This window comes from Petromyzon marinus, unplaced genomic scaffold (assembly GCF_048934315.1).
Source record: "Petromyzon marinus isolate PM22_M1 ecotype Great Lakes invasive population unplaced genomic scaffold, UKy_Petmar_22M1.pri1.0 PM_G_Scaffold_10, whole genome shotgun sequence".
Taxonomy (NCBI): domain Eukaryota; kingdom Metazoa; phylum Chordata; class Hyperoartia; order Petromyzontiformes; family Petromyzontidae; genus Petromyzon; species Petromyzon marinus.
The window spans coordinates 2,356,990-2,427,897 of record NW_027422651.1 but is presented as its reverse complement, the minus strand read 5'-3'; the positions used below and the strand labels follow the sequence as shown (position 1 = coordinate 2,427,897).

The 70,908-nt window shown below is 49.5% G+C and overlaps 1 protein-coding gene and 2 long non-coding RNA genes across 4 annotated transcripts; all 3 read right to left on the bottom strand.

Moving 5' to 3' along the window:
- Nucleotides 1–10,666: 10,666 nt before the first annotated feature.
- On the bottom strand, nt 10,667–13,198 carry LOC142908647 (uncharacterized). Its single transcript, XR_012931895.1, has 2 exons — nt 13,141–13,198; nt 10,667–11,621 (listed from the first exon to the last, which is right to left on the bottom strand). It is a non-coding gene; the product is annotated as an uncharacterized LOC142908647 (long non-coding RNA).
- Nucleotides 13,199–18,548: 5,350 nt separating this feature from the next.
- On the bottom strand, nt 18,549–24,697 carry LOC116938068 (uncharacterized). The gene is made up of 3 exons (XR_004402120.2): nt 24,567–24,697; nt 22,863–22,948; nt 18,549–18,664 (listed from the first exon to the last, which is right to left on the bottom strand). It is a non-coding gene; the product is annotated as an uncharacterized LOC116938068 (long non-coding RNA).
- A 6,346-nt stretch (nt 24,698–31,043) lies between these two features.
- On the bottom strand, nt 31,044–70,455 carry LOC142908600 (uncharacterized). 2 transcript variants are annotated; one of them, XM_076059367.1, is made up of 11 exons: nt 70,315–70,455; nt 69,548–69,746; nt 68,515–68,693; nt 47,652–48,442; nt 47,197–47,362; nt 45,694–46,053; nt 38,603–38,719; nt 34,308–34,461; nt 34,103–34,163; nt 31,732–31,833; nt 31,044–31,579 (listed from the first exon to the last, which is right to left on the bottom strand). In XM_076059367.1, the coding sequence occupies exons 1-11, from the start codon at nt 70,403–70,405 to the stop codon at nt 31,532–31,534; spliced, it is 2,268 nt and encodes a 755-aa protein (XP_075915482.1). In that variant the 5' UTR covers nt 70,406–70,455; the 3' UTR covers nt 31,044–31,531. The 2 variants fall into 2 exon arrangements, with proteins under 2 accessions (XP_075915482.1, XP_075915483.1); XM_076059368.1 differs by having other exon boundaries at nt 38,603–38,680.
- Nucleotides 70,456–70,908: the final 453 nt, after the last annotated feature.

Sequence of the window (70,908 nt, the reverse complement as noted above, 5' to 3'; positions counted from 1 at the left end):
ACTCACAGGGGGTGACTTCTTCCAATATTTGAGGCACCGCAGCCTCAGCAGGGTCATCCTCACTTTGTGCCACGATGTTTTCCTGGCTGAGGGATCCCTCCCCCAGGACCTCACAGAAATGCTAAGCAAATCTGCAAACCTGTTCCTGGGGGTCGGAGATTGGATCACCGTTTTTACTCTGATGGTAATAGGTGTGGCGCTGCAGGTTACTTTTTTGATGGAGTTAAATAGAGATTTGTGATCACGGGCCACTGAGGCAGACTCCATCTCCTCAGCAACCCGCGACCACCACCCATCCTTGCAGCGCCTCACGGCTCTCCGAACCTCCGAGCGAAGGCTGCGGTAAGCCTCCTCATTCTCTGACGTGGGATTCTGTAGCCGTTGACAGTGGGTCTGTCGCTTTTTCTCAACCATCCTGAACACCTCTGTCAGCCAGGGTCTCTGGGGAGGTCTGGACCGTGTACGCAAAACAGCCATTGCAGCTGCATGAGTCACAGTCCTAAACCTCGCCCATTTACCCTCGACGTCAGGAGGAGTGGGGGACGATGCCAACCCCAGCCGCACGCGATGATGAAATTCTCGCTTGCAACTTTTATCAGCTGAGACCAGGCTACCTTCGGTTGGAATGGGGTCCTGGGTGTACACCCACCACCGGAGTGGAAGAATGGCAGGCACATCTTACATATCACAAGTCGATGGTCAGAAGGCAGATGGCGGCTCCAGGACCGGATGAAGCTCGTGTGGGGCCTGTAGCATATGTTATAAATGGGCCCTAAATAAATAGACACGTAGATATTAAAACACAAATGTGTAACTTGCATAGGGGCCAAGAGAGCAGCAGCTGCCCAACAAACTTTTATTTTCACACTCCACGGTAACCGGGAACAACTTTGTGAGCAGTAACAAAACTTTAAAAGCTTCATTTTTACCACTTCCTCCTCCTCCTCCCCCCCGCCTCTCGTCTGTACACACGCAATCACGCGGGCATCATTCCCCTCCGGTATTTGACGCGACCTCACACGAGATAAAATATCTCCCCCTTTATATTTCTTCATAGGCATTCTTTGGTCATTTTCAGCAGCTCAGCAGGAGCAAAACTGTCCAATGAGAGAGAGGGGGGGTGGGCGAAGGCAGGAAAACAAACGAAAACAAAAACAAACAACAGCCCCGTGGCTTGGGTCAGACGAAGCTCAACGCGTGATTGAAGGTTACACAAATTCTACTCAAACTTGCTTTATTTTTTTTCAATGTTTCGTCTAACCATTTGTTTTAGACATTAATTGAACGGCCACGTCTCGTGCTATGTGTATATATCCAAGGCGTGTTAGCTCGTTCGGCGGTTCATCCAACTTTTGAACTGTTTACAAAACCTACGATAAAACTTTTTTTGTTTTGCTTCACGGGGGAAGTAGCGCCGCTTCTCGGCGTGATGTCCGACGTTTTTCGCTGAAGGTTCGAGTTGCAAAACGTCAGCCTCGAAACCTGAATGACTTGGAGAAGATCTGCAAAGAGGAGTGGGACAAAATCCCTCCTGAGATGTGTGCAAACCTGGTGGCCAACTACAAGAAACGTCTGACCTCTGTGATTGCCAACAAGGGTTTTGCCACCAAGTACTAAGTCATGTTTTGCAGAGGGGTCAAATACTTATTTCCCTCATTAAAATGCAAATCAATTTATAACATTTTTGACATGCGTTTTTCTGGATTTTGTTGTTGTTTTTCTGTCTCTCACTGTTCAAATAAACCTTCCATTAAAATTATAGACTGATCATTTCTTTGTCAGTGGGCAAACGTACAAAATCAGCAGGGGATCAAATACTTTTTTCCCTCACTGTATATATTTCACATTTCAGTCAAACCTTGCAGCACTTCCAATGAAGATGCTGAACATGTGATTTGTAATGTACATCCTGCTGATATAAAGATGTCAACGGGAAATTGTAGTCAATGAGCTCTGCGGTCTTCTGCATATTAAGGTGTGTTAAACTAACGAGGAGTAGTGCATAGAAGATCGGCTGAACATTCTAATATAAGACCAGTCTATTTCTATGACCAGTCACAAGCTAATCACTCAGCTATTTCAATGCTAAATTCTCCTGTTTTATATGTAAACCCCTTTGCCAAGGTGCCTCACTTCTCTAAACCAGCTTAAAAGACGCTACGAATCTTAACGTTCATTGAAGCTCTGTCGTCCCGACGGGTTTGTTCCTTTCACCTGAAGGCCACTTGTGTTGTGGCCGAAACGTCGTGAGAATTTTATTGTTATTTTATTCTATTAATTTATTCTTTTATTCTCATTCTACGTGACTTTACCGAAAGAACCAAAGATGTTCATTCTAAATTATTGACAGGAATTTTGACAAAATTTAATTACTGCAGTGAAATCTACTGCATCAGATAACATCTGATTAAAAAGCTATTTAAAAAAATATGCACCATCTGCTTAACAGTGGATGTAAAACATACTATTGTGTCATTGAAAACGAGTAGGCCATTGCATGCTGGCGAATTCTAAACATTAGCGACAAATTACACAACTGAGATGAAACATCAATCATCGCCCCCTAATGACAGCATCTTGTTCACATACTCTTTGGTTCTTTCAGTAAAGTCACGTAGGTAGAAAAAAAATAATAGATCACGACGTTTCGATCGTAACACAAGCGGTCGTCCTCAGGCGGAAAAAATAAATGCAGGCCGGTGCAGGGCCACCACCTTGTGCCACACAGGGGCAGCTGCTACTTGGGGATGCTCTTCGAGTGTTTCAGACGAGATACAAAACTCCGAGTTGCCGAGGCGATTAAGCAAGCACCGTGTAAATGCAATTATTATAACATAGTGAATGCTTGGGGGCTTCGTGGCTCTCACTCCTGGTCAGAGATCTCCACAATCCACGGGTCCACAAAGACTGGCCGCTCGCTCTTACTCTGCAGGTTGAACCTAGGAATTGAGTGTTCAACTTCACGTTCTTGTCATTAAAGGCCTATGACAAAGGTGCATCTATTGTAGCGACCGTCTCAAGCTTACACATCTACCGGGTCTCCATTTGACTTTGTGTTGTCTAGGAGCAAGTCCACCCACACCTCCACTTCCATGAATTGCTGGGAGTTGCCTCGCTCTGCCTCAGTCAGAATTCACCTCTGGCTTCACGTTGCCTCCATCAATGTGAAGGTCCGATTTTGGAGTTGAATCTTCATCTTCACATTTCACCTTCACTTCTTCCCTCTTCACCATCACCTCTTCATATTTCACCATCACCTCTTCATATTTCACCTTGATACCTTTAAAAGTGTCCAAGCTGGGATTTTCTTCCGGTTCGTGTTTCATGAGGGATGGGCTTATTGCGGCACTTTGACTTTCACAAGCTGATTTCAGACTCCACTCCTTGCAGATCTTCTGATGCTTCTGTGTTCTCTGGTGTACTTGAAGATTTTATGAATGTGCAAACGCCTTCCTGCAGAGTGGACCTCAAGTGTCTCTCCTGTGTGTATTCTCTGGTGTGTTACAAGAGGAGATGACTGTGCAAACGCCTTCCCACACACACTGCACTTGAAGGGTTTCTGTCCCGTGTGTGTTCTCTGGTGTAGTTTAAGATGTGGTGACTGTGAAAACGCCTTCCCGCACAGAGTGCACTTGAAGGGTTTCTCTCCCGTGTGTGTTCTCTCGTGTACTTGAAGATGTGATGACTGTGCAAACATCATCCCGCACAAAAAGTACCTGAAGGGTTTCTCTCCTGTGTGTATTCTCTGGTGTTTTTTAAGAACAGATGACAGTGAAAATGCCTTCCCACACACAGTGCACTTGAATGGTTTCTCTCCTGTGTGTGTTCTCTGATGTTTTTTAAGAACAGTTGACTGTGAAAATGCCTTCCCAGACACAGTGCACCTGAAGGGTTTCTCTCCCGTGTGTGTTCTCTGGTGTCTTTGCAGACTTAATGAATGTGCAAACGCCTTCCCACACACAGTGCACTTGAAGGGTTTATCTCCCGTGTGTGTTCTCTGGTGTGTTACAAGATTACATGACTGTGCCAACGCCATCCCGCACATCGTGCACTTGAAGGGTTTCTCTCCCGTGTGTGTTCTCTGGTGTTTTTGCAGATTTGATGAATGTGAAAATGCCTTCCCACACTCAGTGCACTTGAAGGGTTTCTCTCCTGTGTGAGTTCTCTGGTGGGTCTGAAAAACTGATGGCCATGCAAATGCCTTCCCAGACACACTGCACTTGAAGGGTTTCTCTCCCGTGTGTGTTCTCTGGTGTCTTTTAAGATTATATGACTGTGAAAATGCCTCCCCACACACACTGCACTTGAAGGGTTTCTCTCCCGTGTGTTCTCTGGTATCTTGTAAAAGCAGATGACCGCGAAAATGCCTTGTCACACACACTGCACTTGAAGGGTTTCTCTCCTGTGCGAGTTCTCTGGTGCTGTGTCAAATTTCCAGTCCGATCCGTGCTGTATGCACGCTGGTCGCATTGTTGACTTGTCATACCGAGCTGCGCTGAGTGCATTTGCTCCATCAGACCAATTCTGCGGAGGAAGCGTCAGAGGAAGCGTCAGCTGCAGACAGAAAAAAATAATATCCACACCATCTACACGTCAGTATCGAGGCACAGAGGAATGCATATATACAGTAACATGTGACTTACACGTCTATACTTATTCATATATTCATGATGCAGTGAAAAAGTTTCCCAAATTCATCACAGGGCTGTTATGGCACACAATGAGAGGGCAAATGGTTATAAACATGCCTGGAAGCCCTCGTATCTTCAAATTGAATGTTCACCCAAAACTCCGAGCACACAATTTCGGCTGTCTGGCTACAAAAGGAATATTTATGAGAGCTAAATTCAGCTGACATAGCAAAGGGTGTTGAAAACAATACCATTTGTGTTATGCATAAATTAATGTTCAATCGCAACTTAGAGGTGTGAATCCAGGCTCAGATGTCCTTAAATGCTGGGATGAACAGTTCCGATTTCAGCTGCATGTGCGTACTGTGTTCACCTCCTGTTTCCATTCTTATAAAGAGTTCCAGAGGAAAACAAAAGTAAACTATTGTTACGTAATAACCTCCGTGTTCAACAGAGTTAATAGACGTTACTGCAAACACAAACTGTACACTGTCACTGGGTAAACAGGCGGTGGCGTGTCTAGAATCACGCCTGGCCACCTTCATCTGCTCGGCATGAATGCTTCCTCACTCCACCAAGTAATTAATTGAGGATCAACGAACATAGCTGAGGCTAACTGGAGTTTGCGTGTCTCTCTCCGTGGTGTGATGTTAACTACCTCACCTGGTATACAGGAAGTCGTGGGTTCGATTCCGACCCTGACGCCTGCTGTATATTTGGAGTTTGCGCGTCACTCCGTTTAGCGTCTTTGACCGATAGACATTGACACACGTATTCTTGTTTCTTTCAGTAAAGTTACGTAGATAGAAAATAACAATAATTGATAATACAATTACATTAAAGACCACTTGTGTTGCGATCAAAACGACGTGAGTTTTTTTGCTTTATTTACATTCATTTTTATTGTTATTTTCATTTAATTTTCTATCTACGTGACTTTACCGAAAGAACCAAGAATATTAATTCCTGCAGTCACCAAAGTTTTAAGTCAAAACATTCACACACGTTGACAAAGCCTCACCTTGTGTTGTTGTGGGCAGGTCGCTTCTGATAACAAGAGCGGTATAGCAGCTCAAGCGGGCTTGGCCTGGTGAAAAAAATAAAAACTGCGTGAATATTTACAATAAAACAAAGTTACAAAGTGGCGAGCCGGGTGAAGACAAATTAAACTTAAGCGAGATAATTAAAGTAAACGCAATCAGGCGAGGGCAGGAGGCAAGGCCCCGCGTGGCTAGGCCCCGCGTTGTAAAGTTCCAACCTGGACATCGATTCCCATGCTCGCTGCTACTCAACTGACATCCCTACGTGAGAGAGGCTCTACCTTGGTAAACAACAACAAAGACCACCACCACCATGAGAATCTCACCTCGGATTTCAGTGCAAGCGTGGATTGGCAGCCTCCTGTTACCTCGCGACGTCACGCGGGTAAGCAGGTAACGTGACGTCACTTCCGTGGTAAGAGACACGCCCCTCCCATAATGAGCGGCTGTAACTGAATAAATTATGTTAATGTTGACTGGCCATATGTCGAGGGATGGGGCGTGGCAGCTGAACCGACGGCGTCACCGACACATTATGTTAATGAACCGCCGGTCACTGGGCGTACCTTTGCCCAAATAAGGATTGCCACTGGATTGATATCGGCAGTGACCCAAGCGGAGGTGACGTCACGCTCAAGAGCGCCGTGGACGGGGTTGGGGGAGTGTGAATACCTTGGTGACATGACGTCACTAGCGAGGTACACCTCCCGCTGGCACTTCATGCCGATGAGGTCATGCTGAGTGGTGACGTCACAGAGCGGGGATGGAGTTTAAGTTGATTTAGCTTCATTTTCATTGCCTCCTCCCTTGGGTGCGTGAACTCAGCAACAACGTGGACATTATTGTGTGTACAGTATGTGTACGTACACACACTGTGTGTGTAGTGGGGGGCAAAGGCGGTGCATTGGCCAGTCAACTGAGTCAGTCGACCCATGGCATCTTATCATCAACCTATTTATTTATTTTATTTGATATTTGTATTAATTTTTCTATTTTTAAAATATTTTATTTTGTTTTTTATCTACGTGACTTTACCGAAAGAACCAGGAATATGGTAGCGTCTTCTCTATTTGTTGCAGAGGTTCAAAGTTCAAATCCGACAGGCACACCTGGCTACCCCAGTAACATTCACCACAATATGCGCTGTTCTGCTTCACGGCGGATGTCAAACAGAGTATTGTGTCACTCACAACGCACAGGTCATTGCATGTTGGTGTCACGGTCAAAATTGTGGTTAATTCCAGACATTATCCGGAAACTCCACAATGTAGATGACGCGTCAATGATCGCCCTCTACCGATAGACTCATGCCACGTGCAGGCCGGTGGAGGGCCACCTTGTACCACACAGGGGCAGCTGCCACTAGGGGGCGGCCTTCCATTGTTTGAGATGAGATTCGATACGAAACACCGAGTTGCTGAGGCAATTAGGCAAGCGACTTATGAGTGAAAATATGTTGTTTATAACGTAGTGAATGCTTGGGAGCTTAATTATCTCTCGCTCCTGCTCACAGATTTACCCAGCCCACAGATCTTACATATGAAAAGCTAACGGTCAGTGAGGTCAGCAGCACTGTAGGTTCTGGTGTCAAGGACATGGGCCTGCATTCGCTGGTCCACTGCTATATAGTCCAGCGGATGTTCTTGCTTGGACCCGGCGTGAATCCATGATGTTGTCTGGATGCACAGATGCCAGAACAGCGTGTTGGTAATGACGAGCTCACAGGCTGCACAGAAGTCTAACAGCCTCCTACCGTTGTTATTGAGTTGATCTGGCCCATGCCTTCCAATCGCTCCAGACCAGGTGCCAGCATCATCACCAAGTCGGGCATTGAAGTCACCCAACATGATGACTCTATCCCAAGGGGCCACTTTTAGCTAACACCTGTGACAGGAGGTTATAGAAGGAATCTGAATCCACGGGCTTGCCTGCATCCCTCCACTGATGTTCGTCTTCGGTGGGGGCGTAAGCAGCCACCACCACCACCATTCTCTGCCTCCTGTTGATGGGGAGGCGAGCCCAAAGTAGCCTGGGGCTTACAGCTTCTCACACCTCGCCGCCACCTTCCCACGCCGCCTTCATTCTTTTTTTCAGAATAAGAGCCACTCCTTGTTGTTTGGCAGTCTCCTGCCCCGGGTGGATGACTCTGCACCCCTCATGATGATTGGAGTCAGAGCCGGTCCACTGGATCTCCTGAATGCCACAGAGATACAGGCGGTACCGGTCCAGCTCTGTACAGAGTAGCAGCCTCTCCTCCACGTGGCCACTCTCAGTGACTTTTTGCCATTTCTAGAGGAACCCCAAGGGTAAGGATTCAGGCATTGCTCCTCACAATGTTATCGTCTGGCATCACAACCACCAAAAACACACCTGTATTTGAATTGCAAGTAACTTTAATGAACACAACGCAACCCAAACAACTGTTCGTTTGAAAAACATATCCTAAAGAATCGTCACTGGGTGTTGGCTGAGCGGGAATCAAACTCGGGTCATCATGTTTGTAGAGCAGCGCACTAACCGCTAGACTACCGCCACACACGTTACACACACACACGGTACACACACACAGTACACACACGCACGGTACACACACACACACGGTACACACACACACACGGCACACACACGCACAGTACACACGCACAGTACACACACACGCACAGTACAAACACACACGGTACACACACACAGTACACACACACGCACAGTACACACACACGGTACACACACACACAGTACACACACACAGTACACACACACGCACAGTACACACACACGGTAGACACACACACAGTACACACACGTACGCACGGCACGCCCACACTCCTTCAGTCACGTGACTAAGGTTGACGCGCCGCCCCGTCTCCCGAGGTGACCTCTTGGCTCTCTCGTCTCTCATCGACACGTAGATTCATTTCTTACTCTTACCTAGAAGCGTCATTGTCTGTCTGTCTCTGTGGACGCAACTTGCGAGGAATTGTACCCACAAACTGTGGGGTTTACGTTTTAAATAAAGTGCCCAGATACCACGCGATAAGCCCCGTGGTGAGCCAGTGCTATTCCTATTTCCAATCTGTCAACATGAAAGTAGTTAAATTAACAATTTATTACTAATCTCCATATATACCAAAGGCAAAGTTGTGAATGTGTGCGTCTGTTCAAAATGTTTAGCGTACTTCCCGACACGCACCAAACTGGAAATTTGCCATGTGGGTAATTTCCAGACTGTACACCATGCAAACATTATAAAAATAGACTTTTGTATATTTTTTGGGGGGGCGCGCAATAATGTAAAACCATGAAAACACGACACATAGGACTTACTTTGATTAGAATCTTGGAATTGATTGTGTACATGTTGAAATTGTTAAATGACCATTTTGAGCACACTGCTGTTTTAATAAATGTTCATGATTCTGAGAATGTGTAATTCTGAGCATCATAATGACCACATTGGAATTGTCATCATGAATGGGGGTGCAATGATTTTTATAATAGGAATGCGGTTTTGAGCATGCCTATTGATATTTCGGACTAATTTATGACGATAGATTGATGATTAAAGTACGATTTTGTTTTGCTCATCAATCAGGACACTGTTAATGATGCGCATGCCCATAAATTGTTGAAATGACTAGAAATGCAAGTTGTGTATACTCTCCAACCCCATTACTCTACCTACCCATTCCCTTGACGGGCTCCGTGCCCACTTAAACCCATGGCGGTGATGATTCCACCTCTCGCTGTAACAATCAAAGCACCTCCAACTTCTGAATGCAAAGGTGCTGGTTGGTGCAACGCCAAAACACATCGACAACGTCGCTCCCAAGCCCACCCTATGTTAGTTACAGCGTTAGAATCAACAAAATAAAAAGTTCCACAGAGGAAACTAAAATGACATTACGCAATCCCCAAAGTTGCACGCGGTAGGCTACACGACTCGGAGAACAACGTCAGACTTCAAGACTTGCATCGCCATCATCATCATTCTTCCTCTCCACAAGTCATCGCACGTCAATATTCAATAAGCTGCACACACGTGCAAGTCACCTCTCGACCCCCGCCACCTGCACAGTTAACGCGATCAGACCCGGGGGTCAAATTAAAATTGTGTCGTCTTTGGTGACATATTACAATCGGTGTAATTTTAATGATGTACATACAGCAACTGCTGTACGTGCATCAAATTATATCATTGACAACGGGGTCCGCTTTTGCGACATCTGCGTGCGGTCTTTTAATTATATAGATACGTAGTCAGTTCATTAGTATGGGGTTCCTCTATAAGGAATTGGTAATTGTAAAATGTATTACTTAATAATACGCTTCCAGGCCGCACTTAGCTTGTAGCAGTCAGAGCAGTTAAAATGACTGTACATGTGTAGGTATGAAATAAAATAAATTTAATTTAAATAAAATCAATTTTATTTATTAAAACATTTCATTTAATTTAACGTAGGTATAAAATAAATTTAAATAAAATAAATGTAATTTATTAAAAAATTTAATTTAAATAAAATAATTTAATTTATTTAAAATTTAATTTAACGTAGATATGAAATAAAATTAATTTAAATAATGTAATTTATTTTAAAAATTAAATTAAACGTAGGCATTAAATAAATGTAATTTAAATAAATTTAATTTATAAAAAAATTCAATTTAATTTAACGTAGCAATGAAATAAAATAAATACATTTTAATTTATTACAAATTTAAATTAAATTTAACGTAGGTATAAAATAAATTTTAATTAAATTATTTTTTTAAAATCAAATTTAACGTAGGTATAAAATAAAATGTAATTAAATTAAATACATTTTATTTTCTACCTCAGTGACTTCACCGAAAGACGCGTGTGGACCCACGTGACATCAAGGCTGTCCTAGTCTAGGCAAGGCCTCAGGGTGTACCGGGCCTTTCACAACAACAGCCGCAGCAACAACGGTTCTCTTGAGAAAATGCTTTTAAAATAAAAAGTCAACGTAGCTTACCTTGACACTCGCGAACTTTAATGATTAAAAGAATTAAAACAAAACTAAACACTCACACGCACATGGGCGCGCGGCGTTCAGCGTGTAGGGCATTAAAAATGGTAGCGTCCTCCCCGCGATCTGATTGATCGCCGCGTGCCAAAGTGGGGAGGGGGGGAGGGCCAGCGATCCGATTGGTCGAGAGGCAAACCTGGGCGCGTCTCCAACGGTGGTGCGCAGCAATTGGTCAACGGTTGCCCTATGCTAATTTTGGTATGCTAATTAATTTTAATCTGTATGCTAATGCAGTATATTTATCCATACTCATTAAGTTTAATGTTTATCCTAAATTAGTTACAAATGTATGCTCGTTTAGTTAACATTCTATGATAGTATCGTTATATATTTTTATGCTATAACAGCAGTGCATATTGCTGTGGTGGTACCTGCTATCTTTACAGCAGTGCATACTGACTGTGGTGGTACCTGCTACCTCTCCTTCTTTCCCCAGAGCTACAAGACAACCAGAGTCTAGTCGTCCTACACATCGTCAGCAAGATGGATGAGGTGAGCTACGTCTGGCTGTGTGTGGCGCCGAGCGTGAAGATTTTCTTCTCTTCTGCAGCGTGCGTCCACGTCAACTTTCACCATCAAGTGCGCCCAGACTCCTCCACGGCTCCGCTGCCTCTCCTGCCCTCGTCCTCCTGCTTCCGCTCCGTCCGATCGCCCCCCTCTCCTCCCGCCCCTTGCCGTCTCTCTTCACACGCGCACTCCGACCTCCCTCGCCTTCCACGTCAGGAGGTACGCCCGAGATCACTCGTCCTGCCCGCACCAGCGGCTCACCCATCGTCTGACCGCGTCTCCGTTCACGCAGGTAAGGGCACCATCACGGCGTAGCGGTTAGCGGCGCTGCGCCATTCTCGCTCACGGCCAATACCAGCGACAATTAGGGGCCGTCCATGAATGACGTCACGCACCTAGAGGGGGGGGGGGGCGAGGTCAGACGTTTGTGACGATGTGTGACAAGGGGGGGGGGGTTTGAGAAACGTGACGTCACATCAAATTGCGCAACTTTAAATAAATATAAACACGTTCTACTTGATTAAATAGACTTTGTAATGTTTTCTACCTACAACATCAGAGTGCAGCGCTACATTAAATACGCACTACAATGACAATAGTTTAAAGGGATCTGAAGCATGTTTTTTTTGGGGGGGTGGAGGGGGGCAGAACTTTGTGACGTCATAATTGAGGGGGAGGGGTCTGACTTTGTGTGACGTCGTGTGACGTCGTGTGACGATGGGGGGTCAAAAATCCTCTAAAATCACGTGACGTCATTTAATGTCGGCCCCTTACCTGAAGCAGTCCTGAGTGTCACTTAGGTGGACTCAGCCATAATTAAGGAGGTGGTGAGGTGGGTGGGGGTGCTAACATCAGAATTTGAGAGACGAGCGGCCAGCCGTGGTTCTGTCCACACCAGCCCCTGGTGTTGTTCCATTGCGACCCTCACCGGTGCTCGCTAACAGCGCACGCCCAGTGGGAGTCGATGAGTCCGTGGGTTTCTGTGCGAGTCCGTGGGTCCATGTGTGGGTCTGTGGATGCGTCAGTCTACATTGGGGAGCCTTTGTCTTTGCAGTTTGGGGACTAGTGCAGCACTAGTGTGTAGTAGTGTATAGTATAGTAGTGTAGTGTATAGTAGTGTATAGTGTAGTGTATAGTATAAGTGTTTAGTGTAGTGTATAGTGTAGTGTGTAGTAGTGTAGTGTGTAGTGTAGTGTGTAGTAATGTAGTGTGTAGTAATGTAGTGTATAGTAATGAATAGTAGTGTATAGTGTAGTGTATAGTAGTGAATAGTAGTGTATAGTGTAGTGTATAGTAGTGCATATTGTAGTGTATATTGTAGTGTATAAGTGTATAGTGTAGTGTATAATAGTGTATTGTATAGTAGTGTAGTGTATAGTGTAGTGTATAATAGTGTATATTGTAGTGTATAGTGTAGTGTATAATAGTGTATGGTATAGTAGTGTGTATTGTAATGTATAAGTGTATAGTGTAGTGTATAGTAGTGTAGTGTATAGTAGTGTATAGTGTAGTGTATAAGTGTTTAGCATAGTGTAGTGTATAGTAGTGTAGTGTATAGTGTAGTGTAGTGTATAGTAGTGTATATTGTAATGTATAAGTGTATAGTGTAGTGTATAGTAGTGTATAGTATAGTGTATAAGTGTTTAGTATAGTGTAGTGTATAGTAGTGTAGTGTATAGTGTAGTGTATAGTAATGTAGTGTAGTGTATAGTGTAGTGTATAGTTTAGTATACTAGTTATCACGTGACTAGTGTAGCTAGCCAGGTGGTGACCACACTCGTGCGTGCATCTCCACTTGTCCGTGTTTGCAAGTACGCGCTCGTGTGTGCATGTGCAACCGCGTGTTTGTTCGTGTCTGTATGTACGCACACTGTTGCACATGGTTCGCTCGTGTGGGTGTGTAGTGGAACGCACCGCTCATGAAAACGTTGCCTCGTTACGCGGTAAATGATGCGGCCCAACAGGAGGGAACTGCAGGGATGAGGCTCTCCGCTCTTGGTGCTGTGAATTAAAACAGCGCCAGGGTGGAGCGTCCCGTCCCTACAGCTCGTAGCTGTGACGGAGTGAGAGTGATCAGCGGACAGCCACCATGGTTGCCAGGTAAGGGGAGACTTCACCTGAAACTCTCCTCCACACGTGTTCCCCATGAACATTGTCGCAATAAAACGTACGATCAGGAATCTTTAAAATATCCGACCTTTGTTGTTCCACAAGAATATTAACGCTCAGACTCGCATCGAACTCTTCGTGAATTCACTTGGTCAAACAGTTCAGGTACTCGGCAAAGCATTTCACCACCCGGTATGCAACAGTTAAACAATCTACTCCAAATCAACACCGAAATGTCAAATTATCATCCACCATTGACTTTCACATCGATGGAAGCCATTTGCCATGATGTACAAGCCATTAAACACCGGAACAACGTGCCATTCAAGTACATCTTGAAACCCATTATCTGAAGTAGTTTGTATTAAACAATAACTAAATAATAGAAACACGTTTACAATGTTGAGCGAAGTTATAGTCACGGACTTTTTCCAACTTTAGCTCAACAGGACCACAAAAGCTCAGATATGCGGTTCATAATAAATGAATCAATCTGATTGAAATCATCAACTGGCCAAACACTTTTCGATTTCAACATCACCTTATAAAAGCATAACATTTTAAATATAAGCGCACAACTTTATCTATCTGTGATGAGCGCTACACTTTCCGTTGTTTTCATGCAGGGGGCGCTGCAAACCTACGCACCCCCTGCATGGACGACGGAGGTGCAGGGACAGACGTTCGATTACGTTGGAATCGATCTGCAGACGGCGGTCTTCTCGCACGGCCAGCTCCGTGTCGCCTTATCTCGATCCCGCAATCCCAACCAGGTGAAGGGCCGCATCGAACCGAACCCCCGGCAAGACCGTCTACTTAACGACGAGAGAAAATTCACACAAAATGTCCTTTTCAATGAAGTCTTCCAGATGTAAATTGAGACAAGCTTTTAATGAAGAAATAAAATTATCTAATTCAAAACACAACACAATTCAAAGATGCTTCATTTTAAAACTTCAAAACGGAGCATGGGGTACTTGCGTGAATGCGTCCTTCGTGTGCCGTAAATGTTGTGACTTTCCTGGCCTGAAGGCCGTCAATGTGTTGGACCATTATTGGTGCACAGCGTTTCAACAACAGCAGTGGGGTTTGCTTCAAACGATAGGTACGAACATCCAGACGTGAATCAGCAAGGTGCATTTCTAGTCCTAGTTAGACAAAATCTACATCAACACGTAAGACAAAACTACAATTCGTGTTGTAGAGAATGTACCTCCTCCTATACGTGTAACTTTTAAGTGGTATGCCTTGTAACTGATGAATGATCCGAGCGTGCGACCTATTTCAAAGACAATGAGTTGCTCCAGATGCTTCGTGGAACACAAAAACACCGTTTGACCTGTATCACAAGAACAACGGGTCTCACCTGAGTTCTCTGCACAGGTTACTTTCAAACACACACACACACACACTTTGTCCTAACATCACTTATTCAATGTTTGACCCTTACAGATCAAATGTTACAAGTATGCACAAAACCAGACAAGTATACATTCTAAATTATTGTCAGGCATATTAACAAAATTGGATTACTGCAGTGAAATATACTGCATCACGTTACATCATATTAACAAGAAACTTTTTAAAAAATGCACAGTCTGCTTCACAGTGTATGTAAAACATACTACTGTGTCATTCAAAACGAGTAGGCCATTGCATGCTGGCGTCTGAGTGAAAATGTAGCAAATTCTAAACATTACCTACAAACTACACAACTGAGATTACGCATCAATCATCGCCCCCTACTGACAGGCTCTTGTCCACATGCAGGCCGGTGCAGGGCCAGCACCTTGTGCCACACAGGGGCAGCTGCTACTTGGGGATGCTCTTCGAGTGTTTCAGATGAGGTACGACACAAAACTCCGAGTTGCTGAGGCGATTAAACAAGCACCATGTAAAAGCAATTATGATAACATAGTGAATGCTTGGGAGCTTATTAGCTCTTGCTCCTGATTAGAGATCTACCCAACCCACGGGCCCATAAAGTGTTCAACTTCACATTCTTGTCATTAAAGGCCTATTTACAAAGGTGCATCTATTGTAGTGACATCGTCTCTGGCTTACACATCTACCGGGTCTCCACTTGACTTTGTATTGTCTAGGAGGAAGTCCACCCACACCTCCACTTCCACAAACTGCTGGGAGTTGCCTCGCTCTGCCTCAGTCAGAATCTCCTCCTGCTTCACGATGTGAAGGTCCCATTTTGGAGTTGAATCTTCATCTTCACATTTTCCCTTCACTTCATCGCTCATCACTTCTCCACATTTCACCATCACCTCTTCATATTTCACCTCGAGAACCTTTAGCTGGGATTTTCGTCCGGTTCTTGTTTTATGAGGGATGGGCTCATTGCGGCACTTTGACTTTCACAAGCTGATTTCAGACTCCAACTCCGCTCCTTGTGGATCTTCCGATGCTTTTGTGTTCTCTGGTGTCTACGAAGAGTTGATGAATCTGTAAACGGCTTCCCGCACAGAGTACACTTGAAGGGTTTCTCTCCTGTGTGTGTTCTCTGGTGTTTTACAAGATCAGATGACTGTGCAAACGCCTTCACGCACACACTGCACTTGAAGGGTTTCTCTCCCGTGTGTGTTCTCTGGTGTACTTTAAGATGTGGTGACTGTGCAAACGCCTTCCCGCACAGAGTGCACCTGAAGGGTTTCTCTCCCGTGTGTGTTCTCTGGTGTATTACAAGATTACATGAATCTGAAAATGTTTTCCCACACACACTGCACTTGAAGGGTTTCTCTCCCGTGTGTGTTCTCTGGTGTACTTTAAGATGTGGTGAATGTGCAAACGCCTTTCCGCACAGAGTGCACCTGAAGGGTTTCACTCCCGTGTGTGTTCTCTGGTGTGTTTTAAGAGCAGATGACCATGAAAATGCCTTCCCACACACAGTACATTTGAAGGGTTTCTCTCCTGTGTGTGTTCTCTGGTGTTTCTGAAGAACTGATGGCCATGCAAATGCCTTGTTACACACAGTACATTTGAAGGGTTTCTCTCCTGTGCGAGTTCTCTGGTGCCGTGTCAAATTTCCAGTCCGATCCGTGCTGTATGCACGCTGGTCGCAATGTTGACTTGTCGTACCGAGCTGCGCTGACTGCATTTGCTCCATCAGACCAATTCTGCAGAGGAAGCGTCTGCTGCAGACAGAAAAAAATAATATCCACACCATCTACACGTCAGGCACAGAGGAATGCACACGTGACTTACACGTCTATACTTATTAATATATTCAAGATGTAGTGAAAAAGTTTCCCAAATTCATCAGATTTGATGAATCTGCAAACGCCTTCCCGCACAGAGTGCACCTGAAGGGTTTCTCTCCACGGTCTACTATGGCACACAATGAGAGGGAAAATGTCATTAATATGCCTGGAAGCCTTCATATCATCAAGATGAATGTTAACTCAAAACTCTAAGCACACAATTTCGGCTGTCTGACTAGAAAAGGAAAATTTATGAAAGCTAAATTCAGCTGACATAACAAAGGGTGTTGAAAACAATACTATTTGTGTTATGCAGAAATTAATGTTCAATCGCAACTTAGAGGTGTGAATCCAGGCTAAGATGTCCTTGAATGCTGGGATGAACAGTTCCGACTTCAGCTGAATGTGTGTGCTGTGTTCACCTCCTGTTTCCATTCTTATAAAGAGTTCCAGAGGAAAACAAAAATAAACTATTGTTTTGATATAACCTCCGTGTGCAGTAGAGTTAATAGACTTTACTGCAAACACAAACTTGACACTGTCACACACTGCCATGAGTAAACAGGTGGTGGTGTGACCAGAACCATGCCTGGCCACCTTCATCTGCTCAGCATTAATTCTTCCTCACTCCACCAAGTAATGAATCGAGGATCAATCAACATAGCCGAGGCTATCCGTGTCTCTGTCTCTCTCCCCATGGTGAAGGTGTTCCCCTCCACATATTCAGAGCCAACAGCGGCACGCGCTTAGTGACTTTGACCGATAGATACATTGACGCACGTATTGTTGGTTTTTTCAGTAAAGTCACGTAGATAGAAAATAAAAATAACAGATTAAATTCAATAAGATAAAGACCACTTGTGTTGCGATTAAAACGTCGTGGGTTTTTTGCTTCATTTAAAAATTTTTCATTTAATTTAGCATCCGTTATTTTTATTTAATTTTCTATCTACGTGACTTTACCGAAAGAACCAAGAATATTAATTCCTGCAGTCACCAAAGTTTTAAGTCAAACATTCACACACGTTGCCAAAGCCTCACTATGTGTTGTTGTGGGCAGGTCGCTTCTGATAATAAGAGCGGTATAGCAGCTCAAGCGGACTTGGCCTGGTGAAAAAAATGAAAATAAAAACTGCGTGAATATTTACAATAAAACAAAGTTACAAAGTGGCGAGCCGGGTGAAGACAAATTAAACTTAAGCGAGATAATTAAAGTGAATGCAATCAGGCGAGGGCAGGAGGCAAGGCCCCGCGTGGCTAGGCCCCGCGTTGTAAAGTTCCAACCTGGACATCGATTCCCATGCTCGCTGCTACTCAACTGACATCCCTACGAGAGAGAGAGGCTCTACCTTGGTAAACAACAACAACCACCACCACCACAACCATGATAATTTCTCACCTCGGATTTCAGTGCAAGTGTGGATCGGCAGCCTCCTGACGTCACGCGGGTAAGCTGGTAACATGACGTCACTTCCGGGTTAAGAGACGCGCCCCTCCCACAATGAGCGGCTGTAACTGAATAAATTATGTTAATGGTTCCGGCCCATATGTCGAGGGATGGGGCGTGGCTGCTGAACCCGTCGCAATAAACTCTCGACGGTTTCGACGAATACATTATGTTAATGTGCCGCCAGTCACTGGGCGTAGCTTTGCCCAAATAAGGATTGGCACTGGATTGATATCGGCAGTGACCCAAGCGGAGGTGACGTCACGCTCAAGGGCGCGGTGGACGGGGGTTGGGGGAGTGTGAATACTTTGGTGACATGACGTCACTAGCGAGGTACACCTCCCGCTGGCACTTCATGAGGTCATGGGGATGGAGTTTAAGTTGATTCAGATTCATTTTCCATTGCCCCCTCCCTTGAGTGCGTTAACTCAGCAACAACAACGTGGACATTATTGTGTATACGTACACACTGTGTACACTTTGAGGCCACGTGAAGCATCAAAGGCTCGCTGGAAGGAGGAAGTCGCGTGACAGACTCAGCAGTTGCGATGGGTTAACCGACGGATGGCTATCGATTAGAAATCACATATCCCCGAGTCTCACCTGTGAGTGGCACCGCCTCACGCTGTTGTGGATTCCCACGTGGCTCGGAGCCTCAAAAGCTCCGTGACTCCTGGGTGGTGATACAAAAACAAAGATCCCCCTTGTAGCCTTAACAGACTGTTGGGGCAAGTGTTGTTAGCAAGTAGCAGCACCACCTATGAAGGCCGGAACGGTACACGAGGGGGTGGGTGGCCAGCACCACGCCCGACCGCCTTTGTCTCCCTAGTGGCAATGTTTACACACCGCACCAGGTACTCATTTGAGGCTGAGTCGACCTAGGGGAGGCCCGGGACCGGTTCAGATAATCGTCACTGGTGTTGGCCGTGAGGGGGAATTGAACCCGGGTCGCCAGGTTCATAGCGCAGCGCGCTAACCGCTACACTATCGCTCCCCACGAGACAGACACACACACAGATACACACAGACACACACACACATACACACAGACACACACAGACACACACACACATACACACATACACACAGACACACACAGACACACACACATACACACACAGCAACAACAACAACAACCGCCATTCGCCACTAAGTGGCGGTGACGTCACCACGACGCTTGTGCCAGGCTATGTGCACCGTGAGGCCACGTGAAGTGTCGAACGCCCGCTGGCAGGAGGTCACTGGGCAGACCCAGGTGCCACGGGTCGACTGACTGAGATGACTGGCTGATGCACCACCTGTGCCCCCTACTGTGCCAACCTGCTGTGCTTTAGCCACCCGGCGCTCCGCTCGTTGTTCTGAGCGTCGCTCCTCCGCCCTCCGTTGTTGTTGGAGGGCGACTGCCTCCAACTGCCCAGTAGCATCCTTCACGAGCCTCCTCCACAGAGGCCGATCTTGACACCGCTGGTACCAGTCATCGGCAAGTTCACTCAGCTCCACGTCCTCCTGTACCACATCACTCCATCTCTTCTCTAGCCCGTGCCGCGCCCGCTTAGCCCCCTCAATCCGGCCAAACAAAAGCTGTTTCGGCATGCGGTGGCTGGGCATGCGGGCTACATGACCCAGCCATCGCAGCCTTGCCTGCCGGAGGAGCTCACCGATGGGACCCTGCCCAGATCTTTCAAGGATTTGTGAGCTCCTCACACAATCCAGTCTGGTTAAACCCAGGATGGATCGTAGGCAGGCCAGCCTAAATGTTTCTAACCGGCGAAGATGTTCCACTAGTGGGGTCCACGTTTCACAAGCGTAGAGAAGGGAGGGAATGACCGTGGCCGAGAAGATCTGAAGCTTAGTGCGGAGCGACAGACCAGGTAGCTTCCACACAGCGTTACGCAACCGATGAAAAGATATTGCCGCTCGACTGATTCGGAGTGAGACCTCTGCTGTTAAACTGGAGCCAGTCATAAGCACACTGCCCAGGTATGGGAAACTCTCCACTCTCTCCACAACTGCCCCATCACCGATTGGGAGTTGTGGGGGTGGAGTGTCCGATGGTACAAAATACCCAGGCAGGTGCTTAGTTTTGGTGGGGCTGATGGTAAGGCCACACCTCTTAGTGGCACGCTCCAGTCTCAGCAGCAGCGTCACCAACTCCTCCTCTGACTGAGCAGCTATTACCAAATCATCAGCATACATAACGTGGTTGAGCAATAGGGAGCCATCCCTTGACCGCACCCGGGCATCGATTAGCCTCCCATTATATCTGTACCATATGGAGATTCCCCCGGTACAGCTATTGAAGGCTTCACGAACTACGTGGTCAAAATAGATGTTAAATAATGTGGGAGCCAGAGGACATCCCTGTCGCACCCCAAGGTGTACAGGGAATGGCTCTGACTCCCGGCCACGTAGTTTTACCCGGGCCCGCTCACCATCATGAAGGTCCTTAATGATCGTGAGCAGAGGGTCAGGTACTCCAAAAGCACGAAGAACGACCCAGAGCCCAGGCCTACTGATGGTATCATAGGCCTTGACCAGGTCAATAAAGCAGAGATGTAGGTCTTGTTGGAATTCCCTACACCTCTGCTGTAGCAGACAGACAGAAAATATGGCATCTGTGCAGGACCGCCCTTTCCTGAAACCGCATTGGGGCTCCGCAAGCCTCTCCTCAGCGTGCCTGGCAAGGCGATGCTGAATAATCTTTGCCAGGACCTTTCCCGGCACACTGAGGAGTGAGATGGCCCTGGATTTGTTACAGTCTGTGCGGTCCCCCTTCTTAAAAAGGGGGACCACCAGGGCATCCTTCCAATCCTGCGGAACCCGTCCAGTGGTCCAGACTGTTGTTATGATGTCATATAGGGCAGTCTGTACACAAACGCCACCCTCCCTCAGCATTTCGCTTGGGAGATCATCTCTGTCCGCTGCCTTTCCTGGTCTCAGACTCCCGTCGCCTTCAATATTTCCTCAGCAGATGGCGCCTCAGCCAGCCACTCACAGGGGGTGACTTCTTCCAATATTTGAGGCACCGCAGCCTCAGCAGGGTCATCCTCACTTTGTGCCACGATGTTTTCCTGGCTGAGGGATTTTCCCTCCCCCAGGACCTCACAGAAATGCTCAGCAAATCTGCGAACCTGTTCCTGGGGGTCGGAGATTGGATCACCGTTTTTTCCCCTAATGATGGTAATAGGTGTGGCGCTGCAGGTTACTTTTTTGATGGAGTTAAATAGAGATTTGTGATCACGGGCCACTGAGGCAGACTCCATCTCCTCAGCAACCCGCGACCACCACCCATCCTTGCAGCGCCTCACGGCTCTCCGAACCTCCAAGCGAAGGCTGCGGTAAGCCTCCTCATTCTCTGACGTGGGATTCTGTAGCCGATGATAGTGGGCCTGTCGCTTTTTCTCAACCATCCTGAACACCTCCTCTGTCAGCCAGGGTCTCTGGGGAGGTCTGGACCGCGTACCCAAAGCAGCCATTGCAGCTGCATGAGTCACAGTCCTAAACCTCGCCCATTTACCCTCGACATCAGGAGGAGTCGGGGACGATGCCAATCCCAGCCGCAAGCGATGATGAAATTCTCGCTTGCAACTTTCATCAGATAACTGAGACCAGGCCACTTTATGTTGGAATGGGGTCCTGGGTGTACACCCACCACCGGAGTGGAAGAATGGCAGGCGCATCTTACAGATGACTAGTCGATGGTCAGAGGGCAGATCAGCTCCACGGTAGGTCCTGGTGTCAAGGACATGGGCTCGCATTCGCTGGTCCGTCACTATGTAGTCCAGCAGATGTTCTTGCTTGGACCCGGCATGCATCCATGATGTTGTGTGGATGCGCCGATGCCGGAACAGCGTGTTGGTAATTACAAGCCCATGGGCTGCACAAAAATCTAGCAGCCTCCTACCGTTGTTATTGAGCTGATCTGGCCCATGCCCTCCAATCACTCCAGACCAGGTGCCAGTATCATGACCAACTCGGGCATTGAAGTCACCCAACATGATGACTCTATCCCGAGGGGCCACTTTAGCCAGCACCTGTGACAGGATGTCATAGAAGGCATCTGACTCATCGGCTTTGCCTGCATCCCTCCACGGATGTTCATCTTCGGTGGGGGCATAAGTAACCACGACCACCATTCCTTGCCTCCGGTTGATGGGAAGGCGAGCCCAAAGTAGCCTGGGGCTTACAGCTTCCCACACCTCACCGCCACGCTCCCACGCCCCCTTCATTCTTTTGTTCAAAAGAAGACCCACACCCTGTTGTTTGGCAGTCTGCTGCCCCGAGTAGAGGACTGTCCACCCCTCATGGTGGCAGGAGCCAGAGCCGGTCCACCGGACCTCCTGAATGCCATATAGATCCAGGCGGTACCGGTCCAGCTTCCGACAGAGGAGTGGCAGCCTCTCATCTGCAGTGAGCGTTTGAACATTCCACGTGGCCACCCGTAGTGGCTTTTCATTGTTTCTGGAGTAGCCCCGAGGGTAGGTATTCAATCTCCTGGCTCCGCCAATTGGGGTTTGGCCAGGAGACGTCATAGACGCCTGGCCCCCCGGGGCCTCCGGCACAAGCTTATTAGTTACATATTTCAGTTTAATTCGTGGTTTCGTGGTAATTAATTGAAGGTGGAGGGGTTACCAGCCCCTCGCACCTGTCCAGAGCCCCCGTTTAGCCCCTGTGGTGGACACATATGCCATGAGGGGAGGAGCCACTCAAAATTGGATCTCCCCCCACAGCACTGTCCACGACAGAGTTGCCCGTCCGGCACACAGAGACACACACACAGACACACACACACAGAGACACACACAGACACACAGAGACACACAGACACACACACACAGACACACAGACACACACACAGAGACTCCGCCCACCTCTGTGATGTTCTCCATGTAGCGCCGCCCCCCACGGTTGGAATCGGCGCTCACGATCAGCTTCAATGGGCTCGACATGGTGCAACCTTAACACACACACAGAGACAGACACATACAGACACACAGAGACACACACACATACACACACACAGACACAGACACACACACACAAACAGACACACACACAAAGACACACACACACAGATACACAAACACAGATACACACAGACACACACACACAGACACACACACACAACAACCTGTGTCTCTGTGTGTGTGTCTGTGTGTGTCTTTGGTGCAACCTTACCCCACACATACACACAACAACCTCTGTGTGTCTGTGTGTGTGTCTCTCTGTGTGTCTGTGTGTGTATCTGTGCGTGTGTCTGTGTGTGTGTCTGTGTGTGTCTCTGGTGCAACCTCACCCCACACACACACACAACAACCTCTGTGTGTCTGTGTGTGTGTCTCTCTGTGTGTCTGTGTGTGTGTCTGTGTGTGTGTGTCTCTGGTGCAACCTCACCCCACACACACAACCACCTCTGTGTGTCTGTGTGTGTCTGTGTCTCTGTGTGTGTCTGTGGTGCAACCTTACCCCACACACACACACAACCTGTGTGTCTGTGTGTGTCTCTGTGTGTGTCTGTGTGTGTGTCTCTTGTGCAACCTCACCCCACACACACAACCTGTGTGTCTGTGTGTGTCTCTGTGTGTCTGTGTGTGTGTCTCTTGTGCAACCTCACCCCACACACACAACCTGTGTGTCTGTGTGTGTCTCTGTGTGTCTGTGTGTGTCTCTGTGTGTGTCTGTGTGTGTGTCTCTTGTGCAACCTCACCCCACACACACACAGACACACAACCTGTGTGTCTGTGTATGTCTGTGTGTGTAGTCGTGCTCTCACTGCGGGCTACTCACAACACTGATGACAAATGTCGCCGTGACTACCACTTTTTGCCGTTGTAAAATGACAGATTAATAATAAACACAAATTAGGTTAATAATGAAAAATGACAGATTAATAATACACACAAATTAGGTTAATAATGAAAAATGCCAGATTAATGACAGACTCATAATGAACAATGACAGATTAATAATGAAAACCACAGACTAATCATGGAAAATGACAGATTAATAATAAACAGAAAAGCCTTAAAGCCCTAAGCGTGTTGTGGTGGCAGCAGCAGCAGTGACGAGGCACACCACGTGACGTTGCCGGGGCAAGCCAGGGCAAGCCAGGGCAACACACAGCCTCACACTACACACACAGCCTCACACCACACACAGCCTCACACTACACACAGCCTCACACCACACACAGCCTCACAGTACACACACAGCCTCACACTAAACACACACAGCCTCACACTACACACACACAGCCTCACACTACACACACAGCCTCACACCACACACAGCCTCACACTACACACACAGCCTTACACTACACACACAGCCTCACACTACACACAGCCTCACACCACACACAGCCTCACACTACACACACAGCCTCACACCACACACACAGCCTCACACTACACAACGTGACGTCACCACGACGCTTGTGCCAGGCTAGGTGCACATTGAGGCAGTCACGTGAAGTGTCGAACGCCCGCTGGCAGGTCACGGGGCAGACCCAGCAGGTGCCACGGGTGACCGAGATGAGTGGCTGATGCACCACCTGTGCCCCCTACTGTGCCAACCTGCTGTGCTTTATCCAGCTGGCGCTCCGCTCGTTGTTGTGAGCGTCGCTCCTCCACCCTTCGTTGTTGTTGGAGGGCGACTGCCTCCAACTACCCAGCAGCAGCAGCGTCCTTCACGAGCCTCCTCCTCCACAGAGGTCACACTCCACACACACTCACTACCCCACAAAGCCCCGCCCCTCACAGGCTCCGCCCCCGCCCACAGCCCCGCCCACAGCCCCACCCACAGCCCCGCCCACAGCCCCGGTGCGTGACAGATGGAGGCTGCTGTTGTGTTCAGCTTGCAGGAGGAGAATCCCAAGAGCTGTGAAGCCTCTACGGGGAGCGTCTCCACGTCGCCGTGAAGATCTTTTAACAAACTCCCGAGCACAAGAAAGCCCATCCCGATCGAGTCGCTCGCATGTCCTGAAGAGATGTGAGCCACTCTCAAAGGGAACGCCGATCTCATTTACACACCGACCCCCCTGGTTCCATCTGTGGGGGGCTAATGCCCCCCTCCACACTCACCACTAGGTGGGGGGGGCTGATCTCCCCCTCCACACTCCCCACTAGGTGGGGGGGGGGGGCTGATCTCCCCCTCCCCACTCCCCATTAGGTGGGGGGGGCTGATCTCTCCATCCCCACTCCCCACTAGGTGGGTAGGTGGGACGGGGGGATGATCTCCCGCTCCCCACTAGGTGGGGGGGGGGCTGATCTCCCCCTCCCCGTGAGCGGGTGGGGTGTGACGTCACCATCCCCCCCACTCACCGCTGGCGGCTGCTCAGAGTTAATTATTTATTTATACTAAGCCGTTGTGTCAACAGCCAACGGGTGCGCTGGACGGCCCTCCCCCACCCACGTGACCCCCTCCCCCACCCACGTGACCCCCCGCCCCGCACGCGCGACCCCCCGGGCAGCCGCAGTAGGGTAGTTTAATATGCGGCGCTCGGTAAGCAATCAATTAATGAATTAATCTCTGCGCGCGCGCGGTGAAGGTCAAACGTCCATCTGTTTAATTAATTATTTACGGGTGCCTATGCTGATTAAAGCCACCCACACACACAGCGTCGTACGCCGATCGCTGTCCCACCGCTCTTCACAAAGATCCCCCGTATAGCCTTAACAGACTGTAGGGGCAAGTGCTGTTAGCGAGCAGCACCTATGAAGGCCGTAACCGCTCTTCACACACGCACGCACACACGCGTCACAAAGTCAGCAGTCTGCGCTAAGATTTATTTCCCGTGTATGTCTCCCTCCAGCCAACAGCAGCCCTTCCTCCTCTCTCACCTACCCGTCTAAGAGTGCGTCTACCGCCTAAGCCCAAGCCGACCGAACTGGCCTCCCTTGTCCGTGTCCGCCGCTCACCTCTGCGGCCACTGCCGCTGCTGCCCGACGGGGCCAAGGGAGATGTTCTCTCTCTCTCGCCTTAGAGGACTTTGTCTCGTCGATCGCTCTCAGCTCCACCCTGCGGGCGTCCCGAGCGCGGACCCTGAGGACGGCTAGCTCGTCTCCCGCCGCCGCCGCCGCTCCAGAAGGACTCTGCCACAAATTCTCCCTCCTGCACCACCCGTATATATGTCCCAAGCCCCTTAACCCCGCCCCCCACCCCACCGGGTCATATGACGTCATCCTGTGCATCCAATCGAATCCCCCCCACCCCACCCCCCGGGTCATGTGACGTCATCCCGCGCATCCAATCGAATCCCCCCCACCCCCTCCCCCGGGTCATGTGACGTCATCCTGCGCATCCAATCGAATCCTCTTTGCGGCCGTTAGGAGCGCTCTGGCCGTTGGGGATGGGGGGAGGGGGTGGTCGCGTCATCCACCCCCCTCCCCATTGTCTCTCTGTGTGTCTACTTATTATCGGCCCGTTGCTTTAACCCTCCCAGCCCGCTGTTTACTCTGACGCTGGGTGCTGGATGAAGTTCCCACCACCCCCACGTGTTGTGTATGCTTCATCGCGGCCGGCCTGTAAAGCTCTAAGCTCCATGCCCCCCTTTTTTGTGGGGGGAGGGCACCACATAATCCTGTCTGGGGGGGCTCGGAAAATTTCCTGGTCCGGGGAAACCGTGGAACGTCCCCGCTAGTGGGGTCCTCGGGTGAAAACCCATCGTACCACGTGATCCCTGCTAGTGGGGTCCTCGGGTGAAAACCCATCGTACCACGTGATCCCTACTAGTGGAGTCCTCGGGTGAAAACCCATCGTACCACGTGATCCCTGCTAGCGGGGTCCTCAGGTGAAAACCCATCATACCACGTGATCCCTGCTAGCGGGGTCCTCGGGTGAAAACCCATCGTACCACGTGATCCCTGCTAATGGAGTTCTCGGGTGGAAACCCATCATACCACGTGATCCCTCCTCGAGACCCTACGGGGGGTGCATGCGAGTGTTTAGTGGGGGCGTGCGTGCGTTCGTGGGGGGGGGGAGGCCGAGCTGCCCCGCTCCGGTGGCACCACACATCACGTCTTCCAATGCCAAACGAATCTTGGTCAGGGGCCTATAGCTTGGCCCCTGATCTAAGAGAGAATTAGACTGCTACGCGCTGAACTAGATCACGTGGACGAGACACTCTGGAAATCGCACTTAACAATGACGGGGGGGAAATAAAATGTCTACATCTGATTGGGAACATGTAGATAACGTGTCAGCTGAATGTAAAGATAACCTGATTTCCAAGTTCAACCTCCTTTCCAAGAAGAAGTCAGATCAACACGTTAAAAAGTTTGACGTTGACGAGGTTGTTATTAATCTTGAGTAATAGCCCTATTTGCAACGGTCTGAAGCCGGCTTTGGCTAACGGTTAAACTTTGTAGTCACCACAAACACAAACCAGCGGATGATATCGTTGACCAGGTCCATGTCGCTCTTAAGGGTTTGGGGACACGTCGCTGCAGACGCGACAAGATCTGAGATCGCTGCAACCCTCAAGAGCGCTAAGATGCCAGTCAGCAATGTCAGTAAGGATGAGAGTTTTGAGTTATCTCAATTGAAAAAGAGAGATGATATCATGATCCTCTCAGCCGATAAGGGCAATGCCACGGTCATCATGGACAAAATCACATAGAACAATAACAATTCAGGAGCTACTTAATGATGGTAGCTACACAAAAAAATTAAAGATATCCCACCAACAGCCTCGTTACAAAAACGAACAGCATCATCACTGATTCAGCTTCATTAATTGAACAGACCAAAACGGTTTTCCTTAAAACCTTCTGCTGCTAGACCACCCAGATTATATGGCTTACCAAAAATCCATAAAGAAGGTACACCACTCCGTCCCATCGTCTCCACCATTGGCTCACCCACCTACGAACTGGCCCAATATCTGAGACCTTGCAGCCATTCACTGGTAAGACCACCTCTTCTGTACTTAACTCAGCTCACCTGTCAAGGCGCTTTGTTTCCTCTCACACAGCTTAAAGGTCGTGATCTGAACGTGGCTCTTTCACTCCAGCGCTGTCCTACCAGACAGTCTTGTCCCTTCACCAGATGAAGGCCGCTTGTGTTGTGGCCGAAACGTCGTGAGAATATTATTGTGTTATTTTATTTTATCAATTTATTATTTTATTCTCATTCTACGCGACTTTACCGAAAGAACCAAAGAATATCACCTGGTATCTTCAATTAAAGACATCTCACTGTCCCCAGGTGACTTACTCGTCAGTTTCGATGTAGTTTCTTTGTTCACCAAAGTTCCTGTGCCCGATACCCATTGCAATCATTGAGGTTTTGGTCCATCGAGGATTGAATGCCGATGTACCGGCCCTGGCGAGACACTGCCTCACCAATACTCACCCGGAATGGTACATTCGACAAACAAGTTGAAGGCACCCCAATGGGTTCTCCCTTATTACCGGTTGTGGCAAATATTTTCATGAAAAATTTTGGAGACGGACGCCATCCAGGCATCCACTCTACGTCCGTCCTTGTGGAAGAGCTACGTGGATGACACGTTTGTCATCTGGCCACTTGGCCGACCGGCTCAAAACTAATTCCTCAACCACATCAATTCCATAAACCCAGCCATCAAATTCACCATGGAGGTAGAAACGGATGGCATGCCACCTTTCTTGTATGCCTTAATCAAAGAGAGACCAGATGGCTCAATGAGCCATTCTGTCTACAGGAGAGTAACCCAGACTGACGCCTACCTAAGACCCGATTCCCACCACCATCCATCCCGGAAGAATTCCCTCGTCACAACGCTACACCACAGAGCTCAGTGCATCTCCGGCCACGAACACCTGACCAGTAAACTCAAAACACGTACACCAGGACCTCAAGGCGAATGGATATTCTGACTAGAAAATCCGCAAAGCAATCACCCCACCCGTGAGGAAGGAGCCATCTGAGGATTCAATCAAAACCATCACCCTGCCATACATAGCAGGGGTAACCAAAATATTTCCAAAATCATGAACAAACACAAGATCCAGGTACGATTTAACACAGTACATAAAATTCGTGATCTGATCCCATCTGTGAAAGACAAGATTCCTGACATGCAATATCCCGGCGTCTACAAACTAAGCTGTGTCTGCAGTTACATTGGCGAAACTAAGCGACGTGTCTCGGACCGTGTTCGTGAGCAGAAGGCAGATTTGAAACATGGTAGGACCAACGCTTCTACCGTGGCTGATGATTATTTTAATACTACGGCTGGCTCACACGAAGTTGATTTCTCTAAGACGATGGCCATCAACAAAGATTCGTTCATATTCTTAGCTCTTTCGGTAAAGTCACGTTGAAGGGGAACAATAAAATAATAAAATATATATAAAACATTGTTGAAGGGAAACAATAAAATAATAAAACATATATAAAACAATGTTTTATATATTTTATTATTTTATTGTTTCCCTTCAACGTGACTTTACCGAAAGAGCTAAGAATATGAATTACTGCAGTCACGAAAGCTTTAAATCAAAAAAAGATTCGTTCACGAAGCCATCCATGTACACAGCAGACACAATATCAACCTGTGGAGGATGGTGGTTATAAACTCGGCAATCATCGGAAAGATGTCATCAAACCACTTTGGGTCGTGACTTGACTTGTGTTTGCTTATTCTTAGCTCTTTCGGTAAAGTCACGTTGAAGGGAAACAATAAAAGTAATAAAATATATAAACTTTTTATTGTTTCCCTTCAACGTGACTTTACCGAAAGAGCAAAGAATATGAATTACTGCAGTCACGAAAGCTTTGAATCAAAATTTGTGTTTCTTGTCAATCAACCTCCACCGTCAGCAGCGTGCTGTGTGGAGCAGGGTGCAGTGATTTCCTGGCAATCCCTTTGCTACTGCGTCGGCATTGCTGCCGCACCCACGCTGCTGACGCGCTTGGGCTACGCCCATCTGCAAACCTTTATATAAACGGTGAGAACCGCGGAGATGGAACGCCCCAGGACTCGGAACGATTCGGTGATGGAACAAAATTGTCGACCATTTTGTTGCGTAGTGTATAGTAGTGTATAGTGTAGTATATAGTAGTGTATAGTAGTGTAGTGCATAGTGTAGTGTATAGTAGTGTATAGTATAGTGTAGTATATAGTGTAGTGTATAGTGTAGTGTATAGTGTAGTGTATCGTGTAGTGTATAGTGTATAGTGTAGTGTATAGTGTAGTGTATAGTGTAGTGTATAGTATAGTGTATAGTATAGTGTAGTGTATAGTGTAGTGTATAGTGTAGTGTATCGTGTAGTGTATAGTGTAGTGTATAGTGTAGTGTATCGTGTAGTGTATAGTGTAGTGTATAGTGTAGTGTATAGTGTAGTGTATAGTAGTGTATAGTGTAGTGTATAGTGTAGTGTGTAGTGTACAGTGTATTGTATAGTGTAGAGTATAGTGTATTGTATAGTGTAGAGTATAGTGTAGTGTATAGTGTAGTGTATAGTGTAGTGTAAAGTAGTGTATAGTGTAGTGTATAGTGTAGTGTATAGTGTAATGTATAGTGTAGTGTATAGTGTAGTGTATAGTATAGTGTAGTATATAGTGTAGTGTATAGTAGTATATAGTGTAGTATATAGTGTAATGCATAGTGTAGTGTAGTACACTAGTACAGCACACTGGTGGGTTAGCGAGCACTCTGGATACCGTGACATTTCGCCAGCAATCACAACAACCAGCTTCGTCAGGCGACAGCCACATTTGTGCATTTATTCATTCACACAATCTAACCCGGCTGATATCGGCTCGCCGAAAACCAACAACGTCAAACTACGAAAGTGCCGCGGCATCGCGGGAGCGGCCGATGAAACTGGCCGAGCTCGGGGAGAAATAAAAAAACCGAGACGCTGACGTGCCGCACGAAGGCCCACGGCGTTGTACGCGCCATCGTGACGCCGCCTGTCGCCCCGACAAAACAATATAATATAAACACGCGGAACTCCCTCGGTGCCGGACGTCGTGACGGACCGTGCCAATGTCGCCGCTCGTTGACCCCCGGCCACGCGAGGGAGAATTAAAATTCTCCCCCCAGCCCCCACCCCACCCCCCTCTCCCTGGCTCCCTGGCACGACGCCCAGTCGCCTCCCGTCCAGCGGCACACCAATGCCGGGGGAAAGCGCTGGGAGGTGAGAGACCGTCGTGAAGACTAAAATAAAATAACAAAAACACTGCGTCCGGTAACGGAGAGCTCTTTCGTAAAACAAAATTCCCACCCCCACCCCACCCAAAAAAAAAAGTGAAAAGCCAAACTCGGGGCACCGATTGTAACCGGCACGAGGCAAATATCCCCCAACGCTGAAAAACATCGCTCAGTTGGGATCAAACAACAACAACAAATCTTCTTGGTTCTTTCGGGGGTGGGGGGGGGTTCACCCGCTCGCGAAGCGACAATCCCCGGCGTTTCCGCCGGCAACCGGAGGCACGGCAAGGTGGAGCACGGCAAGGCGGAGCACGGCAAGGTGGAGCACGGCAAGGTGGAGTACGGCAAGGTGGAGCACTCTCGCTCCTCCCCCCCCCCGCCCCACCTCGAGCCGCTTCTCAAAAATCTTCCTTCCACTCCTCGTCACCATCTTCATCTGTGAAAACCTGCGGGGGTCGGAATAAATTAGAGAGATGGTGACTGACCCTACCCCCCCCCCCCACCCACTGGGGTGGCCAGAAGCGGATCGCTCACTCAGCCTAAGCAGTGGGCGGACACTCGCTCACCGCTCGCTCGCTCGCCACCCACCCCTCCTCACCGTGTAGTCGTAGCTGCCAGCTCCGCTGTCTTGGTGTTGAGGCTGCGGTGGCAACTCGTGCAGCTCCATATCCGCCGTGTTGCCACTCTCTAGCGTTAGCAACTACACACGGAGCATCCCCACAACACGCACAGTGTGGTGAGTCTGTGGGTCTCTGTGTGGTGAGTCTGTGGGTCTCTATGTGGTGAGTCTGTGGGTCTCTGTGTGGTGAGTCTGTGGGTCTCTGTGTGGTGAGTCTGTGCGTCTCTGTGTGGTGAGTCTGTGGGTCTCTGTGTGGTGAGTCTATGGGTCTCTGTGTGGTGAGTCTATGGGTCTCTGTGTGGTGAGTCTATGGGTCTGTGTGTGGTGAGTCTATGGGTCTCTGTGTGGTGAGTCTGTGGGTCTCTGTGTGGTGAGTCTGTGGGTCTCTGTGTGGTGAGTCTGTGGGTCTCTGTGTGGCGAGTCTGTGGGTCTCTGTCTGGTGAGTCTGTGGATCTCTGTGTGGTGAGTCTATGGGTCTCTGTCTGATGAGTCTATGGGTCTCTGTGTGGTGAGTCCGTGGGTCTCTGTGTGGTGAGTCTGTGGGTCTCTGTGTGGTGAGTCTGTGAGTCTCTGTGTGGTGAGTCTGTGGATCTCTGTGTGGCGAGTCTGTGGGTCTCTGTGTGGTGAGTCTGTGGGTCTCCTTGTGGTGAGTCTGTGGGTCTCTGTGTGGTGAGTCTATGGGTCACTGTGTGGTGAGTCTGTGGGTCTCTGTGTGGTGAGTCTATGGGTCTCTGTGTGGTGAGTCTATGGGTCTGTGTGTGGTGAGCCTATGGGTCTCTGTGTGGTGAGTCTGTGGGTCTCTGTGTGGTGAGTCTGTGGGTCTCTGTGTGGTGAGTCTATGGGTCTCTGTGTGGTGAGTCTGTGGGTCTCTGTGTGGTGAGTCTGTGGGTCTCTGTGTGGTGAGTCTGTGGGTCTCTGTGTGGCGAGTCTGTGGGTCTCTGTCTGGTGAGTCTGTGGATCTCTGTGTGGTGAGTCTATGGGTCTCTGTCTGATGAGTCTATGGGTCTGTGTGGTGAGTCTGTGGGTCTCTGTGTGGTGAGTCTGTGGGTCTCTGTGTGGTGAGTCTATGGGTCTCTGTGTGGTGAGTCTATGGGTCTCTGTGTGGTGAGTCTATGGGTCTGTGTGTGGTGAGTCTATGGGTCTCTGTGTGGTGAGTCTGTGGGTCTCTGTGTGGTGAGTCTGTGGGTCTCTGTGTGGTGAGTCTGTGGGTCTCTGTGTGGCGAGTCTGTGGGTCTCTGTCTGGTGAGTCTGTGGATCTCTGTGTGGTGAGTCTATGGGTCTCTGTCTGATGAGTCTATGGGTCTCTGTGTGGTGAGTCCGTGGGTCTCTGTGTGGTGAGTCTGTGGGTCTCTGTGTGGTGAGTCTGTGAGTCTCTGTGTGGTGAGTCTATGGGTCACTGTGTGGTGAGTCTGTGGGTCTCTGTGTGGTGAGTCTATGGGTCTCTGTGTGGTGAGTCTATGGGTCTGTGTGTGGTGAGCCTATGGGTCTCTGTGTGGTGAGTCTGTGGGTCTCTGTGTGGTGAGTCTGTGGGTCTCTGTGTGGTGAGTCTATGGGTCTCTGTGTGGTGAGTCTGTGGGTCTCTGTGTGGTGAGTCTGTGGGTCTCTGTGTGGTGAGTCTGTGGGTCTCTGTGTGGCGAGTCTGTGGGTCTCTGTCTGGTGAGTCTGTGGATCTCTGTGTGGTGAGTCTATGGGTCTCTGTCTGATGAGTCTATGGGTCTGTGTGGTGAGTCTGTGGGTCTCTGTGTGGTGAGTCTGTGGGTCTCTGTGTGGTGAGTCTGTGAGTCTCTGTGTGGTGAGTCTGTGGGTCTCTGTGTGGCGAGTCTGTGGGTCTCTGTGTCGTGAGTCTGTGGGTCTCCTTGTGGTGAGTCTGTGGGTCTCTGTGTGGTGAGTCTGTGGGTCTCTGTGTGGTGAGTCTGTGGGTCTACTTGTGGTGAGTCTATGGGTATTATTTTGGCGATCGTCATCAGGAGGAGAAACGAGGGGTAAGAAAGCTGCTGAGCAGGCAGCAGGCTGTTTTAAAGTTTTAAAGTTGGGTGTAGCCCAAGGGTCATTAACGAAGTGGGCACAACTTTACCGAAAGACCCAAAGAAAATGAATTCCTGCAGTCACGAAAGCTTTAGGTCGAGTCTAAGTGTGTCTCTATATATACACTACACTATACACTACACTACACACTACACTATACACTACACTATGCACTACACTATACACTACACTACACACTACTATACACTACACTAGTATACACTACACTACACACTACACTACACACTACACTATACACTACACTACACACTACACTATACACTACACTATACACCCCTCTGTGTCCTGGCGGTGTGCCACTTACGTAGCCACGGTCGCCCTCCGCGTTTTTCCGCGGTGCCTTGGGGAGAGTGGGGGGATCCTCCCTGCACGCATGTGGGTAGTGGGGGGGTAGTGGGGGGGTAGTGGGGGGGTTGTGGGGGGGGGGGCACAGCGGCAGGTCGTCACACAGATGACTCCGCGGGCACCGCCGACGTCCGCCCCACGTCCGAGAGAAGTGAGCGACTCACGTGGGGCCCCAGGGCTCCTGCCAATGCTGCTGCTGGCGTCGGCGGCGGTAGAGTAGCAGCAGCAGCAGCAGCGTGGCCACCAGGGCGAGGGACACGGCGAGGATTGCGGCCGGAGCGGCCCAGCTGGCCCGGCCCGCCGCCGCCGCCGCCTTCTCTGCGTGGTACAACAACGATCCCCCGCGTCAGCGTGCCGCCGTAGCACGACAACAACCGCCGCGATGACGACACGCGCCAGGCTAGGTGCGCTTCGAGGCTCGTGGCACTCGCACCCGGGCGTTGTGGGTCGAGGGAGTGAGACGAAGGGACGGACGGAGACAAAGTTCCCCCGTAAAGGCCCCGGCGGACTGTCGGGGCGGGTGCCGTTAGCGAGTGTCAGCAGCTATGAAGGCCGTGATTGTGACAAACGAGGGGATGGGTGACCAGAACAGGGACACACGGACACGCACCAACAACAACCGCCATTCGCCACTAAGTGGCGGTGACGTCACCACGACGCTTGTGCCAGGCTATGTGCACCCTGAGGCCACGTGAAGTGTCGAACGCCGATGGCAGGAGGTCATGGGGCAGACCCAGGTGCCACGGGTCGACTGACTGAGATGACTGGCTGATGCAACACCTGTGCCCCCTACTGTGGCAACCTGCTGTGCTTTAGCCACCCGGCGCTCCGCTCGTTGTTGTGAGCTTCGCTCCTCCGCCCTCCGTTGTTGTTGGAGGGCGACTGCCTCCAACTGCCCAGTAGCGTCCTTCACGAGCCTCCTCCACAGAGGCCGATCTTGACACCGCTGGTACCAGTCATCGGCAAGTCCACTCAGCTCCACGTCCTCCTGTACCACATCACTCCATCTCTTCTCTAGCCCGTGCCGCGCCCGTTTAGCCCCCTCGATCCGGCCGAACAAAAGCTGTTTCGGCATGCAGTGGCGGGGCATGCGGGCTACATGGCCCAGCCAACGCAGCCTTGCCTGCCGGAGCTCACCGATGGGACTTTGTCCAGATCTTTCAAGGATTTGTGAGCTCCTCACACAATCCAGTCTGGTTAAACCCAGGATGGATCGTAGGCAGGCCAGCCTAAATGTTTCTAACCGGTGAAGATGTTCCATTAGGGGGGTCCACGTTTCGCAAGTGTAGGGAAGGGAGGGAATGACCGTGGCCGAGAAGACCTGAAGCTTAGTGCGGAGCGACAGACCAGGTAGCTTCCACACAGCGTTACGCAACCAATGAAAAGATATTGCCGCTCGACTGATTCGTAGACCTCTGCTGTTAAACTGGAGCCAGTCATAAGCACACTGCCCAGGTATGGGAAACTCTCCACTCTCTCCACAACTGCCCCATCACCGATTGGGAGTTGTGGGGGTGGAGTGTCCGATGGTACAAAATACCCAGGCAGGTGCTTAGTTTTGGTGGGGCTGATGGTAAGGCCCCACCTCTTAGTGGCACGCTCCAGTCTCAACAGCATGCGTCTCCAACTCCTCCTCTGAATGAGCAGCTATTACCAAATCATCAGCATACATAACGTGGTTGAGCAATAGGGAGCCATCCCTTGACCGTACCCGGGCAACGATCAGCCTCCCATTACATCTTTACCATATGGAGATTCCCCCGGTACAGCTATTGAAGGCTTCACGAACTACGGGGTCAAGATAGATGTTAAATAATGTGGGAGCCAGAGGACATCCCTGTCGCACCCCAAGGTGTACAGGGAATGGCTCTGACTCCCGGCCACGTAGTTTTACCCGGGCCCGCTCACCATCATGAAGGTCCTTAATGATCGTGAGCAGAGATTCAGGTACTCCAAAAGCACGAAAAACAACCCAGAGCCCAGGCCTACTGATGGTATCATAGGCCTTGACCAGGTCAATAAAGCAGAGATGTAGGTATTGTTGGAATTCCCTACACCTCTGCTGTAGCAGACAGAAAATATGGCATCTGTGCAGGACCGCCCTTTCTTGAAAACGCATTGGGGCTCCGCAAGCGTCTCCTCAGCGTGCCTGGCAAGGCTATGTTGAATAATCCTTGCCAGGACCTTTCCCGGCACACTGAGGAGTGAGATGCCCCTGTAGTTGTTAGTCTGTGCGGTCCCCCTTCTTAAAAAGGGGGACCACCAGGGCATCCTTCCAATCCTGCGGAACCCGTCCAATGGTCCAGACTGTTGTTATGATGTCATATAGGGCAGTCTGTGCACAAACGCCACCGTCCCTCAGCATTTCGCTTGGGAGATCATCTCTGCCCGCTGCCTTTCCTAGTCTCAGACTCCGGATCGCCTTCAGTACTTCCTCAACAGATGGCACCTCAGCCAGCCACTCACAGGGGGTGACTTCTTCCAATATATGAGGCACCGCAGCCTCAGCAGGGTCATCCTCACTTTGTGCCACGATGTTTTCCTGGCTGAGGGATTTTCCCTCCCCCAGGACCTCACAGAAATGCTCAGCAAATCTGCAAACCTGTTCCTGGGGGTCGGAGATTGGGTCACCGTTTTTTCCCCTAATGATGGTAATAGGTGTGGTGCTGCAGATTACTTTTTTGATGGAGTTTATTGAGATTTGTGATCACGGGCCACTGAGGCAGACTCCATCTCCTCAGCAACCCGCGACCACCACCCATCCTTGCAGCGCCTCACGGCTCTCCGAACCTCCGAGCGAAGGCTGCGGTAAGCCTCCTCATTCTCTGATGTGGGATTCTGTAGCCGATGACAGTGGGCCTGTCGCTTTTTCTCAACCATCCTGAACACCTCCTCTGTCAGCCAGGGTCTCTGGGGAGGTCTGGACCGCGTACCCAAAGGAGCCATTGCAGCTGCATGAGTCACAGTCCTAAACCTCGCCCATTTACCCTCGACATCAGGAGGAGTCGGGGACGATGCCAATCCCAGCCGCAAGCGATGATGAAATTCTCGCTTGCAACTTTCATCAGATAAGTGAGACCAGGCCACTTTAGGTTGGAATGGAGTCCTGGGTGTACACCCACCACCAGAGTGGAATAATGGCAGGCGCATCTTACATATGACTAGTCGATGGGCAGAGGGCAGGTCAGCTCCACGGTCGGTCCTGGTGTCAAGGACATGGGATCGCATCCGCTGGTCCGTCACTATGTAGTCCAGCAGATGTTCTTGCTTGGACCCGGCATGCATCCATGATGTTGTGTGGATGCGCCGATGCCGGAACAGCGTGTTGGTAATTGCAAGCCCATGGGCTGCACAAAAATCTAGCAGCCTCCTACCGTTGTTATTGAGCTGATCTGGCCCATGCCCTCCAATCACTCCAGACCAGGTGCAGTATCATGACCAACTCGGGCATTGAAGTCACCCAACATGATGACTCTTTCCCGAGGGGCCACTTTAGCCAGCACCTGTGACAGGTCATAGAAGGCATCTGACTCATCGGCTTTGCCTGCATCCCTCCACGGATGTTCATCTTCGGTGGGGGCATAAGTAACCACGACCACCATTCCTTGCCTCCGGTTGATGGGAAGGTGAGCCCAAAGTAGCCTGGGGCTTACAGCTTCCCACACCTCACCGCCACGCTCCCACGCCCCTTCATTATTTTGTTCAAAAGAAGAGCCACACCCTGTTGTTTGGCAGTCTGCTGCCCCGAGTAGAGGACTGTCCACCCCTCATGGTGGCAAGAGCCAGAGCCGGTCCACCGGACCTCCTGAATGCCACATAGATCCAGGCGGTACCGGTCCAGCTCCCGACAGAGGAGTGGCAGCCTCTCCTCCGCAGTGAGCGTTCGAACATTCCACGTGGCCACCCGTAGTGGTTTTTCGTTGTTTCTGGAGGAGCCCCGAGGGTAGATATTCAATCTCCTGGCTCCGCCAATTGGGGTTTGGCCAGGAGACGTCATAGACGCCTGGCCCCCCGAGGCCTCCGGCACAAGCTTATTAGTTATATACTTAATTCGCGGTTTAGTGGTAATTAATTGACGTTGGAGGGGTTACCAGCCCCTCGCACCTGTCCAGAGCCCCCGTTTAGCCCCTGTGGTGGACACATATGCCATGAAGGGAGGAGCCAATCACAATTGGACCTCCCCCCACAGCACTGTCCACGACAGAGTTGCCCGACCGGCACCGCGAGGAAGTAGGGGGTTGTTTTGCCGGACACGCACGCACATACACACGCACATGGACACACCCACGCACATGGACACACGCACATGGACACACACACGCACACACACACGCACACACACACGCACACAGACAGACATGCATGCACACGCACACGGACAGCCACGCACTAACACACATGCATGCACGCACACACGTACACGGACACACACATGCAACATTCAGAGATGCAAACAAACCTGTTCGTGTGTCCAGTTGCCTGTTCGGACCGAAAGTTGTGAGTTCAACCGGCGTGCAACAGACGGCGGTGGTGGCGTCTACATCGGTAGAACGTGAAGATCCAGTGTCATTTACATCTGTAGAACGTGAAGAACCAGTGGCATCTACATCTGTAGAACGTGAAGAACCAGTGGCATCTACATCTGCAGAACATGAAGAACCAGTGGCATCTACATCTGTAGAACGTGAAGAACCAGTGGCATCTACATCAATAGAATGTGAAGAACCAGTGGCATCTACATCTGCAGAACGTGAAGATCCAGTGTCATTTACATCTGCAGAACGTGAAGAACCAGTGGCATCTACATTGCAGAACGTGAAGAACCAGTGGCATCTACATCTGCAGAGCGTGAAGAACCAGCGGCATCTACATCTGCAGAACGTGAAGAATCAGTGGCATGTACATCTGCAGAGCGTGAAGAACCAGCAGCATCTACATCTGCTGAACGTGAAGAACCAGTGGCATCTACATCTGCAGAGCGTGAAGAACCAGCGGCATCTACATCTGTAGAACGTGAAGAACCAGTGGCATCTACATCTGCAGAACGTGAAGAACCAGTGGCATCTACATCTGCAGAATGTGAAGAACCAGTGGCATCTACATCTGCAGAAGATAATGAGCTTTGGGTCTCTGTGTGAGTCTATGGGTCTCTGTCTGAAAAGTCTATGGGTGTCTGTGTGAGTAGTCTATGGGTTTTGATTTAAAGCTTTCGTGACTGCAGTAATTCATATTCTTAGTTTTTTCGGTAAAGTCACGTTGAAGAGAAACAACAAAATAACAAAATATATATAAAACAATAAAAATTCTCACGACGTTTCGACCATAACTCAAACGGTCATCATCAGGTGTGTCGGTTTGCATAAATTTATTTTGAAAACGGCATATTTATTTATTTATTTACATATATATAAATAACGTTTGCGTCACGCGCAGCGATTTGGCAGTTTGCCCAGGACTAGTCCATCTATATTTTTTGAAAAGAGGAGGGGGGAGACGAATTTTTTTATAATGTATGCTGTCTGAAAGCCACTGTAAGCGTGAACAATCAATTAAGAACTGAAATGGTTTATCAAATCTTTCGAATGATTGCTAAGATAGAATCCATCTTCTCGGTTGAAATTGTCTCTGTGCTTGTATATGTGGATAGCCTCATGAACGAATCTCTCATGGAAGCCAGATGGCTTACAAAGAACCTCTGTCTTGGAAAAGTCAATGGCATGTGAGCCTACTGAATTAGAACAATGATCTGCTACGGCCGAGGTGTTGGTCCTACCGTGTTTAAGGTCTGCTTTATGTTCACGAATGCGGTCCGAGACATGGCGTTTGGTTTCTCCAATGTAACTGCTACCACAGAGGCAACTTAGTTTGTAGACACCAGGGTATTGTATGTCCGGAATCACATCTTTTACAGACGGAACCAGATCACGGATTTTATGTAATGTGTTGAAACGGACCTGGATCTTGTGTTTATTCAAGATTTTGGAGATCTTTTTTGTGATCCCAGCAATGTAGGGTAAAGTGATGGTTTTGAAAGGCTCCTCAAGAGGGTTCTTCTTCATGGTTTGAGTGATAGCTTTGCGGATTGTATAGTTGGAGTAACCATTAGCCCTAAGAGCTTGGTGTACGTGCTTGAGTTCACTGCTTATGTGTTCCTGGTCGGATATGCATTGGGCTCTATGATACAGAGTCTTGATGACTCTGAGACACTGTTTAACCAATAAATACTTCACTTGGAATGGAACTTTCTACAAACAAACTGAGGGCACCCCAAATGGGCTCCCCCCTTTCTCCAGTTATAGCTAACATTTTCATGGAGAAATTTGAGACTGACGCCATCCAGACTGCCACTCTGCGCCCAACCTTATGGAAGAGGTACGTGGATGACACTTTTGTCATCTGGCCACATGGCCGGCCTGCTCTAGACCAATTCTTCGACCACATCAATTCCATACACCCAGCCATCAGATTTACCATGGAAGTCGAAATAGATGGCAAGATACCTTTTTTGGATGTCCTAATTAAAAAGAGACCTGATGGTTCAATGAGCCACTCTGTCTACAGGAAAGCTACCCATACGGATGCTTATCTGAAACCGGATTCCCACCACCATCCATCACAGAAGAATTCTCTCATCAAGACTCTGTATCATAGAGCCCAATGCATATCCGACCAGGAACACATAAGCAGTGAACTCAAGCACGTACACCAAGCTCTTAGGGCTAATGGTTACTCCGACTATACAATCCGCAAAGCTATCATTCAAACCATGAAGAAGAACCCTCTTGAGGAGCCTTTCAAAACCATCACTTTACCCTACATTGCTGGGATCACAAAAAAAGATCTCCAAAATCTTGAATAAACACAAGATCCAGGTCCGTTTCAACACATTACATAAAATCCGTGATCTGGTTCCGTCTGTAAAAGATGTGATTCCGGACATACAATACCCTGGTGTCTACAAACTAAGTTGCCTCTGTGGTAGTAGTTACATTGGAGAAACCAAACGCCATGTCTCGGACCGCATTCGTGAACATAAAGCAGACCTTAAACACGGTAGGACCAACACCTCGGCCGTAGCAGATCATTGTTCTAATTCAGTAGGCTCACATGCCATTGACTTTTCCAAGACAGAGGTTCTTTGTAAGCCATCTGGCTTCCATGAGAGATTCGTTCATGAGGCTATCCACATATACAAGCACAGAGACAATTTCAACCGAGAAGATGGATTCTATCTTAGCAATCATTCGAAAGATTTGATAAACCATTTCAGTTCTTAATTGATTGTTCACGCTTACAGTGGCTTTCAGACAGCATACATTATAAAAAATTTCGTCTCCACCCTCCTCTTTTCAAAAAATATAGATGGACTAGTCCTGGGCAAACTGCCAAATCGCTGCGCGTGACGCTAACGTTTTTTATAAATAAATAAATGTGCCGTTTAAAAATAAATTTATGCAAACCAACACACCTGAAGATGACCGTTTGAGTTATGGTCGAAACGTCGTGAGAATTTTTTATTGTTTTATATATATTTTATTATTTTGTTGTTTCTCTTCAACGTGACTTTACCGAAAAAACTAAGAATACCCCAATGTTATCAATAAACTCTATATATTCTCCAATCAGCTAGCTACCAACAATAAGTCGTTATATATCACAATGCTATCTGGCGAAAAAATGGGTGGATTCTTACCCTCAACTTTAGCACCACGGATAGCTACGAGCCCCGTTCAGACGGACGAGTTAATCCATGGTCGGAACGGAAGAGGGGGAGAGAGACAGCTGCGAGGCGCTGTTATACTCCATGTTGTAAACCATACCATTAACCGTGGTGTGAGAGGTATTAAGAGTCAATGCCAGCGAAAGAGCTGCGGTCTGAAGGTCATCGTAAAATACAATTAATTAAGAACGGAAATGGTTTAAAACATCTTTCCAATGGTTACTAAGCCAGAATCCATCTTCTCGGTTGAAATTGTCTCTGTGCTTGTATATGTGAATGGCCTCATGAACGAATCTCTCATGGTTGGTTTGCAAAGAACCTCCGTCTTGGAGAAATCAATGTCATGTGAGTCCACTGCATTATAACAGTGATCTGCCACGGCAGAGGAGTTCGTTGTACCGTGTTTCAAGTCTGCTTTATGTTCACGGATGCGGTCCGAGATATGTCGTTTCGTTTCTCCAATGTAGCTACTACCACAGAGGCACTTTAGTTTGTAAACGCCCGGGTACTGTATGTCTGGAACAGCATCTTTTACAGATGGAACCAGATCACGGTTTTTATGTACTGTGTTGAATCGGACCTGGATCTTGTGTTTATTCAGGATTTTGGAGATCTTTTTAGTGACCCCTGCAATGTAGGGTAAGGTGATTGTTTTGAGTGGCTCCACAAGAGGATCCTTCTTCATGACTGGAGTGATGGCTTTGCGGATTGTGTAGTCGGAGTAACCATTAGCCCTGAAAGCCTGGTGTACGTGCTTGAGTTCACTGGTAATGTGTTCCTGGTCGGAAATGCATTGGGCTCTATGGTATAAAGTCTTGATGAGGGAGTTCTTCTGGGATGGATGGTGGTGGGAATCCGGTTTCAAGTAAGCATCTGTATGGGTAGCTTTCCTGTAGACAGAGTGGCTAATTGAACCATCATGTGTCCTTTTAATTAAGACATCCAAAAAGGGTAGTTTGCCAACTTTTCCGACCTCCATGGTAAATCTGTTGGCTGGGTGTATGGAATTGATGTGGTCGCGGAATTGGTCTAGAGCAGGCTGGCCATGTGGCCAGATGACAAAGGTGTCATCCACTTACCTCTTCCATAAGGTCGGGCGTAGAGTGGCAGTCTGGATGGCGTCAGTTTCAAATTTTTCCATGAATACGTTGGCTACAACCGGAGATAGGGGGGAGCCCATTGGGGTGCCCTCAGTTTGTTTGTTGAAAGTTCCATTCCAGGTGAAGTATGTGTTGGTTAAGCAATGTCTCACCAGGGGGGGTACATCAGTGTGCAGTCCTTGATGAACCAGGTCTTCAATGATAGCGATGGTGTCAGGTACCGGGACTTTGGTGAACAAGGACACCACATCAAAACTGACAAGCAGGTCGTCTGGGGACAGGGAAATGCCTTTGATTGTCGATACCAGGTGAGTCGAATTTAGTACCGCAGAGGTGGTTTTTCCAGTGAAAGGTCACAGTATATCAGCAAGAAAACGTGCCAGTTTATAGGTGGGGGAGTTGATAGTAGAGACGATGGGACGAAGGGGTGTATCTTCTTTGTGTATCTTTGGAAGGCCATATAATCTTGGTGGTCTGGCAGCAGAGGGTTTCAACGAGAACTGTTTGGTCTGATCAATTAATGCTGTTGAATCAGAGATGATTTTGTTCGTTTTGGTAACCAGGCTGTTGGTGGGATCTCTTTTTATTTTTGTATAGCTGCCATCGTTGAGTAGTTCTTGAATTTTGTTATTATATTCTGTTTTGTCCATGATGACAGTGGCTACCATGAGAGATTCGTTCATGAGGCCATTCACATATACAAGCACAGAGACAATTTCAACCAGGAAGATGGATTCTGGCATTGTAACCATTGGAAAGATGTTTTAAACCATTTCCGTTCTTAATTAATTGTATTTTACGATGACCTTCAAACCGCAGCTCTTTCGTTGGCATTGACTCTTAATACCTCTCACACCACGGTTAATGGTATGGTTTACAACATGGAGTATAACAGCGCCTCGCAGCTGTCTCTCTCCCCCTCCTCCGTTCCGCCCATGGATGAACTCGTCCGTCTGAACGGGGCTCGTAGCTATCCGTGGTGCTAAAGTTGAGGGTAAGAATCCACCCATTTTTTCGCCAGATAGCATTGTGATATATAACGACTTATTGTGGTAGCTTAGCTGATTGGAGAATATATAGAGTTTATTGATAACATTGAGGTAATTTATATTTTAGTTTTTTTATTTGTTTACTATATAGTATTCATTATATAGTGTAGTGTATACCCAGTAACTGTGAATAGCTCAGATGTGTAGGCTTTGACTTTAACATAGCCATTTCTGTGAGCAGTCACAAGCTAATCACTCAGTTATTTCAATGCTAAATTCTCCTAATTATTTCAATGCTAAATTCTCCTGTTTTATTTGTACTAGGTGCCTCTGTGAATGTGTATGCTTTGACTTTAACATAGCCATTTCTGTGACCAGTCACAAGCTAATCACTCAGCTATTTCAATGCTAAATTCTATGCTAATTCCTTTGTCAAGGGGTGCCTCTGTAGATGTGTATGCTTTGACTTTAACATAGCCATTTCTGTGACCAGTCACAAGCTAATCACTCGGCTATTTCAATGCTAAATTCTATGCTAATTCCTTTGTCAAGGCGCTTTGTTTCTTCTCACACAGCTTAAAGGTCGCGATCTGAGCGTGGCTTTGTTCGCTCCAGCGCTGTCCTCCAGACAGTCTCGTCCCTTCACCTGATGAAGGCCGCTTGTGTTGTGGCTGAAACGTCGTGAGAATTTTATTGTGTTATTTTATCAATTTATTATGTATTCTCATTCTACGTGACTTTACCGAAAGAACCAAAGAAGATGAATCCTTGCAGTCACGAAAGCTTTAAATCGAAATTTAGTCTATGGGTGTCTGTGTGAGTAATCTATGGGTCTCTGTGTGAGTAGTCTATGGGTGTCTGTGTGAGTAGTCTATGGGTCTCTGTGTGAGTCTATGGGTCTCTCTGTGAGTAGTCTATGGGTCTTTGTGTGAGTAGTCTATGGGTGTCTGTGTGAGAAGTCTATGGGTGTCTGTGTGAGTAGTCTATGGGTCTCTGTGTGAGTAGTCTATGGGTCTCTGTGTGACTAGTCTATGGGTGTCTGTGTGAGTAGTCTATGGGTGTCTGTGTGAGTCTATGGGTCTCTGCGTGAGTAGTCTATGGATCTCTGTGTGAGTCTATGGGTCTCTGTGTGATGAGTCTGTGGGTCTCTGTGTGAGTAGTCTATGGGTGTCTGTGTGATCAGTCTATGGGTCTCTGTGTGAGTAGTCTATGGGTGTCTGTGTGAGTAGTCTATGGGTCTCAGTGTGAGTCTATGGGTCTCCGTGTGATGAGTCTATGGGTCTCTGTGTCAGTAGTCTATGGGTCTCTGTGTGAGTAGTCTATGGGTGTCTGTGTGAGTAGTCTATGGGTCTCTGTGTGAGTAGTCTATGGGTCTCTGTGTGATGAGTCTATGGGTCTCTGTGTGAGTAGTCTATGGGTCTCTGTGTGAGTAGTCTATGGGTCTCTGTGTGAGTCTATGGGTCTCTCTGTGAGTAGTCTATGGGTCTCTGTGTGAGTAGTCTATGGGTGTCTGTGTGAGTCTATGGGTCTCTGTGTTGAGTAGTCTATGGGTCTCTGTGTGAGTAGTCTATGGGTCTCTGTGTGAGTAGTCTATGGGTCTCTGTGTGAGTAGTCTATGGGTCTCTGTGTGAGTAGTCTATGGGTCTCTGTGTGACTAGTCTATGGGTGTCTGCGTGAGTAGTCTATGGGTCTCTGTGTGATGAGTCTATGGGTCTCTGCGTGGGGCAGTGCCAATTCTCACCGATGACAGAGAGGTTGACCCTCCCCTCGAAGTTGCCGTGGGGGAAGGTGGCCACGTGGCAGAGGAAGAGGCCCCTGTCGCTAGCCCGCACTTCCAGCAGCTCCAGCGAGACGTCGCCGGGAGGCCCCCCAACGCGGAACCGCAGTCGGCCCGCGAGGGACGAGTTGGAGTACGCCGTGCCGTGCAGCGGGCTGAGCGCGGCCAAATTGGCCCCCGCCCAGACGTCGTCACGGGAGGCCTTCAGCCAGTTGGCCTGCACCACCACCACAGCCGCACCCCACAGGACGCAGCGCAGCAGCGCCACCTTCTGGCCGACGACCGCCGTGACCTGGCCGTCCGTGTCGACACCCACACTAGGGGCTGGGTGGGAAGACCACGCAGAGACCCATAGAGTACTCATAGAGACCCATAGACTACTCATAGAGACCCATAGACTACTCATAGAGACCCATAGACTACTCATAGAGACCCATAGACTACTCACACAGAGACCCATAGACTACTCACACAGAGACCCATAGACTACTCACACAGACACCCATAGACTACTCACGCAGAGACCCATAGACTACTCACACAGAGACCCACAAGACTACTCACGCAGAGACCCAAAGACTACTCATAGAGACCCATAGACTACTCACACAGAGACCCATAGACTACTCACACAGAGACCCATATACTACTCATGCAGAGACCCAAAGACTACTCATTGAGACCCATAGACTACTCACACAGAGACCCATAGACTACTCACACAGAGACCCATAGACTACTCACGCAGAGACCCATAGACTACTCACGCAGAGACCCATAGACTACTCATGCAGAGACCCATAGACTACTCACACAGAGACCCATAGACTACTCACGCAGAGACCCATAGACTACTCACACAGAGACCTATAGACTACTCACACAGAGACCCATAGACTACTCACGCAGAGACCCATAGACTACTCATAGAGACCCATAGACTACTCACACAGAGACCCATAGACTACTCATGCAGAGACCCATAGACTGCTCACACAGAGACCCATAGACTACTCACACAGAGACCCATAGACTACTCACAAAGAGACCCATAGACTACTCACACAGAGACCCATAGACTACTCACACAGACACCCATAGACTACTCACGCAGAGACCCATAGACTACTCACACAGAGACCCACAAGACTACTCACGCAGAGACCCAAAGACTACTCATAGAGACCCATAGACTACTCACACAGAGACCCATAGACTACTCACACAGAGACCCATAGACTACTCACGCAGAGACCCAAAGACTACTCATAGAGACCCATAGACTACTCACGCAGAGACCCATAGACTGCTCACACAGAGACCCATAGACTACTCACACAGAGACCCATAGACTACTCACACAGAGACCCATAGACGACTCATAGAGACCCACAAGGCTACTCACACAGAGACCCACTTCACACGTACAAAAATACCTCTCACTCATTCACCCAGCCACCCACTCACCCACGGTGCTGTGTGGTGGAGGGACGGAGACACACGACAGTGGAGACCACTCCCCTGCCTTCCACCGTGGGAAGTCGGCTACCATTCTCACGCGGACGCAGTACTCATCCTCGCGTCCCGGCAGAAGCATCATTTGGTGTTGGTATCGGCATCCGATGAAGCGCTCCTGGCAGTAAGCATCATCATCATCATCAGTAGTAGCAGCAGTAGTAGTAGCAGCAACAGCATCATCATCAGTAGTAGTAGCATCATCAGTATCATCATCATCATCAGTAGTAGCAGCAGTAGTAGTAGTAGCAGAAACAGCATCATCATCAGTAGTAGTAGCATCATCAGTAGTAGTGTCATTGGTAGTATCATCATCATCAGTAGCAGCATCACCACCCACCCACCCAACCACACACATCTCCCACCACAACCTCCCGACCCCCGTCACAACTCCGGCAACCTCTCACCGTGCGTCGAACGCCGCCTCTTGTCGAGATGTCAACCTGATGGTGGAACTCCACGTCGTGGGACACCAGCGTCCTCAACCCACGCCCAACGGAGACCAACAACGACAGCTTCCACACCTCCGGCTCTCCGTCAACCGCCGCCTCCAACTCCCCAGCCTCCCCAGGACCACCGTCGTCGAGGTTGTCGCCATCGACCTCGACGTCGTCGTCACGGCGGTCATCGTCATCACCGCCGTCACGGCCATCGTCATCACCGCCGTCACGGTCATCGTCATCACCGCCGTCACGGCCATCATCGTCGTCGTCACGGCCATCGTCATCACCGCCGTCACGGCCATCGTCATCACCGTCGTCACGGCCATCGTCATCACCGCCGTCATGGCCATCGTCATCACCGCCGTCACGGTCATCATCGTCGTCGTCATGGCCATCGTCATCACCGCCGTCACGGCCATCGTCATCACCGCCGTCACGGCCATCATCGTTGCCGACACGGCCTTCGTCATCACCGCCGTCACGGCCATTGCCATCACCGCCGTCACGGCGGTCGTCATCGTCATCGTCACGGACATCGTCATCGTCGTCGAAGTCGTCGCCATCGACCTCAACGTTATAGTCACGGCGGTCATCATCACCGCTGTCACGGACATCGTCATCGTCGTTGTCTACATCGTCACCCACAACACCGCACTCCTCATCCTCCTCCTCCTCACCACCACCATCGCCCTCCTCCTCCTTCCCCAGCGTCAGTTTGTCGAGCCTCAGAGTGAACGACGGAGCGCTGAGCACAGCTGAGACACGGGAGAGGGGGGGTCATGGCGAGGGATGTTTGTGTGATCTCCCCCTGTCCTACAGAGTGTGTGGAGTTTGTGTGATCTCCCCATGTCCTACAGAGTGAGTGAGTGGAGTTTGTGTGATCTCCCCCTGTTCTACAGAGTTAGTGGAGTTTGTGTGATCTCCCCCTGTCCTACAGAGTGAGTGTGAGTGGAGTTTGTGTGATCTACCCCTGTCCTACAGAGTGTGCGGAGTTTGTGTGATCTCCCCCTGTTCTACAGAGTGTGTGGAGTTTGTGTGATCTCCCCCTGTCATACAGAGTGAGTGGAGTTTGTATGATCTCCCCCTGTTCTACAGAGTGTGTGAGTGGAGTTTGTGTGATCTCCCCCTGTTCTACAGAGTGAGTGGAGTTTGTGTGATCTCCCCCTGTCCTACAGAGTGAGTGGAGTTTGTGTGATCTCCCCCTGTCCTACAGAGTGTGTGAGTGGAGTTTGTGTGATCTCCCCCTGTTCTACAGAGTGAGTGGAGTTTGTGTGATCTCCACCTGTCCTACAGAGTGTGTGGAGTTTGTGTGATCTCTCCCTGTCCTACAGAGTGAGTGGAGTTTGTGTGATCTCCCCCTGTCCTACAGAGTGTGTGAGTGGAGTTTGTGTGATCTCCCCCTGTCCTACAGTGAGTGAGTGGAGTTTGTGTGATCTCACCCTGTTCTACAGAGTGAGTGTGTGGAGTTTGTGTGATCTCCCCCTGTTTTACAGAGTGAGTGGAGTTTGTGTGATCTCCCCCTGTCCTACAGAGTGAGAGAGTGGAGTTTGTGTGATCTCCACCTGTTCTACAGAGTGAGTGGAGTTTGTGTGATCTCCCCCTGTCCTACAGAGTGAGTGTGAGTGGAGTTTGTGTGATCTCCCCCTGTCCTACAGAGTGTGTGCAGTTTGTGTGATCTCCCCCTGTTCTACAGAGTGTGTGGAGTTTGTGTGATCTCCCCCTGTCCTACAGAGTGAGTGGAGTTTGTGTGATATCCCCCTGTCCTACAGAGTGTGTGAGTGGAGTTTGTGTGATCTCCCCCTGTTCTACAGAGTGAGTGGAGTTTGTGTGATCTCCCCCTGTCCTACAGAGTGAGTGGAGTTTGTGTGATCTCCCCCAGTCCTACAGAGTGTGTGAGTGGAGTTAGTGTGATCTCCCCCTGTTCTACAGAGTGAGTGGAGTTTGTGTGATCTCCCCCAGTCCTACAGAGTGAGTGAAGTTTGTGTGATCTCCCCCTGTCCTACAGAGTGAGTGAGTGGAGTTTGTGTGATCTCCCCCTGTCCTACAGTGAGTGAGTGGAGTTTGTGTGATCTCCCCCTGTTCTACAGAGTGAGTGTGTGAAGCTTGTGTGATCTCCCCCTGTTTTACAGAGTGAGTGCAGTTTGTGTGATCTCCCCCTGTCCTACAGAGTGAGTGAGTGGAGTTTGTGTGATCTCCCCCTGTCCTACAGAGTGAGTGGAGTTTGTGTGATCTCCCCCTGTCCTACAGAGTGAGTGGAGTTTGTGTGATCTCCCCCTGTCCTACAGAGTGTGTGAGTGGAGTTTGTGTGATCTCCCCCTGTCCTACAGTGAGTGAGTGGAGTTTGTGTGATCTCCCCCTGTTCTACAGAGTGAGTGTGTGGAGTTTGTGTGATCTCCCCCTGTTTTACAGAGTGAGTGGAGTTTGTGTGATCTCCCCCTGTCCTACAGAGTGAGTGAGTGGAGTTTGTGTGATCTCCCCCTGTCCTACAGAGTGTGTGGAGTTTGTGTGATATCCCCCTGTACTACAGAGTGAGTTGAGTTTGTGTGATCTCCCCCTGTCCTACAGAGTGAGTGAGTGGAGTTTGTGTGATCTCCCCCTGTTCTACAGAGTAAGTGGAGTTTGTGTGATCTCCCCCTGTCCTACAGAGTGAGTGTGAGTGGAGTTTGTGTGATCTCCCCCTGTCCTACAGAGTGTGTGCAGTTGGTGTGATCTCCCCCTGTTCTACAGAGTGTGTGGAGTTTTTGTGAGCTCCCCCTGTCCTACAGAGTGAGTGGAGTTTGTGTGATATCCCCCTGTCCTACAGAGTGTGTGAGTGGAGTTTGTGTGATCTCCCCCTGTTCTACAGAGTGAGTGGAGTTTGTGTGATCTCCCCCAGTCCTACAGAAAGAGTGAAGTTTGTGTGATCTCCCCCTGTCCTACAGAGTGAGTGAGTGGAGTTTATGTGATCTCCCCCTGTCCTACAGTGAGTGAGTGGAGTTTGTGTGATCTCCCCCTGTTCTACAGAGTGAGTGTGTGAAGTTTGTGTGATCTCCCCCTGTTTTACAGAGTGAGTGGAGTTTGTGTGATCTCCCCCTGTCCTACAGAGTGAATGAGTGGAGTTTGTGTGATCTCCCCCTGTCCTACAGAGTGAGTGAGTGGAGTTTGTGTGATCTCCCCCTGTCCTACAGAGTGAGTGGAGTTTGTGTGATCTCCCCCTGTCCTACAGAGTGAGTGGAGTTTGTGTGATCTCCCCCTGTTCTACAGAGTGAGTGGAGTTTGTGTGATCTCACCCTGTCCTACAGAGTGAGTGAGTGGAGTTTGTGTGATCTCCCCCTGTTCTACAGAGTGTGTGGAGTTTGTGTGATCTCCCCCTGTCCTACAGAGTGAGTGCAGTTTGTGTGATATCCCCCTGTCCTACAGAGTGTGTGAGTGGAGTTTGTGTGATCTCCCCCTGTTCTACAGAGTGAGTGGAGTTTGTGTGATCTCCCCCTGTCCTACAGAGTGATTGGAGTTTGTGTGATCTCCCCGAGTCCTACAGAGTGTGTGAGTGGAGTTTGTATGATCTCCCCCTGTCCTACAGAGTGTGTGAGTGGAGTTTGTGTGATCTCCCCCTGTTCTACAGAGTGAGTGGAGTTTGTGTGATCTCCCCCTGTTCCACAGAGTGAGTGTGAGTGGAGTTTGTGTGATCTCCCCCTGTCCTACAGAGTGTGTGAGTGGAGTTTGTATGATCTCCCCCTGTCCTACAGAGTGTGTGAGTGGAGTTTGTGTGATCTCCCCCTGTTCTACAGAGTGAGTGGAGTTTGTGTGATCTCCCCCTGTACTACAGAGTGAGTGGAGTTTGTATGATCTCCCCCTGTTCTACAGATTGAGTGAGTGGAGTTTGTGTGATCTCCCCCTGTTCTACAGAGTGAGTGGAGTTTGTGTGATCTCCCCCTGTCCTCAGAGTGAGTGAAGTTTGTGTGATCTCCCCCTGTCCTACAGAGTGAGTGAAGTTTGTGTAATCTCCCCCTGTCCTACAGAGTGAGTGGAGTTTGTGTGATCTCCCACTGTCCTACAGAGTGTGTGAGTGGAGTTTGTGTGATCTCCCCCTGTCCTACAGTGAGTGAGTGGAGTTTGTGTGATCTCCCCCTGTTCTACAGAGTGAGTGTGTGAAGTTTGTGTGATCTCCCCCTGTTTTACAGAGTGAGTGGAGTTTGTGTGATCTCCCCCTGTCCTACAGAGTGAGTGAGTGGAGTTTGTGTGATCTCCCCCTGTCCTACAGAGTGAGTGGAGTTTGTGTGATCTCCCCCTGTCCTACAGAGTGAGTGGAGTTTGTGTGATCTCCCCCTGTTCTACAGAGTGAGTGGAGTTTGTGTGATCTCCCCCTGTCCTACAGAGTGAGTGAGTGGAGTTTGTGTGATCTCCCCCTGTCCTACAGAGTGAGTGGAGTTTGTGTGATCCCCCCCTGTTCTACAGTGAGTGAGTGGAGTTTGTATGATCTCCCCCTGTACTACAGAGTGAGTGAGTGGAGTTTGTATGATCTCCCCCTGTCCTACAGAGTGAGTGGAGTTTGTGTGATCTCCCCCTGTTCGACAGAGTGTGTGAGTGGAGTTTGTGTGATCTCCCCCTGTCCTACAGAGTGAATGAGTAGAGCTTGTGTGATCTCCCCCTGTCCTACAGAGTGAGTAAAGTTTGTGTGATCTTCCCCTGTCCTACAGAGTGTGTGAGTGGAGTTTGTGTGATCTCCCCCTGTCCTACAGAGTGAGTGGAGTTTGTGTGATCTCCCCCTGTCCTACAGAGTGAGTGAGTGAGTGGAGTTTGTGTGATCTCCCCCTGTCCTACAGAGTGAGTGGAGTTTGTGTGATCTCCCCCTGTCCTACAGAGTGAGTGGAGTTTGTGTGATCTCCCCCTGTTCTACAGAGTGAGTGGAGTTTGTGTGATCTCCCCCTGTTCTACAGAGTGAGTGGAGTTTGTGTGATCTCCCCCTGTTCCACAGAGTGAGTGTGAGTGGAGTTTGTGTGATCTCCCCCTGTCCTACAGAGTGTGTGATTGGAGTTTGTGTGATCTCCCCCTGTTCTACAGAGTGAGTGGAGTTTGTGTGATCTCCCCCTGTTCTACAGAGTGAGTGGAGTTTGTGTGATCTCCCCCTGTCCTACAGAGTGTGTGAGTGGAGTTTGTATGATCTCCCCCTGTCCTACAGAGTGTGTGAGTGGAGTTTGTGTGATCTCCCCCTGTTCTACAGAGTGAGTGGAGTTTGTGTGATCTCCCCCTGTTCCACAGAGTGAGTGTGAGTGGAGTTTGTGTGATCTCCCCCTGTCCTACAGAGTGTGTGAGTGGAGTTTGTATGATCTCCCCCTGTCCTACAGAGTGTGTGAGTGGAGTTTGTGTGATCTCCCCCTGTTCTACAGAGTGAGTGGAGTTTGTGTGATCTCCCCCTGTACTACAGAGTGAGTGGAGTTTGTATGATCTCCCCCTGTTCTACAGATTGAGTGAGTGGAGTTTGTGTGATCTCCCCCTGTTCTACAGAGTGAGTGGAGTTTGTGTGATCTCCCCCTGTACTACAGAGTGAGTGGAGTTTGTATGATCTCCCCCTGTTCTACAGATTGAGTGAGTGGAGTTTGTGTGATCTCCCCCTGTTCTACAGAGTGAGTGGAGTTTGTGTGATCTCCCCCTGTCCTCAGAGTGAGTGAAGTTTGTGTGATCTCCCCCTGTCCTACAGAGTGAGTGAAGTTTGTGTAATCTCCCCCTGTCCTACAGAGTGAGTGGAGTTTGTGTGATCTCCCACTGTCCTACAGAGTGTGTGAGTGGAGTTTGTGTGATCTCCCCCTGTCCTACAGTGAGTGAGTGGAGTTTGTGTGATCTCCCCCTGTTCTACAGAGTGAGTGTGTGAAGTTTGTGTGATCTCCCCCTGTTTTACAGAGTGAGTGGAGTTTGTGTGATCTCCCCCTGTCCTACAGAGTGAGTGGAGTTTGTGTGATCTCCCCCTGTTCGACAGAGTGTGTGAGTGGAGTTTGTGTGATCTCCCCCTGTCCTACAGAGTGAATGAGTAGAGCTTGTGTGATCTCCCCCTGTCCTACAGAGTGAGTAAAGTTTGTGTGATCTTCCCCTGTCCTACAGAGTGTGTGAGTGGAGTTTGTGTGATCTCCCCCTGTCCTACAGAGTGAGTGGAGTTTGTGTGATCTCCCCCTGTCCTACAGAGTGAGTGGAGTTTGTGTGATCTCCCCCTGTTCTACAGAGTGAGTGGAGTTTGTGTGATCTCCCCCTGTTCTACAGAGTGAGTGGAGTTTGTGTGATCTCCCCCTGTTCCACAGAGTGAGTGTGAGTGGAGTTTGTGTGATCTCCCCCTGTCCTACAGAGTGTGTGATTGGAGTTTGTGTGATCTCCCCCTGTTCTACAGAGTGAGTGGAGTTTGTGTGATCTCCCCCTGTTCTACAGAGTGAGTGGAGTTTGTGTGATCTCCCCCTGTCCTACAGAGTGTGTGAGTGGAGTTTGTATGATCTCCCCCTGTCCTACAGAGTGTGTGAGTGGAGTTTGTGTGATCTCCCCCTGTTCTACAGAGTGAGTGGAGTTTGTGTGATCTCCCCCTGTCCTACAGAGTGAGTGAAGTTTGTGTAATCTCCCCCTGTCCTACAGAGTGAGTGGAGTTTGTGTGATCTCCCACTGTCCTACAGAGTGTGTGAGTGGAGTTTGTGTGATCTCCCCCTGTCCTACAGTGAGTGAGTGGAGTTTGTGTGATCTCCCCCTGTTCTACAGAGTGAGTGTGTGAAGTTTGTGTGATCTCCCCCTGTTTTACAGAGTGAGTGGAGTTTGTGTGATCTCCCCCTGTTCCACAGAGTGAGTGTGAGTGGAGTTTGTGTGATCTCCCCCTGTCCTACAGAGTGTGTGATTGGAGTTTGTATGATCTCCCCCTGTCCTACAGTGTGAGTGGAGTTTGTGTGATCTCCCCCTGTTCCACAGAGTGAGTGTGAGTGGAGTTTGTGTGATCTCCCCCTGTCCTACAGAGTGTGTGAGTGGAGTTTGTATGATCTCCCCCTGTCCTACAGAGTGTGTGAGTGGAGTTTGTGTGATCTCCCCCTGTTCTACAGAGTGAGTGGAGTTTGTGTGATCTCCCCCTGTTCCACAGAGTGAGTGTGAGTGGAGTTTGTGTGATCTCCCCCTGTCCTACAGAGTGTGTGAGTGGAGTTTGAATGATCTCCCCCTGTCCTACAGAGTGTGTGAGTGGAGTTTGTGTGATCTCCCCCTGTTCTACAGAGGGAGTGGAGTTTGTGTGATCTCCCCCTGTACTACAGAGTGAGTGGAGTTTGTATGATCTCCCCCTGTTCTACAGATTGAGTGAGTGGAGTTTGTGTGATCTCCCCCTGTTCTACAGAGTGAGTGGAGTTTGTGTGATCTCCCCCTGTCCTCAGAGTGAGTGAAGTTTGTGTGATCTCCCCCTGTCCTACAGAGTGAGTGAAGTTTGTGTAATCTCCCCCTGTCCTACAGAGTGAGTGGAGTTTGTGTGATCTCCCACTGTCCTACAGAGTGTGTGAGTGGAGTTTGTGTGATCTCCCCCTGTCCTACAGTGAGTGAGTGGAGTTTGTGTGATCTCCCCCTGTTCTACAGAGTGAGTGTGTGAAGTTTGTGTGATCTCCCCCTGTTTTACAGAGTGAGTGGAGTTTGTGTGATCTCCCCCTGTCCTACAGAGTGAGTGAGTGGAGTTTGTGTGATCTCCCCCTGTCCTACAGAGTGAGTGGAGTTTGTGTGATCTCCCCCTGTCCTACAGAGTGAGTGGAGTTTGTGTGATCTCCCCCTGTTCTACAGAGTGAGTGGAGTTTGTGTGATCTCCCCCTGTCCTACAGAGTGAGTGAGTGGAGTTTGTGTGATCTCCCCCTGTCCTACAGAGTGAGTGGAGTTTGTGTGATCCCCCGCTGTTCTACAGTGAGTGAGTGGAGTTTGTATGATCTCCCCCTGTCCTACAGAGTGAGTAGAGTTTGTGTGATCTCCCCCTGTTCCACAGAAGGAGTGTGTGGAGTTTGTGTGATCTCCCCCTGTTTTACAGAGTGAGTGGAGTTTGTATGATCTCCCCCTGTACTACAGAGTGAGTGAGTGGAGTTTGTATGATCTCCCCCTGTCCTACAGAGTGAGTGGAGTTTGTGTGATCTCCCCCTGTTCGACAGAGTGTGTGAGTGGAGTTTGTGTGATCTCCCCCTGTCCTACAGAGTGAATGAGTAGAGCTTGTGTGATCTCCCCCTGTCCTACAGAGTGAGTAAAGTTTGTGTGATCTTCCCCTGTCCTACAGAGTGTGTGAGTGGAGTTTGTGTGATCTCCCCCTGTCCTACAGAGTGAGTGGAGTTTGTGTGATCTCCCCCTGTCCTACAGAGTGAGTGAGTGAGTGGAGTTTGTGTGATCTCCCCCTGTCCTACAGAGTGAGTGGAGTTTGTGTGATCTCCCCCTGTCCTACAGAGTGAGTGGAGTTTGTGTGATCTCCCCCTGTTCTACAGAGTGAGTGGAGTTTGTGTGATCTCCCCCTGTTCTACAGAGTGAGTGGAGTTTGTGTGATCTCCCCCTGTTCCACAGAGTGAGTGTGAGTGGAGTTTGTGTGATCTCCCCCTGTCCTACAGAGTGTGTGATTGGAGTTTGTGTGATCTCCCCCTGTTCTACAGAGTGAGTGGAGTTTGTGTGATCTCCCCCTGTTCTACAGAGTGAGTGGAGTTTGTGTGATCTCCCCCTGTCCTACAGAGTGTGTGAGTGGAGTTTGTATGATCTCCCCCTGTCCTACAGAGTGTGTGAGTGGAGTTTGTGTGATCTCCCCCTGTTCTACAGAGTGAGTGGAGTTTGTGTGATCTCCCCCTGTTCCACAGAGTGAGTGTGAGTGGAGTTTGTGTGATCTCCCCCTGTCCTACAGTGTGTGAGTGGAGTTTGTATGATCTCCCCCTGTCCCACAGAGTGTGTGAGTGGAGTTTGTGTGATCTCCCCCTGTTCTACAGAGTGAGTGGAGTTTGTGTGATCTCCCCCTGTTCCACAGAGTGAGTGTGAGTGGAGTTTGTGTGATCTCCCCCTGTCCTACAGAGTGTGTGAGTGGAGTTTGTATGATCTCCCCCTGTCCTACAGAGTGTGTGAGTGGAGTTTGTGTGATCTCCCCCTGTTCTACAGAGTGAGTGGAGTTTGTGTGATCTCCCCCTGTACTACAGAGTGAGTGGAGTTTGTATGATCTCCCCCTGTTCTACAGATTGAGTGAGTGGAGTTTGTGTGATCTCCCCCTGTTCTACAGAGTGAGTGGAGTTTGTGTGATCTCCCCCTGTACTACAGAGTGAGTGGAGTTTGTATGATCTCCCCCTGTTCTACAGATTGAGTGAGTGGAGTTTGTGTGATCTCCCCCTGTTCTACAGAGTGAGTGGAGTTTGTGTGATCTCCCCCTGTCCTCAGAGTGAGTGAAGTTTGTGTGATCTCCCCCTGTCCTACAGAGTGAGTGAAGTTTGTGTAATCTCCCCCTGTCCTACAGAGTGAGTGGAGTTTGTGTGATCTCCCACTGTCCTACAGAGTGTGTGAGTGGAGTTTGTGTGATCTCCCCCTGTCCTACAGTGAGTGAGTGGAGTTTGTGTGATCTCCCCCTGTTCTACAGAGTGAGTGTGTGAAGTTTGTGTGATCTCCCCCTGTTTTACAGAGTGAGTGGAGTTTGTGTGATCTCCCCCTGTCCTACAGAGTGAGTGGAGTTTGTGTGATCTCCCCCTGTTCGACAGAGTGTGTGAGTGGAGTTTGTGTGATCTCCCCCTGTCCTACAGAGTGAATGAGTAGAGCTTGTGTGATCTCCCCCTGTCCTACAGAGTGAGTAAAGTTTGTGTGATCTTCCCCTGTCCTACAGAGTGTGTGAGTGGAGTTTGTGTGATCTCCCCCTGTCCTACAGAGTGAGTGGAGTTTGTGTGATCTCCCCCTGTCCTACAGAGTGAGTGGAGTTTGTGTGATCTCCCCCTGTTCTACAGAGTGAGTGGAGTTTGTGTGATCTCCCCCTGTTCTACAGAGTGAGTGGAGTTTGTGTGATCTCCCCCTGTTCCACAGAGTGAGTGTGAGTGGAGTTTGTGTGATCTCCCCCTGTCCTACAGAGTGTGTGATTGGAGTTTGTGTGATCTCCCCCTGTTCTACAGAGTGAGTGGAGTTTGTGTGATCTCCCCCTGTTCTACAGAGTGAGTGGAGTTTGTGTGATCTCCCCCTGTCCTACAGAGTGTGTGAGTGGAGTTTGTATGATCTCCCCCTGTCCTACAGAGTGTGTGAGTGGAGTTTGTGTGATCTCCCCCTGTTCCACAGAGTGAGTGTGAGTGGAGTTTGTGTGATCTCCCCCTGTCCTACAGAGTGTGTGAGTGGAGTTTGTATGATCTCCCCCTGTCCTACAGAGTGTGTGAGTGGAGTTTGTGTGATCTACCCCTGTTCTACAGAGTGAGTGGAGTTTGTGTGATCTCCCCCTGTTCCACAGAGTGAGTGTGAGTGGAGTTTGTGTGATCTCCCCCTGTCCTACAGAGTGTGTGAGTGGAGTTTGTATGATCTCCCCCTGTCCTACAGAGTGTGTGAGTGGAGTTTGTGTGATCTCCCCCTGTTCTACAGAGTGAGTGGAGTTTGTGTGATCTCCCCCTGTACTACAGAGTGAGTGGAGTTTGTATGATCTCCCCCTGTTCTACAGATTGAGTGAGTGGAGTTTGTGTGATCTCCCCCTGTTCTACAGAGTGAGTGGAGTTTGTGTGATCTCCCCCTGTACTACAGAGTGAGTGGAGTTTGTATGATCTCCCCCTGTTCTACAGATTGAGTGAGTGGAGTTTGTGTGATCTCCCCCTGTTCTACAGAGTGAGTGGAGTTTGTGTGATCTCCCCCTGTCCTCAGAGTGAGTGAAGTTTGTGTGATCTCCCCCTGTCCTACAGAGTGAGTGAAGTTTGTGTAATCTCCCCCTGTCCTACAGAGTGAGTGGAGTTTGTGTGATCTCCCACTGTCCTACAGAGTGTGTGAGTGGAGTTTGTGTGATCTCCCCCTGTCCTACAGTGAGTGAGTGGAGTTTGTGTGATCTCCCCCTGTTCTACAGAGTGAGTGTGTGAAGTTTGTGTGATCTCCCCCTGTTTTACAGAGTGAGTGGAGTTTGTGTGATCTCCCCCTGTCCTACAGAGTGTGTGAGTGGAGTTTGTGTGATCTCCCCCTGTTCTACAGAGTGAGTGGAGTTTGTGTGATCTCCCCCTGTTCTACAGAGTGAGTGGAGTTTGTGTGATCTCCCCCTGTTCCACAGAGTGAGTGTGAGTGGAGTTTGTGTGATCTCCCCCTGTCCTACAGAGTGTGTGATTGGAGTTTGTGTGATCTCCCCCTGTTCTACAGAGTGAGTGGAGTTTGTGTGATCTCCCCCTGTTCTACAGAGTGAGTGGAGTTTGTGTGATCTCCCCCTGTCCTACAGAGTGTGTGAGTGGAGTTTGTATGATCTCCCCCTGTCCTACAGAGTGTGTGAGTGGAGTTTGTGTGATCTCCCCCTGTTCTACGGAGTGAGTGGAGTTTGTGTGATCTCCCCCTGTCCTACAGAGTGAGTGGAGTTTGTGTGATCTCCCCCTGTTCGACAGAGTGTGTGAGTGGAGTTTGTGTGATCTCCCCCTGTCCTACAGAGTGAATGAGTAGAGCTTGTGTGATCTCCCCCTGTCCTACAGAGTGAATAAAGTTTGTGTGATCTTCCCCTGTCCTACAGAGTGTGTGAGTGGAGTTTGTGTGATCTCCCCCTGTCCTACAGAGTGAGTGGAGTTTGTGTGATCTCCCCCTGTCCTACAGAGTGAGTGGAGTTTGTGTGATCTCCCCCTGTTCTACAGAGTGAGTGGAGTTTGTGTGATCTCCCCCTGTTCTACAGAGTGAGTGGAGTTTGTGTGATCTCCCCCTGTTCCACAGAGTGAGTGTGAGTGGAGTTTGTGTGATCTCCCCCTGTCCTACAGAGTGTGTGATTGGAGTTTGTGTGATCTCCCCCTGTTCTACAGAGTGAGTGGAGTTTGTGTGATCTCCCCCTGTTCTACAGAGTGAGTGGAGTTTGTGTGATCTCCCCCTGTCCTACAGAGTGTGTGAGTGGAGTTTGTATGATCTCCCCCTGTCCTACAGAGTGTGTGAGTGGAGTTTGTGTGATCTCCCCCTGTTCTACAGAGTGAGTGGAGTTTGTGTGATCTCCCCCTGTTCCACAGAGTGAGTGTGAGTGGAGTTTGTGTGATCTCCCCCTGTCCTACAGAGTGTGTGAGTGGAGTTTGTATGATCTCCCCCTGTCCTACAGAGTGTGTGAGTGGAGTTTGTGTGATCTACCCCTGTTCTACAGAGTGAGTGGAGTTTGTGTGATCTCCCCCTGTTCCACAGAGTGAGTGTGAGTGGAGTTTGTGTGATCTCCCCCTGTCCTACAGAGTGTGTGAGTGGAGTTTGTATGATCTCCCCCTGTCCTACAGAGTGTGTGAGTGGAGTTTGTGTGATCTCCCCCTGTTCTACAGAGTGAGTGGAGTTTGTGTGATCTCCCCCTGTACTACAGAGTGAGTGGAGTTTGTATGATCTCCCCCTGTTCTACAGATTGAGTGAGTGGAGTTTGTGTGATCTCCCCCTGTTCTACAGAGTGAGTGGAGTTTGTGTGATCTCCCCCTGTCCTCAGAGTGAGTGAAGTTTGTGTGATCTCCCCCTGTCCTACAGAGTGAGTGAAGTTTGTGTAATCTCCCCCTGTCCTACAGAGTGAGTGGAGTTTGTGTGATCTCCCACTGTCCTACAGAGTGTGTGAGTGGAGTTTGTGTGATCTCCCCCTGTCCTACAGTGAGTGAGTGGAGTTTGTGTGATCTCCCCCTGTTCTACAGAGTGAGTGTGTGAAGTTTGTGTGATCTCCCCCTATTTTACAGAGTGAGTGGAGTTTGTGTGATCTCCCCCTGTCCTACAGAGTGAGTGAGTGGAGTTTGTGTGATCTCCCCCTGTCCTACAGAGTGAGTGGAGTTTGTGTGATCTCCCCCTGTCCTACAGAGTGAGTGGAGTTTGTGTGATCTCCCCCTGTTCTACAGAGTGAGTGGAGTTTGTGTGATCTCCCCCTGTCCTACAGAGTGAGTGAGTGGAGTTTATGTGATCTCCCCCTGTCCTACAGAGTGAGTGGAGTTTGTGTGATCCCCCCCTGTTCTACAGTGAGTGAGTGGAGTTTGTATGATCTCCCCCTGTCCTACAGAGTGAGTAGAGTTTGTGTGATCTCCCCCTGTTCCACAGAAGGAGTGTGTGGAGTTTGTGTGATCTCCCCCTGTTTTACAGAGTGAGTGGAGTTTGTATGATCTCCCCCTGTCCTACAGAGTGAATGAGTGGAGTTTGTGTGATCTCCCCCTGTACTACAGAGTGAGTGAGTGGAGTTTGTGTGATCTCTCCCTGTCCTACAGAGTGAGTGGAGTTTGTGTGATCTCCCCCTGTTCGACAGAGTGTGTGAGTGGAGTTTGTGTGATCTCCCCCTGTCCTACAGAGTGAATGATTAGAGCTTGTGTGATCTCCCCCTGTCCTACAGAGTGAGTGAAGTTTGTGTGATCTTCCCCTGTCCTACAGAGTGTGTGAGTGGAGTTTGTGTGATCTCCCCCTGTCCTACAGAGTGAGTGGAGTTTGTGTGATCTCCCCCTGTCCTACAGAGTGAGTGAGTGAGTGGAGTTTGTGTGATCTCCCCCTGTCCTACAGAGTGAGTGGAGTTTGTGTGATCTCCCCCTGTCCTACAGAGTGAGTGGAGTTTGTGTGATCTCCCCCTGTTCTACAGAGTGAGTGGAGTTTGTGTGATCTCCCCCTGTTCTACAGAGTGAGTGGAGTTTGTGTGATCTCCCCCTGTTCCACAGAGTGAGTGTGAGTGGAGTTTGTGTGATCTCCCCCTGTCCTACAGAGTGTGTGATTGGAATTTGTGTGATCTCCCCCTGTTCTACAGAGTGAGTGGAGTTTGTGTGATCTCCCCCTGTTCTACAGAGTGAGTGGAGTTTGTGTGATCTCCCCCTGTCCTACAGAGTGTGTGAGTGGAGTTTGTATGATCTCCCCCTGTCCTACAGAGTGTGTGAGTGGAGTTTGTGTGATCTCCCCCTGTTCTACGGAGTGAGTGGAGTTTGTGCGATCTCCCCCTGTTCCACAGAGTGAGTGTGAGTGGAGTTTGTGTGATCTCCCCCTGTCCTACAGAGTGTGTGAGTGGAGTTTGTATGATCTCCCCCTGTCCTACAGAGTGTGTGAGTGGAGTTTGTGTGATCTCCCCCTGTTCTACAGAGTGAGTGGAGTTTGTGTGATCTCCCCCTGTTCCACAGAGTGAGTGTGAGTGGAGTTTGTGTGATCTCCCCCTGTCCTACAGAGTGTGTGAGTGGAGTTTGTATGATCTCCCCCTGTCCTACAGAGTGTGTGAGTGGAGTTTGTGTGATCTCCCCCTGTTCTACAGAGTGAGTGGAGTTTGTGTGATCTCCCCCTGTACTACAGAGTGAGTGGAGTTTGTATGATCTCCCCCTGTTCTACAGATTGAGTGAGTGGAGTTTGTGTGATCTCCCCCTGTTCTACAGAGTGAGTGGAGTTTGTGTGATCTCCCCCTGTCCTACAGAGTGAGTGAAGTTTGTGTGATCTCCCCCTGTCCTACAGAGTGAGTGGAGTTTGTGTAATCTCCCCCTGTCCTACAGAGTGAGTGGAGTTTGTGTGATCTCCCCCTGTCCTACAGAGTGTGTGAGTGGAGTTTGTGTGATCTCCCCCTGTCCTACAGTGAGTGAGTGGAGTTTGTGTGATCTCCCCCTGTTCTACATAGTGAGTGTGTGAAGTTTGTGTGATCTCCCCCTGTTTTACAGAGTGAGTGGAGTTTGTGTGATCTCCCCCTGTCCTACAGAGTGAGTGAGTGGAGTTTGTGTGATCTCCCCCTGTCCTACAGAGTGAGTGGAGTTTGTGCGATCTCCCCCTGTTCCACAGAGTGAGTGTGAGTGGAGTTTGTGTGATCTCCCCCTGTCCTACAGAGTGTGTGAGTGGAGTTTGTATGATCTCCCCCTGTCCTACAGAGTGTGTGAGTGGAGTTTGTGTGATCTCCCCCTGTTCTACAGAGTGAGTGGAGTTTGTGTGATCTCCCCCTGTTCCACAGAGTGAGTGTGAGTGGAGTTTGTGTGATCTCCCCCTGTCCTACAGAGTGTGTGAGTGGAGTTTGTATGATCTCCCCCTGTCCTACAGAGTGTGTGAGTGGAGTTTGTGTGATCTCCCCCTGTTCTACAGAGTGAGTGGAGTTTGTGTGATCTCCCCCTGTACTACAGAGTGAGTGGAGTTTGTATGATCTCCCCCTGTTCTACAGATTGAGTGAGTGGAGTTTGTGTGATCTCCCCCTGTTCTACAGAGTGAGTGGAGTTTGTGTGATCTCCCCCTGTCCTACAGAGTGAGTGAAGTTTGTGTGATCTCCCCCTGTCCTACAGAGTGAGTGGAGTTTGTGTAATCTCCCCCTGTCCTACAGAGTGAGTGGAGTTTGTGTGATCTCCCCCTGTCCTACAGAGTGTGTGAGTGGAGTTTGTGTGATCTCCCCCTGTCCGACAGTGAGTGAGTGGAGTTTGTGTGATCTCCCCCTGTTCTACATAGTGAGTGTGTGAAGTTTGTGTGATCTCCCCCTGTTTTACAGAGTGAGTGGAGTTTGTGTGATCTCCCCCTGTCCTACAGAGTGAGTGAGTGGAGTTTGTGTGATCTCCCCCTGTCCTACAGAGTGAGTGAGTGGAGTTTGTGTGATCTCCCCCTGTCCTACAGAGTGAGTGGAGTTTGTGTGATCTCCCCCTGTCCTACAGAGTGAGTGGAGTTTGTGTGATCTCCCCCTGTTCTACAGAGTGAGTGGAGTTTGTGTGATCTCCCCCTGTCCTACAGAGTGAGTGGAGTTTGTGTGATCTCCCCGTCCTACAGAGTGAGTGGAGTTTGTGTGATCTCCCCCTGTTCTACAGTGAGTGAGTGGAGTTTGTATGATCTCCCCCTGTCCTACAGAGTGAGTAGAGTTTGTGTGATCTCCCCCTGTTCCACAGAAGGAGTGTGTGGAGTTTGTGTGATCTCCCCCTGTTTTACAGAGTGAGTGGAGTTTGTATGATCTCCCCCTGTCCTACAGAGTGAATGAGTGGAGTTTGTGTGATCTCCCCCTGTACTACAGAGTGAGTGAGTGGAGTTTGTGTGATCTTTCCCTGTCCTACAGAGTGAGTGGAGTTTGTGTGATCTCCCCCTGTCCGACAGAGTGTGTGAGTGGAGTTTGTGTGATCTCCCCCTGTCCTACAGAGTGAATGAGTAGAGCTTGTGTGATCTCCCCCTGTCCTACAGAGTGAGTGAAGTTTGTGTGATCTTCCCCTGTCCTACAGAGTGTGTGAGTGGAGTTTGTGTGATCTCCCCCTGTCCTACAGAGTGAGTGGAGTTTGTGTGATCTCCCCCTGTCCTACAGAGTGAATGAGTGAGTGGAGTTTGTGTGATCTCCCCCTGTCCTACAGAGTGAGTGGAGTTTGTGTGATCTCCCCCTGTCCTACAGAGTGAGTGGAGTTTGTGTGATCTCCCCCTGTTATACAGAGTGAGTGGAGTTTGTGTGATCTCCCCCTGTTCTACAGAGTGAGTGGAGTTTGTGTGATCTCCCCCTGTTCCACGGAGTGAGTGTGAGTGGGGTTTGTGTGATCTCCCCCTGTCCTACAGAGTGTGTGATTGGAGTTTGTATGATCTCCCCCTGTCCTACAGTGTGAGTGATTGGAGTTTGTGTGATCTCCCCCTGTTCTACAGAGTGAGTGGAGTTTGTGTGATCTCCCCCTGTTCCACAGAGTGAGTGTGAGTGGAGTTTGTGTGATCTCCCCCTGTCCTACAGAGTGTGTGAGTGGAGTTTGTATGATCTCTCCCTGTCCTACAGAGTGTGTGAGTGGAGTTTGTGATCTCCCCCTGTTCTACAGAGTGAGTGGAGTTTGTGTGATCTCCCCCTGTACTACAGAGTGAGTGGAGTTTGTATGATCTCCCCCTGTTCTACAGATTGAGTGAGTGGAGTTTGTGTGATCTCCCCCTGTTCTACAGAGTGAGTGGAGTTTGTGTGATCTCCCCCTGTTCTACAGAGTGAGTGGAGTTTGTGTGATCTCCCCCTGTCCTACAGAGTGAGTGAGTGGAGTTTGTGTGATCTCTCCCTGTTCTACAGTGAGTGAGTGGAGTTTGTATGATCTGCCCCTGTTCTACAGAGTGTGTGAGTGGAGTTTGTATGATCTCCCCCTGTCCTACAGAGTGAGTGAGTGGAGTTTGTATGATCTCCCCCTGTCCTACAGAGTGAGTGGAGTTTGTGTGATCTCCCCCTGTTCTACAGAGTGAGTGTGTGGAGTTTGTGTGATCTCCCCCTGTTTTACAGAGTGGAGTTTGTATGATCTCCCCCTGTCCTACAGAGTGAGTGGAGTTTGTGTGATCTCCCCCTGTCCTACAGAGTGAGTGAGTGGAGTTTGTTTGATCTCCCCCTGTTCTACAGAGTGAGTGAGTGGAGTTTGTGTGATCTCCCCCTGTTCTACAGAGTGAGTGAGTGGAGTTTGTGTGATCTCTCCCTGTTCTACAGAGTGAGTGGAGTTTGTGTGATCTCCCCCTGTCCTACAGAGTGAGTGAGTGGAGTTTGTTTGATCTCCCCCTGTTCTACAGAGTGAGTGAGTGGAGTTTGTGTGATCTCCCCCTGTCCTACACAGCAAGTGAGTTGAGTTTGTGTGATCTCCCCCTGTCCTACAGAGTGAGTGGAGTTTGTGTGATCTCCCCCTGTCCTACAGAGTGAGTGAGTGGAGTTTGTGTGATCTCCCCCTGTCCTACACAGCAAGTGAGTTGAGTTTGTGTGATCTCCCCCTGTCCTACAGAGTGAGTGAGTGGAGTTTGTGTGATCTCTCCCTGTTCTACAGAGTGTGTGAGTGGAGTTTGTATGATCTGCCCCTGTTCTACAGAGTGTGTGAGTGGAGTTTGTATGATCTCCCCCTGTCCTACAGAGTGAGTGAGTGGAGTTTGTATGATCTCCCCCTGTCCTACAGAGTGAGTGGAGTTTGTGTGATCTCCCCCTGTTCTACAGAGTGAGTGTGTGGAGTTTGTGTGATCTCCCCCTGTTTTACAGAGTGGAGTTTGTATGATCTCCCCCTGTCCTACAGAGTGAGTGGAGTTTGTGTGATCTCCCCCTGTTCTACAGAGTGAGTGAGTGGAGTTTGTGTGATCTCTCCCTGTTCTACAGAGTGAGTGGAGTTTGTGTGATCTCCCCCTGTCCTACAGAGTGAGTGAGTGGAGTTTGTTTGATCTCCCCCTGTTCTACAGAGTGAGTGAGTGGAGTTTGTGTGATCTCCCCCTGTTCTACAGAGTGAGTGTGTGGAGTTTGTGTGATCTCCCCCTGTTCTACAGTGTGAGTGGAGTTTGTGTGATCTCCCCCTGTCCTACACAGCAAGTGAGTTGAGTTTGTGTGATCTCCCCCTGTCCTACAGAGTGAGTGAGTGGAGTTTGTGTGATCTCCCCCTGTCCTACAGAGTGAGTGAGTGAGTTGAGTTTGTATGATCTCCCCCTGTCCTACAGAGTGAGTGAATGGAGTTTGTGATCTCCCCCTGTTCTACAGAGTGAGTGGAGTTTGTGTGATCTCCCCCTGTCCTACACAGCGAGTGAGTCGAGTTTGTGTGATCTCCCCTTGTCCTACAGAGTGAGTGAGTGGAGTTTGTGTGATCTCCCCCTGTTCTACAGAGTGAGTGGAGTTTGTGTGATCTCCCCCTGTTCCACAGAGTGAGTGTGAGTGGAGTTTGTGTGATCTCCCCCTGTCCTACAGAGTGTGTGAGTGGAGTTTGTATGATCTCTCCCTGTCCTACAGAGTGTGTGAGTGGAGTTTGTGATCTCCCCCTGTTCTACAGAGTGAGTGGAGTTTGTGTGATCTCCCCCTGTACTACAGAGTGAGTGGAGTTTGTATGATCTCCCCCTGTTCTACAGATTGAGTGAGTGGAGTTTGTGTGATCTCCCCCTGTTCTACAGAGTGAGTGGAGTTTGTGTGATCTCCCCCTGTTCTACAGAGTGAGTGGAGTTTGTGTGATCTCCCCCTGTCCTACAGAGTGAGTGAGTGGAGTTTGTGTGATCTCTCCCTGTTCTACAGTGAGTGAGTGGAGTTTGTATGATCTGCCCCTGTTCTACAGAGTGTGTGAGTGGAGTTTGTATGATCTCCCCCTGTCCTACAGAGTGAGTGAGTGGAGTTTGTATGATCTCCCCCTGTCCTACAGAGTGAGTGGAGTTTGTGTGATCTCCCCCTGTTCTACAGAGTGAGTGTGTGGAGTTTGTGTGATCTCCCCCTGTTTTACAGAGTGGAGTTTGTATGATCTCCCCCTGTCCTACAGAGTGAGTGGAGTTTGTGTGATCTCCCCCTGTTCTACAGAGTGAGTGAGTGGAGTTTGTGTGATCTCTCCCTGTTCTACAGAGTGAGTGGAGTTTGTGTGATCTCCCCCTGTCCTACAGAGTGAGTGAGTGGAGTTTGTTGGATCTCCCCCTGTTCTACAGAGTGAGTGAGTGGAGTTTGTGTGATCTCCCCCTGTCCTACACAGCAAGTGAGTTGAGTTTGTGTGATCTCCCCCTGTCCTACAGAGTGAGTGGAGTTTGTGTGATCTCCCCCTGTCCTACAGAGTGAGTGAGTGGAGTTTGTTTGATCTCCCCCTGTTCTACAGAGTGAGTGAGTGGAGTTTGTGTGATCTCCCCCTGTCCTACACAGCAAGTGAGTTGAGTTTGTGTGATCTCCCCCTGTCCTACAGAGTGAGTGAGTGGAGTTTGTGTGATCTCTCCCTGTTCTACAGTGAGTGAGTGGAGTTTGTATGATCTGCCCCTGTTCTACAGAGTGTGTGAGTGGAGTTTGTATGATCTCCCCCTGTCCTACAGAGTGAGTGAGTGGAGTTTGTATGATCTCCCCCTGTCCTACAGAGTGAGTGGAGTTTGTGTGATCTCCCCCTGTTCTACAGAGTGAGTGTGTGGAGTTTGTGTGATCTCCCCCTGTTTTACAGAGTGGAGTTTGTATGATCTCCCCCTGTCCTACAGAGTGAGTGGAGTTTGTGTGATCTCCCCCTGTTCTACAGAGTGAGTGAGTGGAGTTTGTGTGATCTCTCCCTGTTCTACAGAGTGAGTGGAGTTTGTGTGATCTCCCCCTGTCCTACAGAGTGAGTGAGTGAGTGGAGTTTGTTTGATCTCCCCCTGTTCTACAGAGTGAGTGAGTGGAGTTTGTGTGATCTCCCCCTGTTCTACAGAGTGAGTGTGTGGAGTTTGTGTGATCTCCCCGTTCTACAGTGTGAGTGGAGTTTGTGTGATCTCCCCCTGTCCTACACAGCAAGTGAGTTGAGTTTGTGTGATCTCCCCCTGTCCTACAGAGTGAGTGAGTGGAGTTTGTGTGATCTCCCCCTGTCCTACAGAGTGTGTGAGTGGAGTTTGTGTGATCTCCCCCTGTCCTACACAGCGAGTGAGTGGAGTTTGTGTGATCTCCCCCTGTTCTACAGTGTGAGTGGAGTTTGTGTGATCTTCCCCTGTCCTACAGAGCAAGTGAGTGGAGTTTGTGTGATCTCCCCCTGTTCTACAGTGTGAGTGGAGTTTGTGTGATCTTCCCCTGTCCTACACAGCGAGTGAGTGGAGTTTGTGTGATCTCCCCATGTGAGCCGAAGACACACACACAGGCAGAAAAAGTCACAGACATACACAGAGACACAAACACACAGAGAGACACACACAGACAAAGATGACAAAGATCCTCCGTGTAGCCTGAAAAACACCGTTGGGGCAAGTGCTGTTAGTGAGCACCAGACAGGCACGGACAAAGAGAGACACAGAGAGAGAGACACAGAGAGAGACACACACACACAGACACAGAGAGAGACACACACACAGAGACACGGAGAGAGAGACACACACAAAGACACAGGCATATGTACAATCTCGTGCCACTCACTTTCCCTCAAGGGCACGACCACAACCGCTACCCAGGGTGAGGATCGTGATGGCGAGGATGAGAAGGAGAATCTCACACGGAGGAGGTAGCGGTCACCGGGATCGTCCAGCGCCGAGGAGACGTCGCACCGCGTCTCCGTTGTGGCAGCGCAGACGGTCTGCCAGCGGGCTAGTCTGAAGCTGCGCAGACAGAGACACAGGGAGGAGTGGTGAGGGTGGTGAGGAGCCAGTGGGTGAGAGAGACGTGTGTGTGTGTGTGAGTGGGTTGGTGGGTGAGTGGGTTGGTGAGTGAGTGGGTGAATGGGTGTGTGTGTGAGTGAGTGAGTGGGTTGGTTGGTGAGTGGGTTGGTGAGTGAGTGGGTGAATGGGTGTGTGTGTCAGTGAGTGGGTTGGTGGGTGAGTGGGTTGGTGAGTGAGTGGGTGAATGGGTGTGTGTGTGAGTGAGTGGGTTGGTGGGTGAGTGGGTTGGTGAGTGAATGGGTGAGTGGGTTGGTGAGTGGGTGAATGGGTTGGTGAGTGAGTGGGTGAGTGAGTGAGTGGGTTGGTGAGTGAGTGGGTGGGTTGGTGAGTGAGTGGGTGAGGGGGTTGGTGAGTGGGTGAGTGAGTGGGTTGGTGAGTGGGTGAGTGGGTGGGTGAGTGGGTTGGTGAGTGGGTAAGTTGGTTGGTGAGTGGGTGAGTGAGTGGGTTGGTGAGTGAGTGGGTGAGTAGGTTGGTGAGTGAGTGGGTGAGTAAGTGGGTTGGTGAGTGAGTGGGTGAGTGAGTGGGTGAGTGGGTTGGTGAGTGGGTTGGTGAGTGGGTGAGTGGGTTGGTGAGTGAGTGGCTGAGTGAGTGGGTGAGTGAGTGGGTTGGTGAGTGGGTGAGTGGGTTGGTGAGTGAGTGGCTGAGTGAGTGGGTGAGTGGGTTGGTGAGTGGGTTGGTGAGTGAGTGGGTGAGTGGGTTGGTGAGTGAGTGGCTGAGTGAGTGGGTGAGTGGGTTGGTGAGTGGGTTGGTGAGTGAGTGGGTGAATGGGTTGGTTGAGTGAGTGAGCATCTCACAGTTTGCTCTGAACTGTGTATGTAACATTCAGGAACGTTGAGTTGGTCGTGGTGGTGGTGGTCGAGTTGATGGTTAAAGGATCAACAAGTGGGGGTCTATCCCCTCCATTCCCACTGGGAGCCACTTCAACGGGGTCCCAGCAAAGGGTCACCAGGAGGTCTCGAGACTCCAAACGAACATTCAGTGGGAACAGCGGAGCTGGGCAGATGGGAAAAAAACACTCAAAAGTGTGCTAACCACTGCACCACCACTCCTCACACACACACAGTGCGCTAACCACTGCACCACCACTCCCCACTCACACACACACAGTGCGCTAACCACTGCACCACCACTCCCCACTCACACACAGTGCGCTAAGCACTGCAGCACCACTCCCCACACACTTACACACACAGTGTGCTAACCACTGCACCACCACTCCCCACACACACAGTGCGCTAACCACTGCACCACCACTCCCCACTCACAGACACACAGTGCGATAACCACTGCACCACCACTCCCCACTCACAGACACACAGTGCGCTAACCACTGCACCACCACTCCCCACCCACACACACAGTGCGCTAACCACTGCACCACCGCTCCCCTCACAATCACACAGTGCGCTAACCACTGCACCACCACTCCCCACACAGTGCGCTAACCACTGCACCACCACTCCCCACACACACATACAGTGCGCTAACCACTGCACCACCACTCCCCCCACAATCACACAACCTGGCACCCGATTTATCGACCACCTCGGGCTCTGCTCACCGTGGCTGCTGCACGTGACGAGGTGGTGGTGGAGGAGAGGCAGGATGAAAGGGAAGAGTAGGCCAAGTTTGTAGAGTTTCGACATCGCCATTAACCCCACACACAGCCACGCGCCCGCCTCACCCAAGTCACGTGCTGAGGAAATCGATTCAAGGTTAAATTAAAAACTCGGAACGATTCCTATGGGGATAACAAATGCGAATCGATAGTGGTCAAAAATGTAGCCAATGGCATCGATCCCTATTGGGACTGCATTGGAATTGACGTTGGTCGTGAGTGGAAAATGTAATCGAATACATTTTCGATAACATGGGAATTATGGTGATTTGTTCTAATGAAATGGATTCACATTAGGACAGGTGTCTTTTATACAGGTAACAAGCTGAGATTAGGAGCACTCCCTTTAAGAGTGTGCTCCTAATCTCAGCTCGTTACCTGTATAAAAGACACCTGGGAGCCAGAAATCTTTCTGATTGAGAGGGGGTCAAATACTTATTTCCCTCATTAAAATGGGTCGTGGATGGGTATTCCAGCATGACAATGACCCAAAACACACGGCCAAGGCAACAAAGGAGTGGCTCAAGAAAAAACACA

Bases quoted from the DNA above. Each gene is read 5' to 3' on its own strand.
- LOC142908600 (XM_076059367.1), bottom strand. From the start codon at position 70,405: ATGGCGATGTCGAAACTCTACAAACTTGGCCTACTCTTCCCTTTCATC. The intron at 47,363-47,651 runs GTGAGAGGTTGC...GCTTACTGCCAG, and splicing joins GAGGCGGCGTTCGACGCACG to GAGCGCTTCATCGGATGCCG. The intron at 31,834-34,102 runs GTAAGTGGCACA...CTCCGTGTGTAG, and splicing joins CGGAGGGCGACCGTGGCTAC to TTGCTAACGCTAGAGAGTGG.